This window comes from Pan troglodytes, chromosome 19 (genome assembly GCF_028858775.2).
Source record: "Pan troglodytes isolate AG18354 chromosome 19, NHGRI_mPanTro3-v2.0_pri, whole genome shotgun sequence".
Classification (NCBI taxonomy): domain Eukaryota; kingdom Metazoa; phylum Chordata; class Mammalia; order Primates; family Hominidae; genus Pan; species Pan troglodytes.
Window position 1 is genome coordinate 23,696,963 of NC_072417.2, and position 59,441 is coordinate 23,756,403.

The 59,441-nt window shown below is 52.6% G+C and overlaps 4 protein-coding genes across 69 annotated transcripts; 1 reads left to right on the forward strand and 3 right to left on the reverse strand.

Annotated features, from left to right (window-relative positions):
• Positions 1-2,388: 2,388 nt before the first annotated feature.
• Positions 2,389-10,460, forward strand: ATXN7L3 (ataxin 7 like 3). Of its 26 annotated transcripts, none has more exons than XM_054671425.2 (13): positions 2,389-2,777; positions 4,141-4,251; positions 4,520-4,673; positions 4,872-5,043; positions 5,245-5,342; positions 5,848-5,870; positions 6,187-6,232; positions 6,438-6,466; positions 6,779-6,847; positions 7,125-7,168; positions 7,426-7,497; positions 7,591-7,748; positions 7,854-10,460. In XM_054671425.2, the coding sequence occupies exons 2-13, from the start codon at positions 4,201-4,203 to the stop codon at positions 8,000-8,002; spliced, it is 1,065 nt and encodes a 354-aa protein (XP_054527400.1). In that variant the 5' UTR covers positions 2,389-2,777; positions 4,141-4,200; the 3' UTR covers positions 8,003-10,460. The 26 variants fall into 26 exon arrangements, with proteins under 26 accessions (XP_054527400.1, XP_016787198.1, XP_054527397.1 ...); XM_016931709.4 differs by having other exon boundaries at positions 4,541-4,673; positions 6,166-6,232; XM_054671422.2 differs by having other exon boundaries at positions 4,541-4,673; positions 6,381-6,466.
• A 73-nt stretch (positions 10,461-10,533) lies between these two features.
• On the reverse strand, positions 10,534-15,348 carry TMUB2 (transmembrane and ubiquitin like domain containing 2). Of its 24 annotated transcripts, none has more exons than XM_063798516.1 (6): positions 15,159-15,296; positions 14,525-14,592; positions 14,261-14,363; positions 12,966-13,330; positions 12,677-12,854; positions 10,534-11,764 (listed from the first exon to the last, which is right to left on the reverse strand). In XM_063798516.1, exons 4-6 carry the CDS (start codon positions 13,216-13,218, stop codon positions 11,401-11,403), a joined length of 795 nt encoding a protein of 264 aa, XP_063654586.1. In that variant the 5' UTR covers positions 13,219-13,330; positions 14,261-14,363; positions 14,525-14,592; positions 15,159-15,296; the 3' UTR covers positions 10,534-11,400. The 24 variants fall into 24 exon arrangements, with proteins under 24 accessions (XP_063654586.1, XP_063654585.1, XP_063654584.1 ...); XM_063798515.1 differs by lacking the exon at positions 15,159-15,296 and adding an exon at positions 14,837-15,047; XM_063798514.1 differs by lacking the exon at positions 14,525-14,592 and having other exon boundaries at positions 12,966-13,243; positions 15,159-15,301.
• Positions 15,349-21,274: 5,926 nt separating this feature from the next.
• ASB16 (ankyrin repeat and SOCS box containing 16) lies at positions 21,275-29,989 on the reverse strand. 2 transcript variants are annotated; one of them, XM_009432033.5, is made up of 6 exons: positions 29,893-29,989; positions 29,278-29,521; positions 28,051-28,318; positions 23,129-23,621; positions 22,637-22,750; positions 21,867-22,154 (listed from the first exon to the last, which is right to left on the reverse strand). In XM_009432033.5, the coding sequence occupies exons 1-6, from the start codon at positions 29,911-29,913 to the stop codon at positions 21,969-21,971; spliced, it is 1,326 nt and encodes a 441-aa protein (XP_009430308.1). In that variant the 5' UTR covers positions 29,914-29,989; the 3' UTR covers positions 21,867-21,968. The 2 variants fall into 2 exon arrangements, with proteins under 2 accessions (XP_511545.2, XP_009430308.1); XM_511545.8 differs by lacking the exon at positions 29,893-29,989 and having other exon boundaries at positions 21,275-22,154; positions 29,278-29,669.
• A 7,910-nt stretch (positions 29,990-37,899) lies between these two features.
• Positions 37,900-58,681, reverse strand: HROB (homologous recombination factor with OB-fold). Of its 17 annotated transcripts, none has more exons than XM_054671408.2 (11): positions 58,370-58,616; positions 55,334-55,384; positions 51,529-52,716; positions 49,507-49,590; positions 48,936-49,025; positions 47,619-47,759; positions 45,723-45,831; positions 45,449-45,534; positions 44,976-45,101; positions 42,448-42,556; positions 37,900-38,505 (listed from the first exon to the last, which is right to left on the reverse strand). In XM_054671408.2, the coding sequence occupies exons 1-11, from the start codon at positions 58,370-58,372 to the stop codon at positions 38,444-38,446; spliced, it is 2,049 nt and encodes a 682-aa protein (XP_054527383.1). In that variant the 5' UTR covers positions 58,373-58,616; the 3' UTR covers positions 37,900-38,443. The 17 variants fall into 17 exon arrangements, 13 of the variants coding, with proteins under 13 accessions (XP_054527383.1, XP_054527382.1, XP_054527385.1 ...); XM_054671407.2 differs by having other exon boundaries at positions 45,723-45,834; XM_054671410.1 differs by having other exon boundaries at positions 49,507-49,587; positions 58,370-58,612.
• Positions 58,682-59,441: the final 760 nt, after the last annotated feature.

Below are 59,441 nucleotides of genomic sequence, written 5' to 3' on the forward strand. Positions count from 1 at the left end.
AAATACAAAACAAAAATTAGCCGAGCGTGGTGGCGTGCGCCAGTAATCCCAGCTATTCAGGTGGCTGAGGCATGAGAATCGCTTGAACCCGGGACGCAGAAGTTGCCGTGAGCTGAGATTGCACCTGAGTGACAGAGCAAAATGCTGTCTAAAAAAACAAAACAAAACAAAACAAAAAACCTACTGCTTCTAAATTATTCTCCAGACCATATTCCAGCATGATCCACTAAAAATATAAGTCTGGTGAATGATTCCCCTTGAGGACTCCTCACAGCTTACAGGCTAAAGCCCACAAACTTTTCAACACCTACTTTGCTTTGTCCTGTATTATCCAGCCTGCTCACCTCCTGCTGCTCTGCCACCCACTCCTCTGTTCCAGCTTGATCCATGCTTCTGAAGCTTCCAGTTGGGGATGTCCAATGCCTTCTTGGCCTACCTTCACCTGGTTCATCTCCCTCTATAAGAAGTTTTTCTTTTTCTTCTTTTTTGTTTTGTTTTGAGACGGAGTCTTGCTCAGTTGCCCAGGCTGGAGTGCAGTGGCGCAATCTCAGCTCACTGCAACCTCCGCCTCCCGGGTTCAAGCGATTCTCCTGCCCAAGCCTCTCGAGTAGCTGGATTACTACTACTGCCTAAGCCTCCCGAGTAGCTCCTGGGATTACAGGAGCCCGCCACCACGCCCAGCTAATTTTTGCATTTTTGCAGGCTGGTCTCAAACTCCTGGCCTCCCAAAGTGCTGAGATTACAGGCCTGGGCCACCGCACCCTGCCCAAGAAGCCTTTCTTGACCAACTCTCTTACATCATTTGATGTCTCCTTTTGTCTACCTCTGTTCTCTCTCTGTTGTTTTCCTCACACTATTTTGCAATTATTATCCTACCTGTCTATCTATCCACAAGACAGTGAACTTCTTGAAGAAGCACAACTGTCTTATATTTTATCCCAGCACCTGGAGCACCGTGAGAATAACAGCTAAGATTTACCAAGCACTTACACAGAGCTAAGAGTTTCACATGCACTGACTTGTTAATCACTACAGCAACGCAAGGAGATAGGACTATCATTATGCCGACAACAGAGGAAACTGAGGCACAGGAAACTCATTTGCTAGGCCCAACGATTTAAATTCGAATCAGACGCCTGATCTGAACTACTCTGGAATATCGCCTCAATAAATGTTTGCTGTTTCTCGGGAGAAATCGGTGAGAAAAAAATAAGTATTTGCTGAAAACTAAAAACCAAAGATGGCTCCAAGTATGTGATTTCAGACTATCCTCCTTTTTAATCTTATCTCTTGAGGGGAGAGGGCTGTCACACAACCGTTCCAGGACACCACACACAGAGTAACCGAGATGAAAGCGCCAATCCAGCCATCCACCGCGGCTGGGAAAAGGCCTGTCCCTTCCTAAGGTAAAGAGGGACTGAGAGCGTGAGTACAGGGACACGCTGCACCCAGGGGAACAGCACTGGGTCGGGGGAAGGATCTGGCCAGTGACAAGGAGGCTGTCTGAGGGGTGGGGGTCCAGCGTGGGTTCCGGAAGCAGGAAAGGCGAGCAGGTGTGGGATCTAAATTAGGACGAGGGGCGGGGAGGGCGCTCCGACCTCAGCAGCAGACCCTCATCTCGGCCGCTTGTTGGTCCGCAAGCCTGGAGTGGGCTGAGACCCGCCCAGAAACCGGGAGAACTGAGGCGCGGGCGAGCCCCTTAGGCTCCACAGGCTTTCTGCCCCGAGGTCCTAACTGCGCCCCACTTCAAGTCTGGCCTCTTCACAGAAGTGGCTGCACGCCTCGGGGTAAAGGGGGGAGCGGAGGGTGGGGGGGGGAGAGAGCGGGGAGCCCCGAGGGAAGGGCGGGGGAGCCTGGGCCGGAAGGCGTCCCAGGCTCGGCTGGCAGCCGGCGCTCTCTTTCGACGCCACCCGCTGCCCCCGCCCCCGAGCCGGCCGGGACGGCAAAACGTCTCCGCCCCCAGCGCACCGCGCACCTCACCTTGAACGCCGCCCCACCCACCCCCATCTTATTGGTCCTCCCAGGCCGAGGCCTCCCTGCGATTGGTCGGGGAGGTCCGCGAAGGCCCCGCCCATCTCTCCGCCCCCGTCCCCGTCCGCCGGTACTTTGGACGGCGGCGTGGCGCCCCTCCTCCCCTCCCGGTCCCCGCCCCCTGGAGCAAATGCTGCCGAGCTGCGGCCGCGGGGCAGATGCACGCGCTCGGGCCCTTCTAGCAGGCGCGAGCAGTCGCTGGGCGCGCGAAAGCGAAAGAAGGAAGAGGAAAGGAGGGGGAGGGCGGGGTGTTGGGGAGGGGCGGGAGGAGGAAGAGGAGGAGGTTGGAGCGCGCTCGCGCTTGGCCTCGCGCCCGCGCAGAGGGAGGGGGAGAGGGGCGCGCGCGCGCACGCTCGCGTTCACGCTCGCTCCATCCATCCATCCTCCGGTCGCGGCACACGCGCGCGCGCTCCGGGCTCGCGCCGCACCCCCCGCCCGGGAGAGGCGGGCTGGAGTGGGGGGCGGGGGGAGGGGCGCGCGGACGGCGCGCGGACTGCGCGCGGGCGGGGTGAGGTGAGGAGGAGGAGGCGGCGACGGGACAAGAAGGGAGGGGAAGGGGCCATGGCCGCCCGGTGAGGCGGCGAGGCGGGGGGGCGGCCCGACCCCCCGGCCCCGGGCCCTGGGCCCCGGGGAGAGGCGAGGACGGACCGACGGACATGGGGCTCCGGAGCAGCCGCCGCCGTCGCCGCCGCCGGAGGACGCGGCCCTGAGAGGCCGCCGGGCCCCGGCGCGGCCCCCCGGGCGGGGTGAGTACGGGACGGAGACGGGGACGGGGACGGGGGAGGGGCCTGTGGGGGGCGGGGGGCGGGGCCCAAGGCGGGGCTTGGGCCCCCTCCCCCCAGGTCTGGGTCAGCGCCCCTTCCCCTCCCCCCGGGCCGACGCGGAAACGCCCGGCTTCCCCCAGCTTCCCGGCCGGGCCGGGGCCCCTGGCTCTCCCCCGTCTGGGTCCCCCTTGGGCGGGGCAGGGCCGGCCGGGGAGGGGGCGCGGGGCCTTTGTTAGGGAGCCAGGCCCCAGCCCCCGGGACAATAGAGACACCCTCCCGGACTCCTTTCCCCGGCCGGCCGGGGCTGCTGGCGGGCGGGGAAGGAGAGGGGCTGGGACGCGTCCCACTCTCTGGGGGTCGGTCTGTCCCGGCCCGGCGCCGGCCCCGGCGGCTCGGCTCTCCTCCCCCCAGTCGGTATGATGCAGCAGCAGTGCCGCAGGGACGGGGGAAGAGCCGAGGCCCGGCCTCCTACCCTTCCCAGTGCCCCCGGCTCATTCGTCAGTCCCCACCCCACTCTAGGCCGGCAGCTCCTGAAACTCGTACCCACCGTTCCGAGGGGCCCTGGGTTGTGGGTTCTGTGTCTGAATCCTTGGGTGGGGGTTCCTGGACTTTGGGGCTCTTGGAGAGACTTCCGGGCTGGTCCTGAGGGAGGGCGGGTGGTTATTTAAAGGAAGAACAGGTAAGGGGAGTGCCCGCTCCTGGCGTGCCACCCTACCGGGCTCTTCCCCCCCACCCCCCGCCGTTCCTGCTCATGGTGGCTAGAAATGTCCCTTAGCTCTAGGCTCCTGTAGGCTCTGCTCCCCTCGTGGAGTGGCAGGCTGATTTCAAGGGAAGACAGAGTGGGGTGAAGGTTGTAGGGTCCTAGGGCCATTTCTACTTCTGGTAGCAGTACCCCCCCAAGTGGACATCCTGGCTGAAAGCAGAGGTGACTCTGAGGAGAGTCTTTAGGGAAGGCGGGGGGTGTATTTAGGAGTCTGTGCAGTTCTTTGCCACACCCTGTGGGTTTGCTTTGAGGCCTTGGAGTTCCTTCTCCTCCCCCTGCTGCATTGCACCATGGGTATCAAAGAGGGGTTTGAGTTTTGGGGACCTAGGGTGAGCTGCTGCCTCCTATAGACCCAGACTCTGATTGGCAGTGGAGTCCAGGGCCTGAGCTCAGGCCTGGGAAAGACTAGGCCCCCTTTAGGTTTCAGGCCTTGAAGGACCATCCAGACTTAGGGAGCCTGGGCCTTGGGGAGGGAGAGACCCTGATGCCAGGACTGAGCTTTGGGCAGCGAGGTGGGGAGGGAAGGTGGCCGCATTCAGAGGTGCCTTGGACTCAACAACACCCCCACTCCCGTGTGTGCAGCCGTGTTGCCGCCCGCTGTGCTATGAGCAGTCAGAGCGCCGTCTCCACAAGAGTTTACAAATGAAAATGGAGGAAATGTCTTTGTCTGGCCTGGATAACAGCAAACTAGAGGTGAGGGCTCCCCCACGTGTGCCTCCAGTTCTTTCTCTTGATGTCTCTACGTCGCTGTATCTGGCATCCACACCAAAGAGGAATTTGGGTAGTCAGCCTTGTTCCTTAAAGGGAATAGCCAGCTGAAAAGGCCAAGGATCCAGGAAGAAGAAAGAACACGAAGTCAAGATGGGGAAAATGGCAAAGAAAGCATGATTTTTGGCTGGGGCCAGTTGGCAGCAGATTTGGTTGGTGAGAGTCCAGGGGGCTGTGACTCTTGTGACCGTAGATGTTCTCCCCTGGGGCCCAGGCCATCGCTCAGGAGATATACGCGGACCTGGTCGAGGATTCTTGTTTGGGATTCTGCTTTGAGGTACACCGGGCTGTCAAGTGTGGCTACTTCTTCTTGGACGACACGGACCCTGATAGCATGAAGGATTTTGGTGAGCTTCAGGGTGAACGAGCAGCAGTCCAGCCCTTCCCTGGGACTGCCTGGAGTTTCCTTCTCTGGAAACTGTGCTAGATGTAGCACCTGGAGCTCCTGTGAGCCGGGGGAGGGATTGAAGAGGCCGTGGGACCCCAGGTGGGAGCAAGAGGAGAGGGTCCTGCCCACCCTGATCGCCAGCCTCTCCTGTCCCCAGAGATCGTGGACCAGCCGGGCTTGGACATCTTTGGACAGGTTTTCAACCAGTGGAAGAGCAAGGAGTGTGTTTGCCCCAATTGCAGTCGCAGCATTGCCGCCTCCCGCTTTGCTCCCCATCTGGAGAAGTGCCTGGGAATGGGTCGGAACAGCAGCCGAATCGCCAACCGCCGGTGAGGGAACCAGAGCTGCCCGTTCTCTGCAGCCTGTGCCATGGTGTAGTCCCCCGGGGGCATTGGGAAGGTACAGAGGGTGGGTTTTACTTGGCCCCAGATGCTCCACCTGCTTCTGAAGTTGGGGGCAGAGCGGGGTGACCACCTTGACCCCTTTCTCTTCCGTCCCCTTGGCCCCTTTCTCTTCCCTCCTCTTGGCAGGATTGCCAATAGCAACAATATGAATAAGTCTGAGAGTGACCAAGAAGATAATGATGACATCAATGACAACGACTGGTCCTATGGCTCGGAGAAGAAAGGTGCTTGGGGATCTGGGGAAACCCGGGGGGCATTGGGATGAGGTGGGAAGCAGGAATTGGGTATACAGTGGTCACAAATTGTTGCCTTGAATGATGAAGAGAGAGTGTAGTTATGCGATTTCCTTTTCCTTTTTTTTTTTTTTTTTGAGATGGATTCTTGCTCTGTGGCCCAGGCTGGGGTGCAGTGGTGAGATCTCGGCTCACTGCAACCTCCGTCTCCCGGGTTCAAGCCATTCTCCTGTGTCAGCCTCCTGAGTAGCTGGGATTACAGTCGCGTGCTACCATGCGCAGCTAATTTTTGTATTTTTAGTAGAGATGGGGTTTCACCATATTGGCCAGGATGGTCTCGATCTTCTGACCTCGTGATCTGCCCGCCTGGGCCTCCCAAAGTGCTGGGATTACAGGCATGAGCCACTGTGCCCAGCCTGTTGTATGGTTTTCTTGAGATGCTTTTAGATTGAGAACTTAACGGAAACCCTGCTCTTTATGCTTTTGTTTCCCACAGCCAAGAAGAGAAAGTCAGACAAGGTGAGAGCCGGGGCAGGCATTGGGGAAATAATGGGTAAAGGACAGATACCCTCCCCTTTGGGCAGGGAGTCCTCGAGTGTCATGACTCAAGGCTGAGGTCATTGGGGGCTTGAGGGTGTCTTTGGTGGGTCCGGGGCGAGGGAGTGTGGGTGGGGAAGGGGGGTGGGGGAGGGCACATGGGTAGACAGGCCTCCTACTGGGGAGGAAGAGTAGGAATTTGAGGATGCTGCTTTGTCAAATCTTTTTTCCTTCCCTGGGTTCTCGGCTCCCCCTTTTCGTTACCCTTTCCCCAAAGCTATGGTATCTCCCATTCCAGAACCCCAATTCCCCTCGAAGATCCAAGTCTTTAAAACACAAAAATGGTAAGTGGAGCCGGAGCAATGGGAATGCTTCTAGCTGTGTCTTCTGGGACTCATTGCCGGGGGGTGGAGGTGGGGCCCGGGGATAGGGGAATTGAGGGAGGGCCTGTGATCCTTCTGTCACCCCCACTTCCTCTCTGGTTATTTTCAGGGTTCTCTGTCTGTACCTCTGCATCAAACACCCTTCCCCTTCTTTTTTCTTCTTCAGGGGAACTTAGCAATTCGGATCCTTTTAAGGTGAGTATGGGCCGCCCCTCATGCTCGCTCTCATTGTCCTGGTTGTGAGGTGGTGGGGATTTGGACAAGTAGGGATCAGAATGCTGACAGCCAGAGGCACTGATGAGCTATTTGGATCTTACATATTTATGTTCTTTCTGAGTCCCACCCCTTATCCATTGGCAGATGGGATGAGACAAATCACTTGGAAAACGGCAGGGTCGTTCTAAAGCCTCACTTAGAAAGGGACCAGAGGGACTGATTCTCACTTCCACCCCTGTCCTTCTCTTTTCTCTGCCCCATCTCTAACCTGTACCTCTGGTTCTCCTGCAGTATAACAATTCAACTGGGATCAGCTATGAGACCCTGGGGCCGGAGGAGCTTCGCAGCCTGCTAACCACGGTGAGGGAGGACCAGCAAGAGAGAAGGTCCCTGGGAGTGGGCTGGAGCCATAGGCAGTGGTCAAGGCCTGGGAGGAAGCTGGTGACCTAGCAGTCAGGGCCGTATCGTTCTCTCTGTCTGGAATTAGGTTTCCCGGCCCATAGTGTCCTGGGACCGTCTGCTCTGGACACCTTTGGCCATCTCTGCTTGTGCTATCTAGCATTTATACAGAAAGAAACATCTAACATCTAGAGTAGGTTCCTTCCATTCCTCCTTTCAGCTTATATTCCTCTTCCAGCAATGTGGGGTGATTTCTGAACACACCAAGAAGATGTGCACAAGGTGAGCACAGAACCTAGAAAGGGGGCCAGGTGCTTCCTGCACACTCACCATGGGCATGGGTTGGGAGTACCCCTGGACTTGAGCAATGGGGCTCCTGCCCTTCCCCTTCCCTCCTCTAATGATCAGGCCTTTGGCCACAATCTGGGGACGAATCTGCATTCACCCCTTCCCTGTCTGTGCCCGTGGCTCCTGCCTTGCCGAGGGGAGGGGCTTTACCTGAGTTCCTCAGACCCCTCCCTGCCTTGCCTCACCACCAGGTCCCTGCGCTGCCCACAGCACACAGATGAGCAGAGGCGAACCGTACGGATTTATTTTCTCGGGCCCTCGGCGTAAGTGGCCCTACAGGAAGGGTGGGGGGTTGTGACCAGTTAGGGTGATGATCACTATCTCTAAAGCCCTTCTTTGGCTCATCCCCTTTCCAGTGTCCTTCCAGAGGTCGAGAGCTCCCTGGATAATGACAGCTTTGACATGACTGACAGCCAGGCCCTGATCAGCCGGCTTCAGTGGGACGGCTCCTCTGACCTCTCACCCTCTGATTCAGGCTCCTCCAAGACGAGTGAAAATCAGGGATGGGGTCTAGGTACGTGATGCAGTTGGGCCCTAGGGGCTCTGTGCCCAAAGCCATGGGGGTGCCACCTCTCCTGCCATAACCATACTCTCATCCCTTGTGTCTCTTTCTCTACAGGTACCAACAGCTCTGAGTCACGGAAAACCAAGAAAAAGAAATCCCATCTGAGCCTGGTAGGGACTGCCTCCGGCCTAGGTTCCAACAAGAAGAAGAAGCCAAAGCCACCGGCACCCCCGACGCCCAGCATCTATGACGACATCAACTGACTTGGGTGCAAGGGATAGCCTTTGGCTGAGCAGAGCCCTCTCTCCTGACCCCCACCCAGGTGGCATAGCCTGGCAAATGGACAGCTGCTGGGGGTTGGGGCTTGGGAAGCTTGGTGGGCCAGGCAGGCAGAGGATCCGATTATGCGCCCCTGGGGGGTGTCAAAGTCCTCTGCAATGGAGCACGACTCCTCGGCGTGCAGGACTCAGACCTGGACATATTATGCCTTGGACATAAGTTTGGTGGGGAGGCGGTTTTCCTATTTATTCTGTGAGTTACTGGATGTCCAGCTAGGCCAGGGGCCTGACCTGGGCACTGTGCCAGGGCACTGCCTGCCCCCCACCCCAGGAACTGGACTAAGCCCTGCTGAGGGGCAATGTGGCGACCCGGGAGGCTGTGGGTTGGAAGCTGAGCCTGGAGGGGGCCTGCCTTGGCCGCCCTCAGCAATGTGAATGGGTCCGGTGCTTGGAGCTGAGGGGCAAGGCTGGGCATGTCCTGTCTGTGTGCAGAATCTTATCAAATGCCCCCAGTCCCAGGGGTAGGCAGGCACAGAGTGCTGTCTGCTGAGGTGGGCGTCCAGAACTGCCGCCACCTTCCCTGCCCCTCACAGGGGCAGCCCTTTCCCCTCAGTCCCCATGGGCCTCCTTGGCAGCAGGAGCTGTCCTTTTGTTGGGTGCCAGGAAAGGGCCTCCAGCCTCTACAGCTTCAAGGAATGGGAAAGGGAGGGTAGGAAGAGGGAGAAGTGTCAGAATTCCTCCCCCTGCCTCTCCTCCCTGACCCAGGGCTGGTGAGGAGTGGGGCCCCAAGGTGAGAGGGAACGGTGCTGCTTTATTTGAAATGTTTTCTTACCTCATTCCCTGCCCCAGGAAGGGACCCAGCCTCACCCTCCTGGGGTGGCCCCGTGTTCCTCCTGCCCACCCTGCCCCACTGCCCTACCGGGGCAGCCCAGGTTCCCAACTGCTGCTTCCACCCCCTTCACCTTGACTGGCTTCAGTTCCTCTCAGCGCTCCTGCCTCCAAAGCCTGCCCTGTTTCCCTTCCTTAGCGCTTTTAAGTTATTTATTCTGTACTTGTGGTTTGGGGCTCTGAGGAAAATCCTAATCTTGTGCCTCTCCCCCTTTGCTAGGAGTTGGGTGGGAAGAGAGGGTGGCCTCTGTGCCCCAGGTTGTCAGTGGAGGGGAAGGGGTGTCATTGCCCCTCTGTGGGACTGTCATGCCAGTGTGCCCACCTGCCTGGTCTACATCCTAAAGAGATGTACCGTCCCCCCTCCATGCGGGCACCACCACTCCCAGGAGCCAAGCTGGAGGACCGCGACCTGGGCTGGGAGCAGAGCTGACTGACACGGGTGGAGGTGACCCTGAGCCAAGTTCTCTGGCACTTGCTGGACATGTCCCCTACCCTCTTCCCAAGAGGAGCCATCCCACATTTGGGTAGTTAGTACCCAGGACTGGTTGGACTGATCGGGTTAGGGACCCTAGAGGGTTAAGGGAACAACAGAGATGGGGCTGCAATGCCCTGTCTGGAACTCCGCTCTCCCGCTGGGGTGGTTCTGATTGTGGCTCATGCCTGGTTGCACATTGGTTTTTAACCCACAAATTGTGATTATTTTTTAAAAAGCCAAACAGATTTTGGCAGGAGTTAGAATAAATCCCGGGGCCTGGGCTTCTCTATTCTTGGCCCTCCGTAGTCTCCCTCCGAGAGGAGGCCAGAGGGAGAGGAGGATCTCAGCAGGCCTCTAGCCGCTTCCAGATGCAGTCTGGGGAGTGGGCTGAAGGTGAAGGGAGGAAGGCTGTGGGCCACTCTCCCTTCTGAGAGGCAGCTGCAGCTCAGGCCCTAATACACTCTTTGCCCTGTGGCCTCTCCCTTTTTCCCCCTTCTGGTTGGAGGAGGGAGAAGTGGGAAGTAGCTTGGGAACTGGTTTGTCCACATAAACTTCCCCATTGTTCCTTGGCCCGCCCTCAGGGCAGAGCCCCCTGCCCAGGCTGGGTAAGAGATGGGCTTGGTCCAGCAGGGACCCTGAGGGAACAAACCCTTTTCCTTCTGGGGAGAGAGTGCCCCCCCTACCATGTAGTTGAACAGGGGCTAGGAGCTCCCCACTCCCCTCCCTCTAACAGCAGGCTGTGTGGGTTTCAATTCCCATCCTTCCCACCCCGGCTAGGTGTCGTCCGCCCTGTATCCTGTGTCTGAGTGTGTGTGGGGGGGTTCTGTACTAATTTCCATGGCCGGTGGCTTTTCCTTCCATGCATCACTCCCCCCCGCATGCCCAGGGGCCACCCGCCTGGCATTACCGCATGCTGGGGTCATTGGGGGAGGGGGGTGGGGCTCACGCTGTCCTGTGGTCTTGAGATTTTTATTTTTGCATATGTAATCCATTCTGTACAGGTAGCTAACTTTGTAAACGCTGTGTATTCCCTCTGCCCCCATGGCTGCTGGTGTAAATAAACTGCATCTCCCGTTGGTAGCCCCGGCCTATCTACTCTCATTACCATTTTGCTGGGGGCAGCGCATAGCCATTCTCTGTCACAGAAAGAGGCTGCAGGACCACAAAATGGAACTTTATTCAGTCACAGACACTGGCCCTCCAATAGCCCCAGAAGCAAGAGCCTAGGGCCCAGCGATCCATACCCAGTCCTTGGAGTTGGGCAGGGTAGGACGCTGGCCAAGGGCCAGTGCTGTCTCTTGCTTACAGCCTGAGGACTACGGGAGCAGCAGCTGTGGCCTGGCTGCTCCCAATGCTGGGGGCTTGGCTTGGTGCCCCATCCCCTTCCTGACTGAGCTCTATGAAGGACTCTTAAAAAAATAAAATAAAATGCAAGCAAAGTGCTTTGAAAGAAGGGAGGACACCCTATTCCTGCTAAGGGGTAGAGGAAGAAGGTGCAGGCGGCTAGGTGCCCATAAGAGAAGGCTGGCACAATCTTCATTCCCGCCAGTGTGATTTCAGTCTCAAAAGATGAGTATTTGGCTGAGAAATGGAAGGATACTCCAGGCTCCCTACGGAGTTGTGCTGGGGCCATGCTGAGCTGCCCTTGCAGGCAGCCCTGGGTGCTGGGGGCAGACATGCAGGACACTGGGAAGAGTCAGAACCACAGGTGGGAGGGAATCTCAGAGCCCAGGTTCCCCACTGAGCTTGGCCAGCAGCTTTGAACTCCTTCAGAGGACCCTAAAAGTGAAGGAAGATGACATCCTCATTTCTACCTGAGTTGTGCTTGCACGGGAGGGACATCTGTACTCCTGTGGATGAGAAGGGGAGGCCGCGTACTTGCCTCCTGTGTCCTATGGAGGAGATTTCCATCACATCCTTTCCACCCCTCCCTCCCAGGCCCTTGGGCCCAGCTCTGGCCAGGAAAAGTGGGGAGGCCATAAAGGAGAAAGACCATGCCTTTCATTTTCTTCCTATGTCCTTATCGTCCATACATCCCAAATACTAGGAAGCTGAAGAAGACGGTGACTCCCACCAGGGAGACAGTGGCAGGTGCTGTGAAGAATTGGCGGTAATTGATTCGGAAGTACCAGACCACACCCAACAGCACCACAAAGACAGGCACCATGAGGCTGCCCACATTGACACCAAGGCTGGGTGGCTCAGTGGCTGAGGGGGCCAAGGAGGCTGAGGGGCCTGGAACAGCTGACCCTGGGGGTGAGCGGTGGCAGTGAATCACACAGTTGTCGGTAATGTTCAGAGAACGCAGTGTGCGGGCTGGGTCTTGTAGCAGGCGGCCCTGGTAGATCAGTTTCATCTGGCTTTCTTGTCCAGGGAAGTATTTGCTGTAAGGATGAAAGACATGGAAGAAAAGATAGAGGGTGAGGAATGAGAAGGCAAACAGGCCTGGACCAACAAAGCAGGGGAGTGGGGAAAAACTGGAGGGTGGATTTTTTTTTCCCTCATCTTTATCCTTTTTTTTTTTTTTTTTTTTTTTGAGACGGAGTCTCACTCTGTTGCCAGGCTGGAGTGCAGTGGCGCGATCTCGGCTCACTGCAACCTCTGCCTCCCGGGTTCAAGCAATTCTCCTGCCTCACCCTCCCGAGTAGCTGGGACTACAGGAGTGCGCCACCATGCCCAGCTAATTTTTGTATTTTTTTTTTTAGTAGAGACAGGGTTTCACCATGCTGGCCAGGATGGTCGCGATATCTTGACCTTGTGATCTGCCCACCTTGGCCTCCCAAAGTGCTGGGATTACAGGCGTGAGCCACCGCGACAGGCCCCCCTCATCTTTATCCTTAACTAATGAGGGGTATATTTGTTTCTTTGTTTTTTTAGATGGAGTCTCACTCTGTTGCCCAGGCTGGAGTGCAGTGGCGCAATCTCAGCTCACTGCAACCTCCACCTCCTGGGTTCAAGCGATTCTCCTGCCTCAGCCTCCTGAGTAGCTGGGATTGCAGGCGTGCGCCACCACGCCCGGCTGATTTTTGTATGTTTAGTAGAGATGGGGTTTCACCATGTTGGTCAGGCTGGTCTCGAACTCCTAAGCTCGTGATGCACCCGCCTCGGCCTCCCAAAGTCCCGGGAGCCACTGCACCCGGCCTGAAGGGTGTATTTCTAAGAAAGTATCTACCTGCCCTTGGTAGGGGCTGGATCTTACACTTTGCTGCAGCTCCCATGTCTGCACCAGCCTCCTTAGAGGCAACCAAGGGCTGGGGGATGAGCACAAGCAGCTTCCCACTTCCCAGGCCACTCACCTCTTCAGGGCACCCACGGTATCCTCTGGCCTAGCCACAGCCAGCTCCTCGGTATCATTGAGGAATTTGAGCCGCACAGTGATGAGGCCAGGGCTGGGAGGGAGGCAGGTGCTATCCTCAGATCTCAGGGGGGCCTCTGGACTGCTGCTGCCTGCACCTGCTTGTCTTTTGGGCAGGCCTTGAATGTCAAGGAGATGCTCAAGGCTGGGCTCAACACCACCCCCAGCTCCAGCCTCCCCTGTGGAGTCTCCCCGACCTTCACCAGCCTCTTCAGCCTTCTCATCATTACCCTCTGATGGATGGGGGAGTTCAGTTGGCTCGGGGTTGCCTTGGCCTGCCACCAGGTGGTCCACATGCCCCAGGTGGAGGACGGATGTGTCGCCTGCTGACACAATAGCGCCCAGGAGCTGGTTGCTACCGCTGTCTGCTACGTAGGTAGAGAGCCAAGCTAGGACCAAGGCTAGAATCAGCACCACCACACCTGCCACCACCATCACCTCATTACCCACACCCTCAATGAGGGTGACATCAGAGAGCTCCATGGCCTGGCTGCTGGCAGGGTCCACGCTGCAGGAACAAAGGGGGACAGCATCAGCAGAGCCTGAGGGGTTGCAACCAGGTCTCTAGTTTGTTTAGGTTCTAACTGACCCAGCCCTGAAAAAAAAAAAAAGGAGTTCAGTGTTGTGTAGAAGGGGGCACAAACCTTCCTAATTCCGGCACCCCAACCTAAAGCTAAAGACCTACCCTACCCTTTGCCTCTATTGTGAAACTCTTGCTTTCACGTTCTGTGACCTTCCTCTCTCAAACTCCAACTTCCCAATGAGTGTGGATCAGCAGGAAAAGCCCACAGCCTTGCTGCTGCTGCTGCTGCTACTGTTGTTGCTCTTTTGGTGAATGAGGAAAAATCTTTGCTGAGGCCTGAGTTTCTCTAGGATTTCTATCGCTTGGTCAAGCAAATATGCCTCCTAAGCAGCCTCCAAAGTGGCTTCAGAGAGACCCAAAAGCCTGGAATATTTTACTGTGGGGCCCCCTTGGAAGCACTGTTTAGCCATCCCTGCCAGATTGTCTCATTTGAGCCTATTTCATTCCTGGTCACAGATCCAGGCTGCCAGATGTCAAGAGCCAAAGAAAACTGACCTACCATCAAAAGCAGAGTCAGACAAATCTAAAACGATAACTCTGTAGGGACCGCGGGCAGATACTATGCAGCAGACATTATGTGCCACCTCTGAAACTTCTGGCAAGCCCTGGGGAGCAACGTGGGACAGACACCAGAAGCACCACCTTCCTGGGTCACCATGGGCCCACTCCTGCAATGACCACTCCCCAAGTGGAGTGATTTGAAAAAGATTCCATAACAGCTCTCACAATCCATATCTCAGTCTCTCTTCTTTCACTGTGAAGGTTCTGCTGCTGCAGTTTCTTAGAAAGGCAGGAAGGGTCCCTGCTTGCTCCTTGGAGTACCTACTATTTCCCTTGGAGAATCTGCTGCTTTCACAGCTGTCCCTGGGCAAATCCAGTCTGGTGATTACCATTATCAGACTATTCTCACAGCACCTATAAAACTTCATTATACTTATGTACCTGTCCATCTTTCTATTACACTCCTGGTAGACAAGGATCGTATGTATTTCTCTTGGTACTGAAGTGTCCAATATAATGCCCCAGTAGTTGCTCAAATAATTATCTGTGGAACACATCAACATCCTTATTTAATATACCGGCCCTGGAGTTAGAAAAACAACTAATTATAACCCGTCTTGCGTCTTACTAGCTATAACACCTCAGACAACTTTCTCAGAGCCTCAGCTTTCTCATCAGTAAAATGGGGTTAAAAACAGTACCTACCTCATGAGGTTGTTTTGAAGATGACGTGAAATCATCGAAGCAAAATACTTGGCACAGTGCCTGGCACACTGCAAATTGCAATTGCTTAATAACGGTAGTAATTATTTATCACACCCACAACTAACCCCTGATGGTAAGAAGGTTAATGTCATTAACCATGATTTACAGAAAAAGAAACTGCGGCGAAGAAAGACGAAAACGATTGGCACAGACACAGTGAACTCTCGTGGGGAGGGGCCCGGCAGGACCCCAGGTGTCCGGCCTCAGGGGTCTTTGCTCTGTCCCTCAGCCTGTGATCTACCCTGTCCGTACCGTGACCGCACGGTGAGGAGGGGTCCCGCACCCTTTTTCTGAGGCGAAGTTTCCGCTTTTGGATGGTCCTATTCCCTCGGCGTTGGACTCGGGTCCATGGGCCCACCCGAACCGAAGGGCTGCCTGGCCCCAGCCTCCGTGATAAGACCAGTTGTCCCGGCCAGTGAGGAGTAGGGTCGGCTAAGGGGGTCACAAACCGTCCACACCCCTCAAACTTCGGGGCGGGGCTGGGGAACTGGGGGCGGGGCTTCAGGACGCGAGGAGTCATGGGAAATTAAAGGGGGATTGGACCGGCACTGTGCCTGGATGGGGAAGTCCTCACCTGAAAAGACCAGACTAAATGTTTTGACCTCGCCAGGACGGCCCCTGGACTCGTCTTTCCGTAGGGGTCGGGAAAAGGGCTGGCAATCTGCGATTCTGTTCAGGGTCCGGTCTCTTCCGGCTTCTCCCGGAAGCTGTTATACCAGGGACAGGAAGTCCCGCCTCCGCGCCTTGCACTGATGACGGAAAGCTGCGTAAGACGGGCTGACGTAAAAGGTATTCTTTAAATAAAAGGGACAGGTTTCTCAGCGGAAGGAGGGGTGGAGTCATTGTTGGCGGGATTGCGGCCCTCCCAGAGCGGGGCCAAGCCTGGTGGGCGGGGCCTTAGGCAATCCAGGGTGAGAGGCGGGGCCAGGGGGGAGGAGTTAGCGCGGAGGTACTTGGGAAAGGGGCGTGGCTTCGCGACTGCGGAAGGTTGCCCGGGCTGGCGCCGCTGGGCAGAGCCGGTGCGACGTTTCCCTTTCCAACTTTGTTCTTCCGGCCTTGCTGTCTGCCTCCCCGGCTGATTGGATTCGTTACTGCTTTGCAACGCGCACCTAACTCCAGGTTAGCGGGGATTAGTAAGAACTCAGCTCTGGGCCAGTCGGGAAGACAGATAAGGAGACGAGTTAGTCAGCATCCAGTGCTTGAAGAGTGCGGCCCCAGGTAGTGTGGGACCCGGAGAAAGAAGGCGGGAAAGCATTTCAAAGAAGGCACAGATTCGGCGCAGGCTTAGGACACAAAAAGGGGGAAAAGTCCAGCTTTCAAGAACTTATCCAGATTTTTGCAATTAAATTTTTTTCTTTTTTCTTTTTTGAGACGGGAGTTCCGCTCTTGTTGCCCAGGCTGGAGTGCAATGGCGCGATCTCGGCTCACTGCAACCTCCGCCCCCCCGGGTTCAAGCGATTCTTTTGCCTCAGCCTGCCGAGTAGCTGGGATTACAGGCATGCGCCACCACGCCCCGCTAATTTTGTATTTTAGTAGAGACAGGGTTTCTCCATGTTGGTCAGGCTGGTCTCGAACTCCCGACCTCAGGTGATCCGCCCCCGTCTCGGCCTCCCAAAGTGCTGGCATTACAGGCGTGAGCTACCGCGCTCGGCCGCAATTAAAATTTTTTCTAAAAACTTACTGTGGCCGGGGGGAGTGGCTTACTCTTGTAATCCCACCGCTTTGGGAGGCAGAGGTGGGAGGATCGCTTGAGCCCAGGAGTTCGGGGCTGCAGTGAGCTATGATCTGAGCCACTGCATTGCACCCGACAGGGAGGCCTTGTCTCCAAAAAAAAAAAAAAAAAAAAAAAAGCGCTGGAGTTTGGGGTTTTGGAGAACTACTGATTAAAGGATAAATAATGCAGACAGGGGCAAACATAAGCAAAAAGCTCGGTGGCTTCTACCAACTGAACACTGGCAGAAGTAGCACTTAGATCAAGAAATAGATAATTAGGACTGGCGCGGTGGCTCACGCCTGTAATCCCAGCACGTTAGGAGGCTAAGGCAGGCGGATCACAAGGTCAGGAGTTCAAGACCAGCCTGGGTAACATGGTGAAATCCCGTCTCTACTAAAAATACAAAAATTAGCCGGGCGTGGTGGCGCACGCCTGTAATCCTGGCTACTCAGAAGGCTGAGGCAGGAGAATGGCTTGAACCTGGGAGGCGGAGGTTGCAGTGAGCTGAGATGGAGCCACTGCACGCCAGCTGGGGTGACAGAGCGAGACTCTGTCTCAGGAAAAAAAGAAAGAAAGAATTACCCCAGAATCTCCCCCTTCATGTCTTCTTCTAGCCATTAACCTCCAAAGAGTAATCACTATTCTGACGTCTGTCACCATACATTAGTTTTTCCTGTTTTTGTACTTGCTATAAATGGAATCCAACTGTGTATCCTCTTCGGTGTCTAGCTTCTTTTTTGTAAGTCCTTTCATTGTGGTAAAATAAACATAGCTAGGCACAGTGGCATGCACCTGTAGTCCCAGCTACTCTGAAGGCTGACTCAGCAGTTCACTTGAGCCCAGGAGTTAAAGGCCAGCCTGGGCAACACAGGGAGACCTCTATCTCTAAAGATCAATATATACATATACGTAACATAAAACTTAAAACCATTTTAACTGTTTTTAAGTTTGCAATTTAGTGGCATTAAGTACATTCACAAAGCCGGGCACAGTGGCTCATACTTGTAATCCCAGCACTTTGGGAGGCTGAGGCAGGAGGATCCCTTGAGCCAGGAGTTCAAGACCAGCCTGGGCAATATGGTGAGACCCCCATCTCTAAAAAAAAATTAATTAGCTGGGCATGGTGGCGTGTGCCTGTGGTCCCAGCTACTCAGGAGGCTGAAGTGGGATGATTGACCCTAGGAGGTTAAGGCTGCAGTGAGCCATGAGCCAGCTACTCAGGAGGCTGAGGTGGGATGATTGCTTGACCCTAGGGTCAAGATTGCAGAGAGCTGTGATCGCGCCACTATGCTCCAACCTGGGAGACAGAGTGAGACTCCGTCTCAAAATAAAAAAAATGTAAAGGAAAATAATTGTCTTCAGCTGAGCATGGTGGCTCTAGAGTGTAATTGCAGCACTTTGGGAGGCTAAGGTGGGAGGATCACTTGAGTCCAGGAGTTTGAAACCAGCATGGGCAACATTGCGAGACCCTGTCACTACAAAAAATTTAAAAATTAGCCAGGCCTGGTGGTGTGTGCCTGTAGTCCCAGCTACTTGGGAGGCTGAGGTGGGAGAATCATTGGAGCCTAGGAGGTCAAGGCTACAGTGAGCTGTGATTGCGTCACTGCACTCCAGCCTGGCATACAGAAAGACCCCGTTTCAATCAATCAATAAAAACCACTCTGGGAGATCTTCCCAAGGCAGTACACATGCTGGTCACTTGGAATCCCTCCCTAGTTCTTTCCTGCCATGGGTAATATGGATTTGTCTAACCACTCCAACATGAGTTGTTGCAAGCAACGCTGAGAGGAATATTCCTGTATGTAGCCTGCCTTTTGTGTAACTGGGAACAGTGTTTAAGGAAGTGGCCAAATTGCCCCCAAAGAGGCGATTTGTCCACCAACAGGATTTGCACACCTGGCCTTGTATCCTGATTTTTTTTTTTTTTTTTTTTTTTTTTTGGAGACAAGAGTTTTGCTGTCACCCAGGCTGGAGTGCAGTGGGAGATCTCAGCTCACTGCAACTTCTGCTTCCCAGGTTCAAGCGATTCTCCTGCCTCAACCTACTGAATAGCTGGGAGTATATGTGTGTGCCACCACACCTGGCTAATTTTTGTATTTTTAGTAGGGACAGGGTTTCACCATGTTGGCCAGGCTGGTCTTGAACTCCTGGCCTCAGGTGATCTGCCTGCCTCGGCCTCCGAAAGTGCTGGGATTATAGGCGTGAGCTATCGCGCCTGGCCTACTTTTTGTATTTTTAGTAGAGAAAGGGTTTCACAATGTCAGCCAGGCTGGTCTTGAACTCCTGACCTCAGGCGATCCACCCGCCTCGGCCTCCCCAAGTGCTGGGATTACAGGCGTAAGCCACTGCACCCAGGTATTTTTCTTTTTTAACGGTATCTTTTGTAGTTGTAAATATATCAGAAAAGGCTGAGCTGTCTGTGGTCGGCGTGCTGTAAAGGGGTAGAAAGTTCAGCATTGCCCCTGAGAGTGAGGCTCCCAGCCTCCCTCTCTAGGGAGGAGTTCTTTTTCTTCTGTCAGGCCTTTTGGCTCTGTAAAACTAAAGCACAAATTTTCATCCAGAAAGGGGGTGTTGCATTCTGCATAACAAGGTGAAAAAACTGTCTTTGTGTTGATGAAATGGAATCCCAAAGATACAACTCTCCTGGAGGAGGGAAGGTTGGGCAGCTGCAGCAGGAGGCAGACCCCAGGACTTTGGATCCCTGTCTCCACTGTATAACTCCAACTGGTATTGGGACTGGAGACCCTAGGATCCCTCAGCAAAAAGACTGCTGACTCAGGAGAAGACTGCTGGGAGCTCCTCCCCAGTTCCCTCCTGTGATAGGTACTATAGGTTCTGGGTCTATGAGAGGCTTTGTGTTTCTGTTATTTTTATTCATTTTTTTTATTTTTTTTTTGAAATGGGGTCTCACTCTGTCGCCCAGGCTGGAGTGCAGTGGCACAATCTCAGCTTGCTGTGACCTCAGCTCTCTGCGACCTCTGCTTGCTGGACTCAAGCGATCCTCCCACCACCTCAGCCTCCTGAGTAGCTGGAACCACCATATGCACCAGCACGCCTGGCTAAGTATTTTGTGTTTTCTTTTTTTTTAATTTCTAGAGACAGGATCTTGTTATGTTGCCCAGGCTGGTCTCAAACTCTAGGACTCAAGTGATCTGCCCCCCTTGGCCTCCCAAAGTGCTGGGATTACAGGCATGAGCCACCGTGCCTGGCCTTTTTTTTTCCCCAGCCTCAGCAACATAGTGAGACCCGTTGTGGTGCATGCCTGTAGTACCACCTACTTGGGAGGAGTATTGCTTGAGTGTGGAAGGTTGAGGCTGCTATGAGCAGTGATCGTGCCACCACACTCCAACCTAGGCAACACAGAGAGCCCCTGTCTCAAAAAAAAAATTGTTTTAGGGACAGTGTCACACTCTTGCCCAGACTGGTCTCAAACTCCTGGGGTCCAGTGATCCTCCTGCCTCAGCCTCCCTTGTAGGTGGGACTACACAGCACCTGGCCCTTGTGTTGTTCTTGTAACAGTTGCTCAATGCAGAAAACTTGGAAACCACAGAACAGCACCAGGGGGTGGAGAATGAACATGGAATGATGGGGACCTCTGTCCCATTTAAGTCAAACAACATCCATACTTTGGTTCCATGGACTAATCATTTATTTGCACTCATAAAAACTGGCTTGCTTTGAAAAGCTTCCTCCAAAAGCTGTATTGTGGTACTTTTGACTCTGGGACAAGAGGAAGAAGTTGGGGGATTCGGGCAGTTGGTGGCTGGGCCCTCAGAGACTGTATGTGGTGACCACTGTTTAAGACACCATTCATCACTTGGGGACGGAGGGAGCACATAGATGGACCCCAGGCTCATGGATGTTCCTCCTTCCGCAGTCATTTACTAAAATACCTGTTCAAGGAATATAGTTCCAGTCTCAGCCTAGTTGAGACAACCACAGGCACTTAAATAAGTACCAAGGAAGCCTCTGCAGAGATAGTGCTATTGGAACTGAGTCCTGAGGGCCAGATCAGCCTTGACCAGGCCAAAAAATGTGGAAGAGTATTCCAGGCGGTAGGAATAACGCATGCAAACACCTGAAAGCAAAGAGGAGCTGGTCACATCCAGCAACTGGTGACTTGTTTACTAAGGCTGGAGATGAACCTTGGAAGGAAGAAGGGAAGTCAGGAGGCCAGATAATTTGGCAGAGGCTAGAGGCTCTGTTCTACTGAGTTGTTTTTTCATTTGTTTTGTTTTGTTTTTTGAGACAGAGTTTTGCTCTTGTCACCCAGGCTGGAATGCAATAGTGTGGTCTTGGCTCACTGCAACCTCCGCCTCCCGGGTTCAAGCAATTCTCCTGCCTCAGCCTCCTAAGTAGCTGGGACTACAGGTATGCGCCACCATGCCTGCTTGGCTTTTTCTTTTTTTTTTTAAGACGGAGTCCCGCTCTGTTGCCCAGGCTGGAGTACAGCGGCGCGATCTTGGCTCATTGCAACCTCCACCTCCCAGGTTCAAGTGATTCTCCTGCCTCACCCTCCTGAGTAGCTGAGATTACAGGCATCCGCCACTATGCCCGGCTAATTTTTGTATTTTTAGTAGAGACAGGGTTTCACCATGTTGGCCAGGCTGGTCTAGAACTCCTGACCTCGTGATCCGCCCACCTCGGCCTCCCAAAGTGCTGGGATTACAGGCATGAACCACTGCGCCTGGCCTAATTTTTTGTATTTTTAGTAGAGACAGGGTTTTACCATGTTGGTCAGGTTGGTCTCGAACTCCTGACCTCAGGTGATCCTCCCGCCTCAGTCTCCCAAAGTGCTGGGATTACAGGTGTAAGCCACTGCACCCAGCTTGTTTTAAAGAGTTTTGATTTTAGTGTGAGAGGAGCCACTGGAGGGCATGATCAGAGTTTGACTCCCAAAGACCATTCCAGCACCAATTCAGGGCATGGGTCTCAAGACCTCCCTTGGAGTGACAAAGGCAGGGCAGGCAAGCCAGTGCACGCAGAGACAGAGTTTGTCCCTCTTTAGGAGGCTGAACAGGTATAAGGGTGGCAGGAGAGGGAGGTGGTGGGCCACTAGAATCACTGGTTCTTGGCATGGGACCTGGATGGATAGAGGGGCCATCCACTTAAACACAGGAGGAGAAGGGAGGTGAAGGCCGAGTCTGGGAACAGGCCGAGTCTGCAGCCCTTCCTGCTGGAGAGAGGGTCTGAAGCTCAGGTCTGGCTAGAGGTCAGTAGGTGTCTCAAGAAGCCCATGGAGGAGTGAGGTGGACCAGGACAGCACGTGGAGTACAGAAAAGAGGGGCAGGCAACCAGGCGCAGTGGCTCATGCCTGTAATCCCAACACTTTGGGAGGCCAAGGCGGGTGGATCACCTGAGGTCAGTGCGAGACCAGCCTGGCCAACATGGTGAGACCCTGTCTCTACTAAAAATACAAAATCAGCCAGGTGTGGTGACTCATGCCTGTAGTCCCAGCTACTCGGAAGTTTGGGGCACAAGAATCGCTTGAACCTAGGTGGTAGAAGTTGCAGTGAGCCGAGATAGCGCCACTGCACTCCAGCCTGGGCAACAGAGTGAGACTAGGTCTCAAAAAGAAAAGAAAAGAGGGCCAGGAACTGGTCCTCTGCAGTTGGAGGCGGGGACAGGTGGGAGGGGCAGAACACACCATGGGACAGCCTGACATGGGGTTCACTGGATGCACCCCTCCACACGCAGCAGCAGGTAGTCCCTGAGGAGCGGGGGCAGTGGCAGCCGGGTGGCACCCTGCCGGCAGCGGCTTCCCAACTGAGCGCGCACAGCTAGTCGGGCCAGGTGCTGCAGCCGCCTTGGCTGGTTCACCATGCACAGGGCCGAGCTGTAGAAGGCTTCGTGCTCCTAGGCCAGGAGTGAAAGAAGGTCAGATGACCCTTGCCCTACCATCTGGGGGCAACCCAGCGGTGGGGGTCCTGGGATTTTGCAGCATGCACCCACCTGGGTGTTTCATGTGTCTCAAAGGACTCAGATTCAGAACCATAGAGGCCCTGCAGTGATAATGCGGGCTGGGGCTCCACTTCAGGGAAGGGTCTCCACTATGTCTGTACCACTCCCACCCCAGAGAGCCTAGCACAGTGCCCACCAAGTTAAGAGATGCCAGATAAATGTCTGTGCTGATGCAAGTGAGGGAGGCAGGAGAGGTGTGTGGAGTTAGGGGTCAGCCTGGGGTACCGGGGGAGGGGGTACCCTGAAACCCAGGGGTGCCACTCTACCCATCCTCTCTACCCAGGGGCCCTCCTGCTGCTCCCTCCATGAGGCTGGTCCTGAAGGAATAGGCCTGTGGCTCGTCCCTCCTCCCCATCTCGGCCCTGAGGCAGACATACCTTCCACAGCTCTGGGAGCACCGCCTCCACCCAGGTCTCACAGGATGGGACACAAGGATAGGCATTAAGCAGGACTTCCAGGGCCCGAGGGAAGTTGGCGCAGTGTTTCAGCATCTAGGGGTCAAAAGAGGGTCTTGGGCACATGCCTCCCCCACCCGAGGGCAGACCCAAGTCTTGCCTCACCCACATGGCCAATCCTAGCCTAATCTGGGGGGCTAAGGTCTGAGTCTCTCTTCCCTTTTTTGTGCCTCTGTCTACCCCACCCTCAAGTATGCTCCAACCTTTTGGCCCCAGTTTTCCTCTGGGGCTCTTCCCTCCCTTGGACTCTCTCTCCCAGAATCCTCTCTCCCCCTCCCAAGCTGGGGACAGCCCCCTGGCCGCTGAGGGCAGGCTTTCAGTCTCTTGGACCCTCTGTCTTCCCCAGAAGCGGAGCAGTTCCAGCCGCGGGCTCCCCCACACAGGAGCCTCCTATGTCAGGGCCTCCCAGCGCACCTCAGGGCGCACTGGCTGCGCCCCGTAGTCCAGCAGTGCGGCGAAAAGGACTTCAGGCTCCCAGTTGGGGGCGTCCTGGACGGCCTGCAGCGCACAATCCATGGGCGTGTGGCCAGCCCCATTGGGGACCTCAGCGCGGGCCCCGTAACGCAGCAGCAGCTCGGCCAGGCCCCCGCAGCCGTTGGCACAAGCGTTGTGCAGCGGCGTGTGGCGCTTGCGCCCGGCCGCCCGGGCATCAGCTCCAGCCTCCAGGAGCCGGCGCGCCGCAGCCTGGTGTCGCCTGCAGCTACCTGGGCCTTCGGCCCCAGCGCACGCCGCGTTCAGCGCAGTCTCGCCCTGGCTGGTGCGCAGGCCCACGTCGGCGCCATGCTCCAGGTACAGAGCCACATGTTGCTCCAGGCCGCGCGCCGCCGCCACGTGCAGGGGCGTCTCCTGACTCTCGCCTGCTGCCAGGTTCACCGTCGCTCCTGCTTCCAGCAGCAACTTGGCGCACCTGGGGACAAGAGAGCAAGGTCCCGAGGAAAATCCTGAAGGCTTGGGACCCCTTCAGCTTGCTGTGACACTCCCTTGCCTTTCCACCCCTCTCACCTTGAGGTCCTACCTGGTGTCCTCCATGAGAATCACACAAGCCCCGCTACAGACAACAGAATTGGAAGGTCCTGAGAGCTACCAGAAGCATCTTCAGTTTTCATATGAAAAACTTAAGCCCAGGAGTGATTTGTGCAGCCAAGGACACACAGCAAGTTAGTGGCTGCACCAGAAATAGCACTCACTGCCTCAGACAGTCCCTCCCACAGTCTACTCTGTCTCCACCCCAAGGTCTGGTTCTGAATCATTCAGTTGTCAGTTGTCTCCTTTTTTTTTTTTTGGAGACAGGGTCTCTCTCTCTGTGGCCCAGGCTGAAGTGCAGTGGTGTGATTACAGCTCATGTAGCCTGGACCTCCCAAGCTCAAGCAATCCTCCTGCCTCTGCCTCCCAAGTAGCTGGGACCACAGGTGGGCAGCACCACACCTGGCTAATTAAAAAAAATTTTTTTTTTATAGAGACAGGGTCTTACCATTTGCCCCAGCTGGTCTCAAACCCCTGGGCTCAAGCAAGCCTCCTGCCTTGGCCTCCCAAAGTGCTGGGATTACAGGTGTGAGCCACCACACCCGGCCTTATCTCCTAACATTTTGATAGCACAAAATTTTGAAAACCCACTTCTGTGTACGTTATGAAGCATAGAAAATTAAACAGTATGCACCAAAAAAATAAATAAATACAAGTTATAATATTTTCTTTCTGCCCCCACACTTAAAAGACCACTCTTCTAAACCAGGCCACAATCATTCAAGCAAAGGCAGGCACTTGGGGCCATTCTCCTCCACTTTCCCCTAGGGAAAACAAACAAAACCAAAGGAAAAACAACAACAAAAACAAAAACAGGTTTTAAAGAGTGCATGTTTCCCAGTTCCAGGGAAAATTATAGGCCAGAACACTGTTGTGGCAAACATGCATCCTTACATACTGCAGGGTAAACCAAACATGCAACAAACTAAATTAATAATGATGAAACCAAACTAACAGTAACTTATAATTAAAAAGCCAGAACGGCAGCTGCTGGAAACAGGAGCAGATCCACCATCCTCGATGAAACTCTGATAACCAAATACCCTTTCCCAAAATGGCCAAAATTCTTGCTCACATATTCCAGGTAGGTTCTTTGCTCTGTAGCCAAGATGTGAGTAGCAGCCAGTCTTCCATAAGCTACTGAATTATCTCCTTGGTAAATTCTAATTGTGGGGCTAATTTTTGTTTCCAAATACTAATTTTTTTTTTTTTTTTTTTTTTTAGATGGAGTCTCATTCTGTTGCCCAGGCTGGAGTGCAGTGGTGCGATCTCTGCTCACTGCAAGTTCCGCCTCCCGGGTTCCTGCCATTCTCCTGCCTCAGCCTCCCAAGTAGCTGGGACTACAGGCGCCCATCACCATGCCCGGCTAATTTTTTTGTATTTTTTTAGTAGAGATGGGGTTTCACTGTGTTAGCCAGGATGGTCTCGATCTCCTGACCTCGTGATCCACCCACCTCGGCCTCCCAAAGTGCTGGGATTACAGGTGTGAGCCACCATGCCCAATCTTTTTTTTTTTTTTGAGGCAGAGTCTTGCTCTGTCGCCCAGGCTGGAGTGCAGTGGCTCCATCTTGGCTCACTGCAGTCTCTGCCTCCTGGGTTCAAGCAATTCTTCTGCCTCAGCCTCCTGAGTAGCTGGGACTGCAGGCGTGCGCTGCCATGCCTGGCTAATTTTTGTATTTTTAGTAGAGACAGGGTTTCACCATGTTGGCCAGGATGATCTTGATCTCCTGACCTCGTGATCTGCCTGCCTCAGCCTCCCAAAGTGCTGGGATTACAGGTGTTAGTCACCACGCCCGGCTTCCAAATACTAAATTTAACTAACACTCCAAAGCTCGCTCAGTAGGGTTCCAGTAAGTGGGGATTGTCATCTTACTTAGAAAGATGAAGTCTGTTGGAAGGCACACCACAGGCCTGTAAGAACCCAAGAAAGGGCTGGCAAATGTGGACCACTTCTTGGACTTCATCTAGATCTAGTGGGGAGAGGTCCTCAGCTTGTGGGCAGTGGAGAGTCTTCCAGGAGCCCTTGAATCCTTACCTGTCACCCTGTCTGTTGACCTGATTGTGAAAGTGCAAATACCCTCATGCAGGGACTCCAAGAAACTGCCAACCTTAAAAAAAGTGGGAGGGTTGGTGTATTGGTTCATGCCTATAATCCCAACACTTTGGGAGGCTGGGGCGGGAGGACTGCCTGAGCTCAGGAGTCGGAGACCAGCCTGGGCCACATAGAGAGTCTATGTCTCTACTAAAAATAATACTTTTTAAAAAATAGCCAGTTGGGCCGGGCGCGGTGGCTCACGCCTGTAATCCCAGCACTTTGGGAGGCCGAGGCAGGTGGATCACGAGGTCAGGAGATCAAGACCATCCTGGCTAACACGGTGAAACCCCATCTCTACTGAAAATACAGAAAAAAAAAAATTAGCCGGGCGTGTTGGCGGGAGCCTGTAGTCCCAGTTACTCGGGAGGCTCAGGCAGGAGAATGGCGGGAACCCGGGAGGCGGAGCTTGCAGTGAGCCGAGATCGGGCCACTACACTCCAGCCTGGGAGACAGAGCGAGACTCCGTCTCAAAAAAAAAAAAAAATAGCCAGGTGTGGTAGCACTGGCCTGTGATTCCGGATACCCTGGAAGCTGAGGCAGGAGGATCACTTGAGCCCAGGAGATCGAGGCTGCAAGTAAGTCATGATTGTGCCACTGCACTCCAGCCTGGGCAACAGAGTGAGACCCTGTCTCCAAAAAAAAAAATCTAGCCCTGTGTTTCCTAACATCGGTGTGAGGCACCCCCATACCTCTCTTCCCACTTTTTTTTAAGACAGGGTCCTGCCCTGTTGTCCAGGTTGGAGTACAGTGGCAGCATGATCATAGCTCACTGAAGCCTAGACCTCTTGGGCTCAAGTGCTTTTCCTGAGTAGCTGGGACTACAATGCACACCACCATGACCGGCTAATTTTATTTTTTGTAGAGACAGGGTCTCACTATGTTTCCCAGTCTGGTCTTGAACTTCTGAGCTCAAAAGATCATCCTGCCTCAGCCTCCCGAGTAGCTAGGACTAGAGGCTCATGCCACCATACCCGGCTAATTTTTATTTTTAGTAGAGACAAAAACCTCACTTACGTTGCCCAAACTATTCTCAAACTCCTGGACTCAAGCAATCCTGCCTCCGCCTCCAAAAGTGTTGGGATTACAGGTGTGAGCCACTGCATCTGGCCCATAGATCTTTTTTTTTTTTTTGAGATGGAGTCTCAACTGTTGCAGGGGCTAGTGTGTAGTGGCACAATCTCGGCTCACTGCAACCTCTGCATCCCGGGTTCAAGCGATTCTCCTGCCTCAGCCTCCCGAGTAGCTAGGATTACAGGCGCCAGCCACCATGCCCAGCCTGGCTAATTTTTTGTATTTTTAATAGAGACAGGGTTTCACTATGTTGGCCAGGCTGGTCTTGAACTCCTGAACTCGTGATCCACCCGCCTCGGCCTCCCAAAGTGCTGGGATTACAGGCGTGAGCCATGGCGCCCGGCTGCTTTTTTTTTTTTTTTTTTTTTAAGACAGTCTCGCTGGAGTGCAGTGGCAGAATCTCGGCTCACTGCAACCTCTGCCTCCCGGGTTCAAGCGATTCTTGTGCCTCGACCTACTAGTAGCTGGAATTACAGGTGTGAGCCACCACACCTGGCCAGATCTTTCTTAATACCTCAAAACAACTAGGAATTTGGGCTGGGCATGGTGGCTCACGCCTGTAATCCCAGCACTTTGGGAGGCCAAGGTGGGTGGATCACTTGAGGACAGGAGTTCAAGACCAGCCTGGCCAACATGGCAAAACCCCATCTCCACTAGAAATGCAAAACCTAGCCAGGTGTGGTGGCACACACCTGTAATTCCAGCTACTTGGGAGGCTGAGGCAGGAGAATCATTTGAACCCAGGAGGCGGAGGTTGCAGTGAGCTGAGACCACGCCACTGCACTACAGCCTGGGCAACAGAGCAAGACTTCGTCTCAAAAAACAAAAAAAAACAGCTAGGTTTGGCTACAAAGGATTCACAGGGAATTGGAGACTGCAGTTGGAACAGAGTTTTCCCAAAAAGCAACAGGGCTTCTGCCTCCTGGGCTTAGCAGATGTGACCTTGGACAAGTTACTAAGCCTTTCTGAGCTTCATTTTTCTCATCTGTAGGATGAGGTGTCTCCAGGTTATTGTGAAGATGTGTATATGCGGTGCTTTATGAACCACAAAGCTGCATGTGGTTGTCAGGTTCCTTCTTCTGGCCTTGTGAGCTGGAGACACACACACACATTTCTCCCCAAACTGTCTCAGCCCCCAGGCACCTACTGCAAGGACTCGGGGATCGTGCAGAGGTGCAAAGGAGTCGTGCCCTCCTCAGTCAGCACATTAGCCTTGGCTCCGAAGGTCAGCAGCAGCCGCACACAGTCAAACTGGGCCCGGGCACAGGCCTCATGCAAGGCAGCGCGACCCCCGACACGGGCATCCAGCTCAGCTCCCTGCCGGATCAGGTGTCGAGCACAGTCTGTGTAGCCTCGGGCTGTAGCGATGGCGAGGGGTGCCGTCTGCTTGGTCTTGGGGGTCAGCACCCAGAACCCTAGGGAGAGCAAATAGTTTTGGGAGGTGGTGTATAAGACAGGGCAGGGCAAGGAGTGGGGATGCTGGTTCCAGCTGACAGCTGACACTGGCCTTCCCTCTGCATGGTTTGCTGAGCACAAACACTGCCAGGCTGTACCTGTGGAAAGGGGCTTATTCAAGTCCTGAAGTGGAAGAATAAATTGGAACAGCCTTTTAATACAGCTTATCAATCTGTAACAAAACATAGTATGTGTCATAAAAAAATTAATTGCTGTATAAAACCACAGGGGCCAACTAAGTAGAGTGACTCCCATTAAGGAAATCTCAGTGTCTTTGAATGGCCAGTAGTGTCAAAGGCTTGTTCACCTTGGGGCCTGGGGTGGTGGCTCACACCTGTAATCCTAGCACTTTGGGAGGCCAAGGCGGGATGATCACTTGACCTCAGGAGTTCGAGATGAGCCTGGGCAACATAGTGAGACCTTGTCTCTCTTTTTTTTTTTTTTTTTTTTTAGGCAGGGTCTCGCTCTGTCCCCCAGGCTGGAATGCAGTGGCGCTATCTTGGCTCACTGCAAGCTCCGCCTCCTGGGTTTAAGTGATTCTTCTGCCTCAGCTGCTGAGTAGCTGGGATTACAGGTGCGCACCACCATGCCCGGCTAATTTTTCTATTTTTAGTAGAGATGGGGTTTTACCATGTTGGTCAGGCTGGTCTCAAACTTATGACTTCGTGATCCGCCTGCCTTGGCCTCCCAAAGTGCTGGGATTACAGGCGTGAGCCACTGCCCGGTCAACTTTTAATTCTTAAAAGACATACAGACTGCTAACCCTGCCTCATCTCTGTTAGGAGGGAGCTAGGATAGGTGGTGGAAAGGGCTGCTATAGTCTGTGGTCTGCAGGGAAGGAGGGGCCTAGACTCTCCCCCTTCCCCACCCACTCCCCTTCTTTCTCCCTCCTCTTCTGCCCTCTTCTGGTGCCCCCTACCCTGTTCAGCCGACCAGGCCAGCTGGTTGCTCACAGTCTCCACAATCATGTTGGCGGCCTCTTCATCTTGGAACAGGGCTTGGACCTGCTGCAGGTTGCCGGAGAAGAGGGCATGGTGGACAGCTGGGTCTCGGCAGGAATGGTGAGGCCTAGTGAGTCGGGCCCGGGGACTTGACGGGCACCTGCGGCTCCGGCACTGCTGGGCAGCCGCCCGCCGCCGGTCCTCCCATTCTAGCCACTCCTGCTGCAGGCGGAGAGAGCGCAGCGTGGAGGAGGTGAAGGGGAAGGTCTCTCTTGCCATGGATGGGGCCCAGGGGTTTGGGCAGTGGCACCTGGGCAGAGCCAGGTTCCCTCGACCCGACTACCTCCCTTGCTCTGAGGAGCCACCCTGCCCCCGCCACCGTGAGCCAGAGAAAGCAGCAGCTGAGGCTATAAATAGGTCCTTTGCTGCTCTGGTAAACATGGTTTGCTCAGAGTCATGATCCTGGTGCTGAGAAGCTGCTGGCCCAACCCCCAGCCCAGGGTGAGGGCCAGCCCCTGCCCCTGCCGATACCCTTTGGTTGGTCAGCAGGCCCTCAGCTGAGGCCACCCCCGAACCCCAGCATCTGCATCCACCTTCATCTCTAGAGCGAGCATCTTGGGTTAGCAAGGTCCAGGGTGCGCGAAAAGGTCAGTCATGGAGATGGGCGGGGCTGGGAGGAAGACAGGGTGCCTCCAGCCTCTCTGATGTTGGCTGGAGGGCAGGAGCCACCACTGGCCCACGTGGAGGAGAGAGGGCTGACCTCAGCACAGGAGGTAAGGGGAGGTCAAGGCAGAGTTACTGAGAAGGTGAGCAGCTCTTCCCAGCATCTGCAGTAACAGCAATAACTCTGTACATATGCACAGAGTTTCACGGTGTTTAAATCACATTCATATCCACCTTCACCCAGGGGACCATACTTCCCAGCCCACCCAATAATTAGTAAACTTGGTTTGGACAATAAATGAAATTATCACAGTTGAATGCCCCTGAGATGGGTGGTCTTATCTCTGTTTTACAGATGAGGAATTTAAGGCTTAACAAAGTAATCTACTGGCTCAAGGTCACATTTTGTGAGAGGCAGAGCCAGGACCCCACATAGATGGTGTGCTTTGGGCCAAGAATGGTGGCTCATGCCTGTAATCCTAGCACTTTGGGAGGCCAAGACAGGAGGATTGCTTGAGCCTAGGAGTTTGAGACAATCCTGGGCAACACAGTGAGACCTATATCTTTTTTTTTTTTTTTTTTTTTTTTGAGACAGAGTCTCACCCTGTCTCCCATGCTGGAGTGCAATGGCACGATCTTGGCTCACTGCAACCTCCGCCTCCCGGGCTCAAACGATTCTCTTGCCTCAGCCTCCTGAGTAGCTGGGATTATAGGCACCCGCCACCATGCCCAGCTAAATTTTGTATTTTTAGTAGAGATTTAATTTAGGGTTTCACCATGTTGGCCAGGCTGGTCTCGAACTCCTGACCTCGTGGTCTGCCCGCCTCGGCCTCCCAAAGTGCTAGGATTATAGGCGTAAGCCACCACCCCCTGCCTCTCCATCTCTTAAAAAAAGAAGAAAAAAAAAAAAAAGATGGTGCACTTTTTGGCTTCAGCTGCTGCAGCCACCTGGCAGCCTCCCCCATTCTCCAAGCAGGACAGACTAGTCTGTAGAAACTGCCTTCAATCATCCTTTTTTTTTTTTTTCTCATGGTGTCACCCAGTCTGGAGTGCAGTAGGGTGATCTTGGCTCACTGAAACCTCCGTTTCCTGGGGTTCAAGCGATTCTCCTGCCTTAGCCGCCTGAGTAGCTGGGATTATAGGTGCATGCCACCATGCCCAGCTGATTTTTGTATTTTTATTTTTATTTTATTTTTTTTTTTGAGATGGAGTCTCGCTCTGTCACCCAGGCTGGAGTGCAGTGGCGCGACCTCGGCTCACTGCAAGCTCCGCTTCCCAGGTTCACGCCATTCTCCTGCCTCAGCCTCCCGAGTAGCTGGGACCACAGGCGCCTGCCACCACGCCTGGCTAATCTTTTGTATTTTTAGTGAGACAAGGTTTCGCCGTATTAGCCAAGAATAGGATGGTTTCGATCTCCTGACCTCATGATCCGCCCGCCTCGGCCTCCCAAAGTGCTGGGATCACAGGAGTGAGCCACCGCGCCCGGCCGATTTTTGTATTTTTGGTAGTCGGTTTCGCCATGTTGGCCAGGCTGGTCTGAAACTCCTGACTTCAGGAGATCTGCCCGCCTCGGCCTCCCAAAGTGTTGGTATTACAGGCGTGAGCCACAGCTCCCGGCCCCTTCAATCATCCTTGATTTATTTTTTTAACCCAGCTGCTAAGGAGGCTCACATGGCCGGCCTGAGGAGAGCCTACGGGTTGAGCTGGAAACTCTGGGAATGGACCTAAGATGTTTAAGCCACAGACCTGTTCACTCTTAGGAGAAAGCAGCTGTGCTTCCAGGAGCCTCTAGGGGGAGGAATGAAGCCGTGAAACCACACAAGCTGGTGTGCCTGCCAAGCTGGGGAAGGGGAGGGCTCAAAAGCTCTGCTCACCCTGAGCTCACTCAGTGCACAGCGGCCTGCAGGCAGGGCTGGTCTGTCCCCTCTGCATCTGGGGCTCCTCCTGGCCCTTCTCCCGCTGCCTGTCCTGCCTCCTGGCCCTGCAGCAGCACCTTGCCCAGTGATCTTTTATTTCTTCCTCTCCCTAGGCCCTTCCCACAAGCAAGTTCTAGCTCCTGTTCTTACATTTTCAGGGACTGTCTCAAGTTCAGCCCCTCGATGTAATGCCTTAAACCTGGATCAACTCAGCCTTTCACCTGGTGTTTCTTCCTCTGGCCATATCCCTTCTGCTCCGCTGCCGCAATGATCTGTCTAAAATGGTTAATTCCCTTGCTTAAAAACTTCTGCTGCCTTCCAATACCTGTCCTTTCATTTTTTTAAAATAGGGCTCCAAATCCTGGCCTCAAGCAGTCCTCCCAAGTCAGCCTCCTGAATTGCTGGGATTACAGGTGTGAGCCACTGCACCTGGCCTGCCCTTTTCAACTAAGCCCCCAATTCCTTGGTTTGGCCCCATGCCACTCACGTAGGGTAGGCATCCTCATCACGCATGGCTCCCCACAACCATTCCCTGTCAGGCCATTCCCTTAGCTCAGAATTCCCTCAACACCTTCCTGAGGATCTACCCCTAAGGTCACCTGCTCTGAGAGGTCTCTTCGGCAACCCATTGCCTGACTCTTATAGTTCCAGCCACTGCCCAATCTGCACTCCTGAAGGACTCAGGGGCACGCTGTAAAGCACCTATCTGTGCTGTTGATGTGGGTCTGCCATGCTGGATGTGGGCTCCAGAGCAGGCCCTGGCAGTCAGAGCACTTGGCTCATGGCAGGTGGGCCTCTTATGTGTAGTGCATTGAACGAAGGTCCCTATTCTCTGCCAGAGCAAACACTCATCCATCCACCCGCCTGCCCAAGTGGGTGGCAGCAGCCTGGGCTTTTTCCGGCATTGCCCCTACTCCACTGTTCACCTACTCTCTGCCTGGCTCCAGCCTCTTGGTGGCAGTCCAGGGTGGGGGATCCCAGAGGAGGAATTAGATCATACAAAGCAAAGCCTGGAGGTCCTCAGAGAAAGATGCCTCTATAAATGCAGCCGTGATGAACCCTGTTGGCACCCATTTGGTGTGTTAATTGCCACACCAACGGCCTGGCTGGGCACCCACAGCTGGGTTCCCAGGGTTGAGAATCTGGCAAGGCTGGGTGAGACCAAGAGGGGCCAAGGCAGGTGGGTGTCCCCTTCCTCCCTGAGGCACACAAGAGTCATAGCCTAGCCCCTCCCCTGCCTTCTTGCCACACAGACCTGAAGGAGCTAGGTACCCTAACAGCTTAGTCCCAAGATACCACTGTATTCAGTCCCCTTGTCTGTAGAGTTAGCTTCCTGAGAGCAGAGAAAGGAGGCCTTGACTTCAACCTGGAGGGAACAGGGCCAGGTGATCAGATGCCCAGCCTGCCTTCTGGGAGCTCAGAGCCTGTGGGGTAGTGAAGCACACAAGAAGCCAGGATGTGAGCGTGGGATTGATCAGGACTGAGCAGGGGGACCGGGGCTCATGGGTGTCAAGAATGGAGAATAGGCCCAGGGCAGAGGGGGGCTTTTATTTTTTTAGAGACGAGATCTCCCTATGTTGCCCAGGCTGGTCTCAATCTTCTAGGCTCAAGTGATTCTCTCACCTCAGCCTCCCAAGTGGCTGGGACTACAGGTGCATGCTGCCACTCCCAGCTGTGGGGGTTTAGGTGCAGGAAGATCCCAGTGTAGATGGGGAGTTAGCAGGGAGTGGAAGGTGGGAGAGAAGGAAATGTATGGTAGGTTCAGGTAGAAAAACCCAATGGGAATGTGAAGGGACCAGGGTGCAGGGGAATTAGCCCCTTCTTGCCCTGGCCTTGTGGCACAAAAGCCTCTAGAACAGGGCCCTGCTGTAATCAGCAGGTAAGTGAACATGGAGTTCTCAAGGCACTTACTCACTTCAGCCTTAAGACTGGGATCCAGTGGGGCACTGTGGCTCACACCTGTAATCCCAGCGCTTTGGGAGGCTGAGGTGGGAAGGATCACTTGAGCCCGGGAGTTCAAGACTAGTCTGGAGAACACAGCAAGACTCCATCTCTACAGAAAAATGCTGTTAATTAGCTAGGCGTGGTGACACGCACCAGTAGTCTCTTACTTGGGAGGCTGAGATGGGAGGACTGCTTGAGCCTAGGAGATCGAGGCTGCAGTGAGCCATGATCACACCACTGCACTGCACTCGTTTGGTGACAGAGTGAGACCATGTCTCTAAAACGACGACAACAACAACAACAAAACTGGAATCCATGGGATCAGCCTCTTTGGGAAAAGGAAATTAACGCTTCCCCCCAGAGGAGTGCCAAGCCCATGCCCATGGAAGGCCTCTGTCTCCTAGCTGCTTAGTGCAGGCTGAGGCTAAGGCAGGAGGGGCTGGCAGTCAAACAGGGCTATTTATTATTTTATTTACTTATTCAAGAGACAGCATCTCACCACCTTGCTCAGGCTGGGCTTGAACTCCTGGGCCCAAGGGATCCTCCCACCTCAGCCTCCCAAAGTGCTGGGATTACAGGCATGAGCCTCCACACCTGGCCCAAACTGGGCTCTTTAACCTGCCTCCTCTTGCCCATGAGTTGGGAGAGTTTTCCCAACTCCTCCTTCCAGAAAGGAAAACAAGGTTGGCAACTTGGTATAATTAGACCTTTTACACCCCACCCATGCCTCTTGTCCACCTCTAGTCCGAAAATTGGTACAGAGAAGTCACAGCAATGAAGAGTTGCTTGGCAACAAAATTTTATTTTACTTTTTGAGATGGAGTCTCGCTCTGTCACCCAGGCTGGAGGCAGTGGCGCGATCTCGGCTCACTGCAAGCTCCGCCTCCGGGGTTCACACCATTCTCCTGCCTCAGCCTCCCAAGTAGCTGGGACTACAGGCGCCCACCACCATGCCTGGCTAATTTTTTGTATTTTTAATAGAGACAAGGTTTCACTGTGTTAGCCAGGATGGTCTTGATCTCCTGACCTCATGATCTGCCTGCCTCGGCCTCCCAAAGTGCTGGGACTACAGGTGTGAGCCACCACGCCTGGCCACACTTGGCAACAAAATTAAGTAGTTTGAGATCATATCCCAAAGTATAAAATAAATACCTGTAAGTCCATGCTGATATAAATGGATGAATGAATAAATAAAGGAGAATAGGCAAATCTCCCATGCAGAAGAATTCCAAATAAACTGCCGGGCGCGGTGGCTCACGCCTGTAATCCCAGCACTTTGAGAGGCCGAGGCGGGCGGATCACAAGGTCAGGAGTCTGAGACCATCCTGGCTAACAAGGTGAAACCCCGTCTCTACTAAAAATACAAAAATTAGCTGGACATGGTGGCGGGCGCCTGTAGTCCCAGCTACTCAGGAGGCTGAGGCAGGAGAATTGTGTGAACCTGGGAGGCAGAGCTTTCAGTGAGCCAAGATTGTGCCACTGCACTCCAGCCTGGGCAACAGAGCGAGACTCCATCTCAAAAAGAAAAAAACAAAAACAAAAACCTGTGTAGATATTCTGCCCTTAAGGAGGTAGAACATAATTCCCCAATTCTTAAATGTGGGCTGCACACAGTGACTTCCTTCCAAAGGGTCCAGTACAGAAAGAAGAAAAAAGAGTAACTTTACAATGGAGAAGTCTGGCAAAATTTACCTCAGTCAGGTGATCAAAGTCAGCATGAACCCTTCATAAGATGTGGCAAGAATGGCACCTGACCTCTGGTCTTCCTCTCCAAAACCCAGAACCTCAGTCTAATCATGAGGAAACATCAGACAAATCCTGATAGAGGGGGATCCTACCATATGCCTACCCGGTACTCCCCAAAACTGTAAGGTCATCAAAAACAGGGAAGGTCTGAGAAACTATCACATCCAAGAGTCAGGATGATTGTGAAATGGGATTCTGAGGGGAAAAGGACATTAGGGGGAAACTGAGTAAATCTGAATAAAGTATGGAGTTTAGTTAATAATGATTCATTGTGACAAATGTACCATACTAACATAAGGTGTTAATAATAGGGGAGACCACACCTGTAATCCCAGCCCTTTGGGAGGCTAAAGTAGGAGGATCACGTAAGTTTGAGACCAGCCTGGGCAACAATAGTGAGACCTTGTCTCTGTGAAAAATTAAAAAATTAGGCCGGGCATAGTGGCTCACTCCTGTAATCCCAGCACTTTGGGAGGCCGAGGTGGGCGGATCACGAGGTCAGGAGATCGAGACCATCCTGGCTAACATGGTGAAACCCCGTCTCTACTAAAAATACAAAAAGTTAGCTGGGCGTGATGGTGGGCGCCTGTAGTCCCAGCTACTCGGGAGGCTGAGGCAGGAGAATGGCGTGAACCCGGGAGGTGGAGTTGGCAGTGAGCCAAGATCGCACCACTGTACTTCAGCCTGGGTGACAGAGTGAGACTCCGTCTCAAAAAAAAAAGAAAAGAAAAGAAAAGAAAAATGTAAAAATTAGCCAGCCATAGTGGTGCTGCCTGTAGTCCCAGCTACTTGGGAGGTTGAGGCAGGAGGATTGCTTGAGCCCTGAAGGTCGAGGCTGCAGTGAGCTATGACTGGGCCACTGCACTCCAGCCTGAGTGACAGAGAGAGACCCTGTCTCAGAAAAATTGCTGGGCATGGTGGCTCATGCCTGTAATCCCAGCACTTTGGGAGGCTGAGGTGGGGGGATCACCTGAAGTCAGGAGTTTCAGACCAGCCTGGCCAACATGGTAAAACCTCGTCTCTACTAAAAATAAAAAAATTAGGCTGGGCACGGTAGCTCATGTCTGTAATCCCGGCATTTTGGGAGGCCGAGGCGGGTGGATCACCTGAGGTCAGGAGTTCAAGCCCCGCCTGGCCAACATGGTGAAACCCTGTCTCTACAAAAAATACAAAAATTAGCCGGGCGTGGTGGCAGGCGCCTGTAATTCCAACTACTTGGGAGGCTGAGGCAGGAGAATCACTTGAACCCAGGAAGCAGAGGTTGCAGTGAGCCGAGATCACACCATTGCACTCCAGCCTGGGCGACAAGAGTGAAACTCCATGTCAAAAAAAAAAAAAAAAAATGAGCTGGCGTGGTGGCGTGTGCCTGTAATCCCCAGCTTCCGGAGGCTGAGGCAGGAGAATCTTTTTTTTTTTGAGACGGAGTCTTGCTCTGTCGCCCAGCGCCCAGGCTGGAGTACAGTGGCGTGATCTCGGCTCACTGCAACCTCTGCCTCCTGGGTTCAAGCAATTATCCTGCCTCAGCCTCCTGAGTACCTGGGATTACAGGTGCGTGCCACTACGCCCCGCTAATTTTTGTATTTTTAATAGAGACGGGGTTTCACCATGTTGGCCAGGCTGGTCTCGAACTCCTGACCTCATGATCCGCCCACCTCGGCCTCCCAAAGTGCTGGGATTACAGGTGTGAGCCACCGCGCCCAGCCGGCAGGAAAATCTCTTGAACCTGGGAGGTGGAGGTTGCAGTGAGCGGAGATTGCGCCAGCCTGGGCGACAGCGAGACTCCAGCTCAAAAATAAATAAATAAAATAATATTAACTGGGAAACTGGGTGTGGGGTATGTGGGAACTCTCTGTACTATCTTTGCAATAAATAAATCTATAAATTTAGAAGTCTAAGGCCGGGCATGGTGGCTCACGCCTGTAATCCCAGCACTTTGGGAGGCCAAGGGGGGTGGATCATGAGGTCAGGAGATTGAGACTATCCTGGCTAACACGGTGAAACCCCGTCTCTACTAAAAAAAAAAAAAAAAAAAAAAATTAGCCGGGCGTGGTGGCAGGAGCCTGTAGTCCCAGCTACTTGGGAGGCTGAGGCAGAAGAATGGCATGAACCCGGGAGACGGAGCTTGCAGTGAGCCGAGATAGCGCCACTGTACTCCAGCCTGGGTGACAGAGCGAGACTCCGTCTCAAAAAAAAAAATTTTAGAAGTCTAAAAGTATATAAAAAAGAAAAAAAAAGCGAAAAAGAGTTGCCTGAGCCCTTTTGTGGCCACCCAGCACTGGCAGGGCAGTTAGGCAGGAGCAGCAGGGGGTGGAAAAGAAAGGGAGGCAGAAGAAGCAGGAGCTGCTTTATTTCAGAACAAGGTACAATAGGCCACACCTCTGTCCTGCACCTGGGAACCTTGGGCATGGATGAGCAGAGCAACCACAGGTCTGAAGAGACAAAGCAGAGGAAGCCTGAGCGTGCTTCTCCCCTGTGTGGAGGGGCAGGCCGCCATTGTTGTGGTGTGGCTCCTTTCATCTCCTCAGCTGTCCAGGGACTAGGGTATGAAGGGACAAGAAAACCAGGCCCAATATCCTCTAAAATTAAGCTGAGGCAGGAGAGGGACACCCAAGGCGAGGGTGACAGGCCTTTCTTGTTGGCTGGAGAGCCAGTCTCCGGCCGGATCCTGGTGCCAACGGCAAAGAAAGGCCCAAAGTGAGGGCAGCGCAGAGATGAGGGGGCTCTCAGGGAAAACACCCAGGGTGGGAGCAACCACAGAAGCCCCCCCGCTGTGTCCACTCTCCAATCATGCTGGCCTTCTTCTCCCCCTTGGATGTGACCAGACACATGCCCAGAGCTGCCTGCTCATGGTGGGTTGTCCTGCGTTGGGGCAGTCTCAGCTACTGGTCCCACAGAAGAAGTCTTCAGGAAGCTCACTCAGGAGTCCATCCAGGTCATCTACAGAGAGGGGAATGATGGGTAGCCTTAGTGACAACATCAGCGTTCCATGTGACTCAGGTCCAAAGTTTCTGCCCTTCAGGAGGGCCTGGACCTGGCTGTATAGCTGGGCAGGCGGCTCCTCCAGGCAGTGGTACCCATGCCAATGGGCCTGAGGCTGGCCTGACTTCCATCTTCCCTCTGCTCCCCTTGTACCCGTACATGACAAAAGGCAGGGGCGTAATCCCTGGGCCATTCTGACGAGGAAGAGGATTCCCCTGAGCCTCACTGATTCCTCTCCTTCCATCCAGTCATAGTGCCAAACAAGAAGGCTTCAGAGGTCACCTAGTGCAACTCTCATTGGCTGAAGGAGAAAGAAAGCTGGGAAAAGCCATCAGATGTGTTCAGAGTTACACAGTTCCTTAATTGGCTTCTCATCTGACAGTGGAAAATATCACCCCCTTCCTCAAAGTGCCTGTGTAAGACTACAGTTCTCAGATGTGGTACTTATGTCCGAGAACTTGGACACAGCTGACCTCGATAATCCCTAGCAATATTATTTACTAGCAGCAGCTAATACTGACTGAGTGCTTGCTCTGTGCCTCAATAAACATTCATAGGTAGGGCATCTCCAGTTAGCTCCTGTTATCAACCCCACTTTACCTGAAACAAACTTTCTTTTTTTTTTTTTTTTTTTTGAGACAGAGTCTCACTCTGTCGCCCAGGCTGGAGTGCAGTGGCGTGATCTCAGCTCACTGCAAGCTCCGCCTCCTGGGTTCACACCATTCTCCTGCCTCAGCCTCCTGAGTAGCTGGGACTACAGGCGCCCACCACCACGCCTGGCTAATTTTTTATATTTTTAGTAGAGATGGGGTTTCACCGTGTTAGCCAAGATGGTCTTGATCTCTTGACCTTGTGATCCACCCTCCTTGGCCTCCCAAAGTGCTGGGATTAGAGGCATGAGCCACCATGCCCGGCCCACCAGCCCTAACATTCTATAATCAACTCTCTGTCACTACCAGCAACCTTCTGGTGATGCCTTGGCTTGTCTCACAAAGAAAGAGTGCAGGCTTCCAGGCAATGCAAGATTCCAGGATAAGAGACATATGCTTTTTCACAAGATATAATGGCCTTTGTGGTTTATCCATTGGTATACTGTGAATTAGGTAGTGTGAGAACACCTATCCATAATTGTGGGTGGAAACCTACCCAGGTGCCGGGGCAAGAGACTGAAGGCACAAACTGTTCCAGTATAATAAAGAAAACAGAATAAGAAAAGTTATACTAGAAATAGGATATAGAGATGATTATATATGGATTTTTTTTTATTTTTGAGACGGAGTCTTACTCTGTCGCCCAGGCTGGAGTGCAGTGGCACGATCTCGGCTCACTGGAAGCTCCGCCTCCTGGGTTCATGCCATTCTTCTGCCTCAGCCTCCCAAGTAGCTGGACTACAGGCGCCCGCCACCACGCCTGGCTAATTTTTTGTGTATTTTTAGTAGAGACGGGGTTTCACCATGTTAGTCAGGATGGTCTCGATCTCCTGACCTCGTGATCCGCCCACCTTGGCCTCCCAAAGTGCTGGGATTACAGGCGTGAGCCACCGCGCCCAGCTATATATGAATATTACCAATCATTAGTTTTTAGTACTAATCTCTGTATTATCATTATAACCGAGAAAAAAAACAGCCAGTACAGAGTCAGGAGCTGAAGGCACATTGTGAGAAGTGAGCAGAAGACAAGAGTGAAAGTCCTCTGTCATGCCCTGATAAGGGCTGCCTGAGGACACCTTGGTCTAGCAGTAGCGCCAGTGCCTGGGAAGGCACCCGTTACTTAGCAGACCTCAGTCTTGTGGTAGCGCCAGTGCCTGGGAAGGCAACTGTTACTTAGCAGACTGGGAAAGGGAGTCTCCCTCTCCTTGGGGGAGTTCGAGAACACTGCTCCACCAGCTCTTGTGGGAGGCCTGACATTAGCCAGCCCTGCCCACAATCATCTGGAGGCTTCAACGTCTCCCTGTGATGCTGTGCTTCAGTGGTCACGCTCCTTGTCCACTTTCATGTTCCGCCTGTATACCTGGTTCTTCTTTTAAGTTCTTGGAAGATAGCAGTAGTGAATTAGTGAAAGTATTAAAGTCTTTGATTTCTCTGATAAGTGCATAGACAAAACGCTGACATATGCTGTCCTCCCTCTCTGCTTCAGCTACCACAAAGGGAAAGGCCCCCATCACGTGGACACGTGACTTGCTTGACTTACTCAATCTTTTGAGATGACTCACACTCCTTACCCTGCCCCCTTGCCTTGTATACAATAAATAGCAGTGCATCCAGGCATTTGGGGCCACTACCGGACTCCACGCATTGGTGGTAGTGGCCCCTTGGGCCCAGCTGTCTTTCCTACTTTCTCTTAGTCTTGTGTCTTATTTTTCTATAATCTCTTGTCTCTGCATACGAAGAGAAAACCCACAAGGTCCAGTAGGGCTGGACCCTACATCTGGCACCCAACTCTTGTCTTCTGGTCACTTCTCACAATGTCCCTTCAGCTCTTGACTCTATATTGGCTGGTTCTTTTCTCAGTTATAATAATAATACAGAAATTAGTACTAAAAACTAATGATTGGTAATATCCATATATAATCATCTCTATATCCTATTTCTAGTATAACTTTTCTTATTCTAACTATTTTCTGTATTATACTGGAACAGTTTGTGCCTTCAGTCTCTTGCCTCGGCACCTGGGTAGGTTTCCGCCCACATATAATCCTGTGAACTTTGGGGCCAGACAGGATTGAATTTTTGGAATTGAAAAGCTAAAGACCAGGCTGGGCACGGTAGGTCATGCCTCTAATCCCAGTACTTTGGGAGGCAGAGACAGAAGGATCACTTGAGCCCCAAGAGTTCAAGACCAGCCTGGGCAACATGGCAAAACTGTCTCTACAAAAAATTTAAAAATTGCTGGGCATGGCCGGGCGCGGTGGCTCACACCTGGTAATCCCAGCACTTTGGGAGGCTGAGGCGGGCAGATCGCGAGGTCAGGAGATCGAGACCATCCTGGCTAACACAGTGAAACCCCGTCTCTACTAAAAATACACAAAAAATTAGCCGGGCATGGTGGCAGGCGCCTGTAGTCCCAGCTAATCAGGAGGCTGAGGCAGGAGAATGGCATGAACCCAGGAGGCGGAGCTTGCAGTGAGCTGAGATCGCGCCACTGCACTTCAGCCTGGGTGACAGAGCGAGACTCCGTCTCAAAAAAAAAAAAATTGCTGGGCATAGTGGCACATACCTATAGTCCCAGCTACTCGGGAGGCTGAGGTGGGAGGACTGCTTGAGCCTGGAGGCCGAGGCTGCAGTGAGGCGTGTTCATAACACTGCACTCCAGCCTGGGCAACAGAATGAGACCCTGTCGCAAAAATAAAAATTAAAGTAAAAAAAGCTAAAACTAGATCCTGAATGGTGTTAGTTTCACCTGGGTGATGCTGCCTTCTGAGGAAGCAGCTGGCCCAACCACAAGGGGTCTGCATTTGGGCCTCTCTGGTTTGTAGCCTGGTTTTCCCAAAAACCAGTGGACGTCTTGACTCCTCAGCACTCCTCTAAGCTTACTCAGGATGGGAAATCTGCCTCTGTGGTCTGGTCATCAGCCCACAGAGGACTCAGAGTGTGGCATAAAGATAGCGCCTGTCCATCTGGACAGGGGATGGTGATGTTTCCTCCTTGTGGCTGATGGCACATAACCTGAAAATGGGGGAAACCTGTGGATGACACTTTGTTTTACATGGCCCCATCACACTGTTAACGAGTTTGTGGCCTGCAGCCTTGCCAAACAAGACACTGTATCTGATTTCTGTAAGATTATATAAGAGCCAAAGATTCATGGAAAGAGGAACAAGATATAGCCAGGAAGATTCTGGTTCAGCTATTCAACAGGAAATAGAACCTCTCTTGCTCCCAGATGGGCTGACTGCCTTACCTGCTTCTGGGAGTTCTTCCTCAGGGGACGCCTCTGCCTCCAGGTTCTGTGCTGTTCTGAAGCCTTCCTCGGGCTTTGCAGCCACATCATGCTGGAAGCTCCCTGAATCCTGGGGACAGAGGATCTGGTTACCAATGCCTGTGTCCCTGAAATCCCTTCAGATGGCACCACCTCTACCCAGACAACCTCAAAGGAACAGTGTGGGGCTCAGGAAAGAAACATGATGGGGCCAGGTGTGGTGGCTCACACCTGTAATCCCAGCCCTTTGGGAGGCCGAGGCGGGTGAATCATTTGAGGTCAGGAGTTCGAGACCAGCCTGGCCAACACGGTGAAACCACATCTCTACTAAAAATACAAAAACAGAGCCGGGCATGGTGGCACGCGCCTGTAATCCTAGCTACTCGGGAGGCTGAGGCATGAGAATCGCTTGAACCCAGGAGGCAGAGGTTGCAGTGAGCCAATATCGTGCCACTGCACTCCAGCCTGGGTGACAGAGTGAGACCCTTGCTCCAAAAAAAAAAAAAAAAAAAGAAAGAAACATGATGGAAGAGTATGGCAGGGGCCAGCCACCCAGGCCCATGCTGAAGGGAGGCAGCTGAAACACCAAACACCCAAAGCAGCGGATAATAAACAAAACAAAAAACAAACCTCTTTTGGCTGATTTGCTTTCCTAGTTCTGTTGGTATCTAATGTTTTAGAGATTCTCTATAACTAGAGCAGAGAGTGAAGAGGCCATTCAGAAATACATTGAAGAGTTAGCCTGAGGTTTAAAATTAGCTGTTAACAATCCCCAAAGGAATATATAGCTAATATAGGGGCAGGTAATTAAAACTGGTAATTAAGGCCAGGCACGGTGGCTGATACCTGTAATCCCAGCACTTTGGGAGGCCAAGGCAGGAGGATCACTTGAGGTCGGGAGTTTGAGACTAGCCTGGCCAATATGGTGAAACCCCATCTCTACTAAAAACACAAAAACTAGGCCGGGCACGCCTAGTTCATGCCTATAATCCCAATACTTTGGGAGGCTGAGGCAGGTGGATCACAAGGTCAGGAGTTCGAGACCAGCCTGACCAACATGGTGAAATCCCGTCTCTACTAAAAATACAAAAAGTAGCCGGGTGTGGTGGCACACACCTGTAATCCCAGCTACTCAGGAGGCTGAGGCAGGAGAATCACTTGAACCCGGGAGGTGAAGTTGCAGTGAGCTGAGAACATGCCACTGCACTACAGCCTGGGTGACAGAGTGAGACTCCATTTCAAAAAAAAATTAAAAATAAATACTGGTAATTAAATGGTTAACCATGGTTAGTCCTAGGAAATAGGAGTGGGGAAGGGTAGGACCCATTTTTTGCTTATTCTGTGCTATTTTGATTTATTTCAATAAGTATAGATAATTTGAAATTTAAAAGAAAAATAGGCCGAGCACGGTGGCTCATGCCTATAATCCCAGCACTTTGGGAGGCCAAGGCAGGCCGATCACCTGAGGTCAGGAGTTCGGGACCAGCCTGGCCAAAATGGCAAAACTCTGTCTCTACTAAAAAATACAAAAAGATTTAGTTGGGCATGGTCCCAGCTGTTCGGGAGGCTGAGGTGGGAGAATCGCTTGAATCTGGAAGGCAGAGGTTGCATTGAGCCAAGGTCACGCCACTGCACTCTGGCCTGGGTGACAGAGCAAAACTGTCTCAAAAAAAAAAGAAAAGAAAAGAAAGAAAAAGAAAGGGTTTAGAAGTGGGGTGATTTTGAGAGAATGTGGAGGGGCTAAGGGGAAAGATGAGGAAAATGGAAGTGGAAAGTTGGAGCTTAGATGAAAACCTCTGTCTAAGATGACTAGAGGTCATCAAGTCAAACGTACTATAGATGAAGCTGTTGCAAGGGAGGCAACAGGACTTGCCCAAGGTCACAGTACACGTTTTCAGTACACAAGATCCCAGGAAGGTGGTGGGGGCAGGGCATGTCAAGCCCAGGCTCTACACTCTCAACCTGGAGTGGATCTGCCTGGAAGCCCATGCTTACCTCCCATAAATGCCAAATGCTCGTCTCGGTTCCTAAAGAGGATGTCCCCACCAGTGCTCTGTGCAGCTTCCCCCTAATTTAGCAGAGGCAGATGCCAAGAGGGAAGACACAGAGCAGGTGCTGGCTCACCTGACAGGCCATTTGTAGCTCACTGTTCTCCACACTGCCACCTGTAGCAGATCTGACCCTCGGTCATTTACTGCCACCACCCCCTGGTGGGCCCTCCACTTGTTTAGTTCTCAAGTGACTCCTATCCTCTCAGATGTTCAAGCCTGCCATCAGATGCTCAGGGATCACCAAGAAGCCAGCTGCTCCTCTAGGTACTGTTACTGAGCCATCTGCCAGGCGGCTGGATGAGGGATAGGAGATGGTCCTGTCCCCAAAGATACCTTTTCACCTCAGAGCACCTGCCCCCTTCAGACCTCTGCTCCCCAGGGTGGAAGAGAGGAAGAATTCAGAAGATCCAGGCAGAAGGAGGGCCTTACCAGTCCCCCGTTTCTTCCTGCTCCTCTTACCTTGGGGAAGGGCTGAGATGGCTTGAGGAAGCTCCCATCCCCAGAATCCGGGCTGTAAATATGGACCAGGTTGTTGGGTGTCACGTTGAGGTAGTGATTTCGAAGTGAAGGAGAAAACACTCCAATCTGGAGTCAAGGAAAGGGAAGGTCAGTGTCCTGATGGAGCACTGGGAGCTGCCAGATGGACACCTGGCTCCCACCTGCCTTTCACTTGGTGTCCTCTGCCTAGCCTTGGTGCCAGAAGAGAACCATTTGCCACAATCTCCCCTTAACACAACCCTCCATCCCTATCCACCCTGAAGAATGGGGGCCAGCTCAAGGACCACAGGCCTTCCCTCAGCTCAAGCCAGGGCCTAGCAATGGTTCAGCCACTCCGTGCCTGGTGTTGTAGAGGAAGGCAGCCAAACAGGTAAGGAGACAGACACTGAGGGCTCTATCCGGGGGGCAGTGGTGTGGAGAGCTGCTCCCCATACCTGCTTCAGCAGCAGCACTGAGCCAGGCTTCAGCTCATTCTGGCGCGTCTCCAGCAGCAACCTGTGCACCGTCCCCTGCATCTCTCCTGCAAATACCACATGGCCCATCAGTCTCGGGGTCAAGGGCAGCACAGCGACTGGTATGGGCCCTGGCTGGGAAGTGGGCTGCTCACTGCCTCAGTTTTCCTGTCTGCAAAGGGAGAGGGTGATTCCACCTCATTTCCTGGCCTCAATGGAGCCCACTCACCAGACAACCTAGGACCTAATTCCTTACCCGTGGGGTCCTTGAAAACCACACTGGCGTCCATTGTGCTCCGAGTCAGGGACTTGATCATCACCGCCATGTTGGGGACCTTGTTCCTAGGAAGCTGCTTCAGGGCTGCCTGCTTACAAGGAGAGGCATATGCTGAGCCTTCCACGGCCCACTTGTGACTTCCCAGGTCTCCAAGTGTGCCAGGGCAACCGGGGTTAGGAGGGGTCAGAGTATAGTTATAGTGATGATCTTCTTTGTGGAGGACAAGGAGGTACCCCATCTCTCTCTGGCAGACCTAGAGCTGGGAGGTCCTTCATTTCTCTCCCCTGCCTCCGTTCTTTTTTATTTTTTGAGACGGAGTTTCGCTCCCAGGCTGGGTGCAATGGCACAATCTTGGCTCACTGCAACCTCCACCTTCTGGTTTCAAGCGATTCTCCGGCCTCAGGCTCCCGAGTAGCTGGGATTACAGGCGCCCACCACCACGCCTGGCTAATTTTTGTATTTTTAGTAGAGACAGGGTTTCACCATGTTGGCCAGGCTTGTCTTGAACTCCTGACCTCGTGATCCACCCACCTCGGCCTCCCAAAGTGCTGGGATTACAGGCATGAGCCACCGCACCCGGCCTATTTTTTCATTTTTGAGATGGAGTCTCGCTCTGTCGCCCAGGCTGGAGTACCATGGCACGACCTTGGCTCATTGCAACCTCTGCCTCTGGGTTCAAGCGATGCTCCAGCCTCAGCTTCCTGAGTAGCTGGACTTACAGGCGTGTGCCACCAAGCCTGGCTAATTTTTGTATTTTCAATAGAGGGGGTTTCACCATGTTGGCCAGGCTGGTGCCCTGGCCTCGAACTCCTGACCTCAAGTGATCTGCCCGCCTCAGCCTCCCAAAGTGCTGGGATTACAGGCGTGACCCACCCCGCCTGACCTGTTTGGTTTTTGTTTTTTTCTTGAGTCGGAGTGAAACTCTTATTGCCCAGGCTAGAGTGCAATGGCACATCTTGGCTCACCGCAACCTCTGCCTTCCAGGTTCAAGCAATTCTCCTGCCTCAGCCTCCTGAGTAGCTAGAATTACAGGCATGTGCCAACACGTCCGGCTAATTTTGTATTTTTAGTAGAGACAGGGTTTCTCCAGGTTGGTCAGGCTGGTCTTGAACTTGCGACCTCAGGTGATCCGCCCGCCTTGACCTCTCAAGATTATAGGTGTGAGCCACCACGCCCGGCCTTGGGTTTTTTTTAAAGGAGACAAGCTCTCGCTCTATTGCCCCGGCTGGAGGGCAGTGGCACAATCATAGTTCACTGTAGCCTCAACCTCCTAAGATCAAGTGATCCTCTGGCCTCAGCCTCCCTAGTAGCTGGGACTATAAGACATGTGCCACCACATCCAGCTAATTTTTTTGTGTGTGTATTTTTTTGTAGAGACAGGGTCTCGCTTTGTTGCCCAGGCTGGTCTCGAACTCCTGACCTTTGTGATCCTTCCACCTCAGCCTCCTAAAATGCTGGGAATACAGGTGTGAGCCACTGTGTCCAGCACTTTCTTTTGTTTATATGTGTTTACACAATGTTCCATCATAACAGTCACAGGCAGGGATATGTTGGCACATGTACTGGCATGTCTCTGCACACAACCCTTAACCACTAGGGAGATTTGAGGGTGGCAATGTGCTCACCCCACCCCATCCAGCGCCTGGAAGTGCAGAGGCATACCATAACCCACTCTCTCCTTCCACCTGGGCCCAATCCTATGGATGACAGTGAAAAGGTAGGTAAGTGGAAGATACAACCAAAGGGGCTTCGTGCTGCTGCTTGTATAGGGTACGAGGGAGCAAACAGCCCCTTCCTAAGGTGGAGTAGGGCAGTAGGTCAAAGAGAGGGAGAAAAATGGTCTTTCCTTTGGGTCTCAGCACCCAGAATCCTTACCTTGCGCAGCACCATGACAATGCTGTAGGTACAGAGGAAGCAGCTAGGGTCTCTCTCATCCAGGCCTAGCGCGGATTTCATGGTCAGCCAGGGCCCTCGCCCAAAATCCTCCTCCACAGATGCCTGGGAACTAGCAACAATCTGGTACCACAGAGCAGAGGGGGAGCCTGTATGAATAGGTCTACCTTGCTACAGACTCTTGATTGAAACAGGGTGGAAGGGTGAGAGAGGAAAGGCAAATCCCCTCGGAAAAACTGTAGTACAATGGCCACAGTCTCTCCTCTCATTTATCTCCAAGGCCAGAAAATGGTATGTGACATCTTTTTTTTCTCTTTTTCTTTTTTTTTTTCTGATTGCTTTGGCATTTGAAGCACGTGAAAATCTTGTCGCGTATCACAGGTTTCATTCAGCAGATACTCTTTTTTTTTTTCTTTTTAAAATCAGGTCCTGTCTGCAGGACTAGGTATGAAAAACAAATTTTTAATAAAATCAGCTCCTGGGCCAGACGCGGTGGCTCACACCTGTTATCCCAGCACTTTGGAAGGCCGAGGCGGGTGGATCACCTGAAGACAAGAGTTCGAGACCAGCCTGGCCAACATGGTGAAACCTCGTCTCTACTAAAAATACAAAAATTGACCGGGCGCAGTGGCTCACACCTGTTATCCCAGCACTTTGGAAGGCCGAGGCGGGTGGATCACCTGAAGACAAGAGTTCGAGACCAGCCTGGCCAACATGGTGAAACCTCGTCTCTACTAAAAATACAAAAATTGACCGGGCGCAGTGGCTCACACCTGTTACCCCAGCACTTTGGGAGGCCAAGGCGGGCAGATCATGAGGTCAGAAGATGGAGACCATCCTGGCTAACATGGTGAAACCCCGTCTCTACTAAAAATACAAAAATTAGCCAGGCATGGTGGCACACGCCTGCAGTCCCAGCTACTCAGGAGGCTGAGGCAGGAGAATAGCCTGAACCCAGGAGGCGGAGGTTGCAGTGAGCCGAGATCACGACACTGCACTCCAGCCTGGGCAACAGAGCGAGAATCCATCTCAAAAATAAAATAAAATAAAATAAAATAACATAACATAAAATAACATAACATAAAATAACATAATAAAATAAAATAAAATAAAATCAGCTCCTGACTTTAACTGCATTGAAGCAGAAGGCTATCTACGCTTCTTTTTTGTAAGACTCAAAAAGTCTTAGGGGTAGGGACCCACCACTTATATTTATAGGCTTCCAGAGTGGCTTAGCCATTTTGAAACCAGTCATATTCTATTTGGCATGCTTCTAGCTTTAACAATTAACCTTCTTACATTAATACATGCTTTGAATCCAGAGAGTATCTGCTGCTTTGGATCTGAAATGGACTGGCAGATCTGCGGAGCTACAGCAGAGAAAAAATACTGGGGAGAATTAAAAGCAAAACTGGGTTTGAGGGCAGAGCAGGTCAACCAGAACCCCCAAGGAGAAGGGAAGCAGGGTCTCACCCACCAAAGGGAACCCAGCAAAAGCAAGAGAAGGCAGATCCTTCCCAGCTCAGTTCTCAGAAACCTGAGAGGAAGGGCTCCTGAGACACAATCTCATAATACTTATCACAGTCTCCTCCCCCGGGGGAAGCTGGAGCTAGCTGGGCCTTTATTTCTTAGATGGGAAAGAAGGCTGGACCCATGGCATCAGATAATACGTACCTGGCACCAGGACAGGCCTCACTTAATGCCAGTAAAATTGCTGCCTCCCCCAACTACCTGCCTCAAATGCCTTTTAGTGTGTGACACCAGCAAACAGGCCTAGCAGCATCAGCTCTTGATTCTTAACTCCTGAAACACACAGGGACGCCCCTCACTCTCAAATCACACCCAGAAAGTTAACATTTGCATAAGTTACCTCTGTCTGGAATTTAGCCAGAGCACCATGGGTCGGAGTTTGGGGCGCGGAAACCATGATATCCTCCAGACTTCTCCCACTCTGCTAAGAGGGGAGGGAAGGAGAAGGTGAGAGCAAGCTTAGCAGCTGTTATTTACAAGTACAGCTTATTGTCTGGTTTACATAATGAGTTCAGGAAATGATCAGGGACTATTAACACATATTACATCTCTCCTAACAAAGTCTCAGGAGCCTCTTTGGCAGCTCAAAAAAGATACTTTGGGGATTGGTTTGAAAACGTGAGGAAGCCGGAGCTCGCCCAGGTGCAAAAACCAGGGCTGCCTGAAGGGGGCAGTGACCCAAATAGAGAGGCCCGGCTGGGCGTGGCGGCTCACACCTGTAATCCCAGCATTTTGGGAGGCTGAGGCGGGTGGATCACCTGAGGTCAGGAGTTCGAGACCAGCCTGGCCAACATGGAGAAACCCCCATCTCTACCAAAAATACAAAAATTAGCCAGGCGTGGTGGCCCATGCCTGTAATGCCAGCTACTTGGAAGGCTGAGGCAGGAGAATCACTTGAAGCTGGGAGGTGGAGGTTGCAGTGAGCCGAGATTGTGCCACTGCACTCCTGCCTGGACGAGAGAGCAAGACTCTGTCTTAAAAAAAAAAAAAAAGAAAGAAAGAAAGAAAGAAAAATTGAGAGGCCTGTGATGAGCAAAGGGGCAGCTTTCCCCAAGTCCTAACCCTTTCCTCCAGGGAGATCCAGCCCAGGAGGAACATAGACGGCCTCTTTGGATATCTGCTAACATGCTAGGGAAGAGCAAGTAACAGGCAGAAATTGTTTCAAACACCCTTAAAATGGGAGGAAGAGGGCACACCTATCACAACCAGTCCAGATCCTCAGAGTCCAATTATCTGGGATCTGATCCAAGACTAGTTTAATCCAAGTCTCACCAGGGCTGTCTCCTTTTCAGCCCCAGCTTCCCCACACCTGCCACAATGAACTGTTCTGTGGATCTGAGAGCACCTTGCTCTTCTGCCTCTGTGCCCTTACACATGCTCTTCCCTGCTTTCCCACTGCCAGAACATCCACAGAGCACAGCGCCCACTCCGCCACACACCTGTTAACCTCCTACTCATCCATCCAAAGCCCACTCAGCAAGCCTAAGGCAGAGCCAGTGTCTTCCCAGCACCCAGGGAATGACCCCTGTTCACACTGTGTGCTTTGTGCATGTTTGTTTGTTTACATCTGTTTCTTCCATTTCACTGTAAGTTCTTTAGGACAGGAACTATTTCTTTTAATCTCTGTATTCTCAGTTCCAAGCAAATTGTCCAACACATAAGACCTTAACAAATGCACAAGAATGACTTCCTGCCCTAGTGCACACCTGTAGTCCCAGCTATATGGGAGGCTAAGGCGGGAGAATGGCTTGAGCCTAGTTCATGACCAGCCTGAGCAACATAGCCAATCTCTAATTCTTAAAAAAAGGAAAAGAGGGTCTTCTTAAAAAAAGGAAAAGAGGGTCAGGCGTGGTGGCTCAGGCCTGTAATCCCAGCACTTTGGGAGGCCGAGGCGGGCAGATCACTTGAGGTCAGGAGTTCGAGACCAGCCTGGCCAATATGGTGAAACTCTGTCTCTACCAAAAATACAAAAATTAGCCAGGCATGGTGGCGGGGGCCTGTAGTCCCAGCTACTCAAGAGGCTGAGGCAGGAGAATCGCTTAAACCCAGGAGGCAGAGGTTTCAGTGAGCTGAGATTGCACCACTGCACTCCAGCCTGGATGTTGCAGCAAGACTCCATCTCAAAAAAAAAAAAAGGAGAAGAAAAAAGAAAATTATGATGTCCTCAGAGCCTTAAGCACTCCTTCACAGTGGATTTTCTAGCATTCAGTTCTTCCCTTTTATTTCTCCTGCAGCTTTGAAAAGCCTCTCTGCACTTCCTTCCTTCCTTCTCTGCAAGAGGGAAGATACGCTAGGGCTGGACAGTGCTGGAACCCTGCTTCTCTCCCTTGCCCACCAAATCCTAGAAAGCCAGCTCACTCACCTGGTGAGGCAGGATCCCAGCTGGGCCGGGGAAACGGCGAGTTTTGGCTCGGGTGGAGGGATGGGTGGGCTGCTGGGGTGTCCGGCTGGCAGCAGTGACTAGCTGCACCAGGTGGTTGGTGACTATGGGTGTCTGCAGAGCTCCCTGGGGACCCAGGGAGGAATGGGGACCTTTTGGGGTACCAACAGGAGACCCAATGGAAGACACTGGAGCTTGGGGTTGTAAGGGTATCCGAGGAAATAATCCAGAGCTAGTCCTTGAGGGAGTAGAACAGCTTGAGTTGGGAGTTCGAGGTCTGGGTAAATGAGCTTTGCCACTTAACCAGGAACTTGGAGACTGGAATGGCTGACAAGGGAAACGATTTTGAAGGCTGCTCTGAATGGTCCCTCTAGCAGCTTGGAGAGGCTGAAGTGCTTGAACAGGGGAGCGTTGTGGACAGACTTCCCAGTGGGGTTGCTGAGTGGGAACTGTTAAGGCAGTTGGAACAGGAAGGTGACCCACAGCACCAGGTCTCAAGGGGGGTCGTGGAGTCCTACATTGGATGACAGGATCTAGAGACTCATCCTGGGCGGACATGATACCCGCTTTGTGGGTGGCAGGCACAGGCCCCTTCTGGCAAGATCCACTCAGATCAACTACCCGGGCTTTTTTAGCCAATACTGAACCCTCCTGCTGCTGGGCAGGCAGGATTGGTATGGCCTCACTGCTGACTCCACATTCCAGCTCCATGCCAGGCTCCTCCAACTCCATGCTTGCCAGGACTTTATCAAATTCGTCTTGTTCAGGCCCCTCAAAGCCACCAACTTGCTGCTGTTGGCTCTCAAAGGTGAGTAGGGGGTATAAGGCTGAGGACTGAGGTCTTGCTGGCTCTCTGAGCACTTCTGTCACTGTCACTCTTCTCTGATTGCCAATCCAGCTGCTGGAAGTAGAGACAGGCCTTAGGGGAGCTGCTCCTATGCATGATGGACGGCTGTCGGCACTGGGCGTGCTGGAGGCAGGGAGGCAGAGGTCCAAGTCTGGCAGGCCCAAAGCCTCTGAGGGAGCAGTGGGGTGTAACAGCAGCAGCCTGGAGGACTGTGCCTGCACAGTCTCCTGTGGCCTAGAAGAGACAGGTCTCAGGCGCCCAGCATTCACAGGCAGTGAGCCAGTAAACCGGTTCTCTGCATCCTCCACAGCAGACAAGAAATCCTACAAGGAAGCAGAGATGGTAGGTCTTGGCATCTGGAAATCAAGAACCCCTCTTCTTTTACTGTTCAGGCACATGGCGTGTATGTTTGTGTGTAGATACTTGAAAGAAACCAAAGCACGAGGGTCGGGCATGGTGGCTCATGCCTGTAATCCCAGCACTTTGGGAGGCCAAGGTAGGAGAATCACTTGAGGTCAGGAGTTCGAGACCAGCCTGGCCAATGTGGCGAAACCGTCTCTACTAAAAATAAAAAAATTAGCTGGGCATGGGGGTGCACACCTGTAGTTCCAGCTACTCGGGAGGCTGAGGCAGGAGAATCACTTCAACCTGAGAGGCAGAGGTTGGCAGTGAGCTGAGATGGTGCCACTGTACTCCAGCCTGGGTGACAAAGTGAGACTCTGTCTCAAAAAAAAAAAAAAAAAAAAAAAGAAACGAAAAAGAAAAAGAAACCAAAGCATGAAAGCCAATAGTGGTGTCTCTTACCACCTCTGACCTCACCCATGGGCCTACACAAGGCTCTATCAAAAACACTCCAATCTAAGGCTAAGTCTTCAGGTAACCTCTTTCTTCAGTCTTCATGGGTGGGGAGAGGGGCAGTTAGAGGAGAACAGCAGGAGAAGCAAACGTTCCAGGGAACCAAGAAGTCAGACAAATCACCCTAGGTCACACAACAACCATCTCAAGGAGACCACTTTCTGGTGTCTGGCCTGTTATCTAAACAGGGATCTATCCAGCTGGTCATGCTGCCTGTCCTTAGCTCACTCCTCATCCCCAATACACACTCGTGTGCTCTCTTTCTCTCTCTCTTTCACACACACACACACACACACACACACACACACACACTACACAGAGATAGCTACCCTTCAGTAAGCCAGAGAGGACTTGGAGCCAGCAAAAAAGGCAGAAGTTAAATATAGCTTTTCAGGCAAGTTAAATAAAGTATGGATTCCAGTTGGGAAGCAAGGTGAGATTGACACCTTCAAGAGCAACAGACCTGTTCTGAGGGTGGTTTTGAGTCAGAACTGCTGATTTAACTGACAGGAGGGTCCCCACCACCCCCACCCTCTGCTACTGCACTGGATTGTCTGGGCTACAGAAAGGCTTTTTCCTGCTTTGTGTATTATTAACTGAGTCCCATACTCAGGCAGGACCACCACAGGACTCAACAATAATAATAATAACCAGAACTATAGCAGTAATAAAATCCTGATGACTCTGGAGGTTGATGATCTTTTTTCTCCCAAAGAGCTCACTCTCAGACTGACATCATCTGCTTTAGGAAGGGGGAAGGGACTGATCTGCCATTTTCAAGGAACAGAAACTTCAGCTGTCAGATTCCTTTACTCTAATTCCATTACTCACTTAGCAGTCCCATCATCACCTTGTAAGACCCAAGAGGGTCATTTTAACAGTCACTTTTTCAGCCTGTAATCACATATCTCCAAAGCTGAAAGACAAAGACAAGGACACATCTCCTTGACAAAACTGGCAGTTGTGAATTATTTGTAAAAGCAAAAATCAGGACGGGCCCCCTGGCTCACACCTGTAATCCCAGCACTTTGGGAGGCCGAGGCAGAAGGATCATTTGAGCCCAGGAATTTGAGACCAGCCTGGGCAACTTAGTAAGACCCTGTCTCTACAAAAAAACGAAAAATTAGCTGGGCATGGTGGCACACACCTGTAGGCCCAGCTACTGAGGAGGCTGAGGTGGGAGGATCACTTATGCCTGGGAGGTTGAGGTTGCAGTGAGCCGTGATTGTGCCATTGCACTCCAGCCTGGGTGACAGAAAGAGATCCTGTCTCCAAAAAAAGAAAGAAGTTCACACAGTGGGGGCTGCCGGGGGCAGGGAGGTGGAGAGCATCAGGAAGAATAGCTAATGCATGCTGGGCTTATTACCTAGGTGATGGGATGATCTGTGCAGCAAACCACCATGGCACATGTTTACCTATGTAACAAACCTGCACGTGTACCCCTGAACTTAAAATAAATGTTGAAGAAAAGAAAAAAAAGAAATATCCCTGGCTGGGCCATTCCCAGAAATTCTGATTTAATTGGTGTGTGGTAGAGCCTAGACAAGGGTAATTCTAACGTGCGAGCTTTGGATCTAGTCTCACCCCTCATCTTGTGATTAGACAGAGGGAAGGGAAGAACATCTGAGGCAGAAGAGCGTCCCTCATATTGTAGAAGAGAAAACAGAAGACCAGAGAATAAAGTAACTTGCCCTGATTCACATAGCCAATTGCTGACCCCTGGCCTCCTGCCATCCAGTAACTATGCTATCTCTTACATGGTTCTGGCTCTACATACACAGCCCTTCCCACCGCAAGTATGTTATCACAGAGGTGAATTAAATCAGCTAGATGACACAGCTTCCAGGAAAGAGCCCTTATAATTTAAAGGTATGACAATTAGGCAATTCATTGCTCTGGTTTTTTGTTTCTAAGACAGTTAAGTAGGTTGTTTACACTTCTCATCACTTCTCAGCACCTCACAGGCAAAAACATACACATGTCAACTAAAAGGAGGCTGGTACAGGCTAATCCAAAATGTTCTGAACCTGAGTGTTTACATTTTAAGACCTCGTCTGCCACCTCTGATCATCAACACTTCCCTACCTCATCTTCAAACTCCTCTTCCACAGCAAACAGCTTCTGCAAACTGCACGCCTGAAAAGAAAAAAAACCAACTGGGGTTGAGAAATACCATTTGCAAGCACATTCTGTCCTCACTCTGCTTCTTCCCAGCACTAACAATACCATCAGGTATATTGTTTTTTGTTTGTTTTTGCTACGGCTGGGAAAGGACTAAGGAATGAGAAGAAATGGGATTTCGTTAAAGACTTAAACAATCTAGGGCCGGGCGTGGTGACTCATGCCTGTAATCCCAGCACTTTGGGAGGCCGAGGCAGGTGGATCTCCTGAGGTCAGGAGTTCGAGACCAACCTGGCCAACATGGAGAAACCTTGTCTCTACTAAAAATACAAAAGTTAGCTGGGCATGGTGGCTCATGCCTGTAATCCCAGCTACTCGGGAGGCTGAGGCAGGAGAATCGCTTGAACCCAGGAAGCAGAGAGGTTGCACTCCAGCCTGGGCGACAGAGTGAGAGTCTGTATCAAAAAAAAAAAAAAAAAAAAAAAAGACACAAGTATTCTAAAAAACTTACTTAGCTGTGTGCAGTGGCTCATTCCTGCAGTCCCAGCTACTTGGGAGGCTGAGGTGGGTGGATCCCTAGAGCCCAGGAGTTTGAGGCTAGGCTGGGCAACATAGTGAGACCTGCCTCTTAGAAAAAGATTAAAACACTTTCTGCCAGGCACGGTGGCTCATGCCTATAATCCCAACACTTTGGGAGGCCAAGGCTGGTGAATCAACTGAGGTCAGGAGTTCAAGACCAGCCTGACCAACACGGTGAAACCCCATCTCTACTTAAAATACAAAATTTGGTTGGACATGGTGGCTCACACCTATAATCTCAGAACTTTGGGAGGTTGAGGTGGGGGCGGATCACAAGGTCAGAAGTTCGAGACCAGCCTGGCCAACATATTGAAACCCTGTCTCTACTAAAAATACAAAAAATTAGCTGGGCGTGGTGGTGGGCACCTGTAATCCCAGCTACTCAGGAGGCTGAGGCAGGAGAATCACTTGAACTGGGAGGCAGAGGTTGCAGTGAGCCGAGATCGCACCACTGCACACCAGCCTGGGCGACAGGGGAAGACTCTGTCTTTAAAAAAAAAAAAATTAGCCGGGCCTAGTGGAGCATGCCTGTGATCTCAGCTACTTGGAAGGCTAAGGCAGGAGAATTGCTTGAACCCGGGAGGTAGAGGTTGCAGTGAGCCAAGATTGCGCCACTGAACTCCAGCCTGGGCGACAGAGCAAGACTCTGTCTTAAAAAAAAAAAAGGAAAGAAAGATTAAAAAACTTTCTTGTAACATAATCCACTCAGAACCATCTGCACTAATCCTGGAAGGGAAGAAAGGGGGCAAAGGGAAGGCTGCCTAGGGGAGCAAGGGCAGTTCTCCAGGACTGTGCACATGGGCATAAACATTTTGTTTTTGTCTTTTGTTTTGAGACAGGGTCTTGCCCTATTGCCCAGACTGGAGTGCAGTGGCAAGATCATAGCTCACTGCAGCCTCAATCTCCTAGGCTCAAGTGACCCTCCCACCTCAACCTCCTGAGTAACTGGGACTACAGGTGTGCACCACCGTGCTCAGCTAATTTTCTTTTTTTTTTTTTCTTCCTGAGACGGAGTCTTGCTACTGGAATCCCAAGTAGCTGGGATTACAGGCCAAGCCACAATGCCTGGCTATTTTTTTTGTATTTTTAGTTGAGACAGGGTTTCACCATGTTAGCCAGGCTGGTCTTGAACTCCTGACCTTGTGATCTGCCCGCCTCAGCCTCCCAAAGTGCTGGGATTACAGGCGTGAGCCACTGCGCCCAGGCTAATTTTTAAATTTTTGTAGATATGGGGCCTCACTACATTGCCCAGGCTAGTCTTGAACTCCTGGGCTCAAGTGATCCTCCCACTGTGGCCTCCAAAGTGCTGGGATTATAGGTGTCAGCCACAGGCTGGGCATGGTGGCTCACTCCTGTAATCCCAGCACTTTGCCACGCCAAGGCGGGTGGACCACCTGAGGCCAGGAGTTCAAGAACAACCTGGCCAACAAAGTGAAACTTCGTCTCTACTAAAAATAGAAATAAGTTAGCTGGGGTGGTGGTGCCCGCCTGTAATCCCAGCTTGTTGGGAATCTAAGGCAGGAGAATTGCTTGAACCTGGGAAGTGGAGGTTGCAGTGAGCGGAGATCGCACCACTGCACTTCAGCCTGGGCCACAGAGTGAGACTCTGTCTCAAGAAAACAAACAAACAAACAAAAACAGGTGTCAGCCACGGCCCCTGGCTTGGGCCTAAGGATTTTGCGATATCCCAAAGGTTTCGCCTGACCAATCTTATGTCAAACATAAGAGAAACTACCATAAATCCAAACGTCCGCACAGTGGCATTGTTTCTGCAAATGAAGCCAGTAGTTTCCCTACCTAATCCAAGGCCCAAAAACTAGGGTCCCAGGAGAGTAGGATGCCCCAGTCCACGGTTCCTTCTTTCTAGCCAGCAGGGCTGCTGTAGCCAGTTCCTGATGAGTGTCAAACCCAGATCAGAGGTGGTGCCTAACCCCAGATGCCAGAGCCGCAGGAGCTACAGCTGGCGATACAGTTCCCAAGACTCTAAGGGTCAGAGTGAAACGGGTGGGCGGGAGACGACTGTTGCAGTGAGCAGAGATCACGCCACTGCACTCCAGCCTGGGCGACAGAACGAGACTTCGTCCAAAAAAAAAAAAAAAAAAGTGGAAAGTGTGGGGCGTGGAGGGGAAAGGGATGGACCCAAGCGGTAGTGACGTCTGAGCGCACTGGAAAGGGGGGTTTCCCAGGAGGGTAGGAAGGCAACAGGAGGGAAACTGAGGCCCGGGGGAGGAGAATGCTCTCAGGGTCTCCGGCGCGTCCATGACAAGCCCTGACGACAGCCCAGGTCTCCCGACTCCGCCGAACCCCCACCCAGACCCCGGTCCTGCAACTTGGGCGGGCGAGGGGCTGGAACCCCACGAGCAGTTCCGGAGGCCAGGGGGCCCTGCGGCCCGCCAGCCCCCAAGCTGGGCGCGGCATTACCATAGCGACGGCGGGTGGGCCTCGGCGGGGAGGTTGGCCCGGCACCCCGAGTCCGGGGAGTCGCCGGGGCCTTGGACACGACCCAGGTGGAAGTCTCGGACTCCGAGGGACAGTGCTTCCGGGCTGGGGTCAGAGGGAAGAGTCTCCGCGATATAGGGAAAGTCGCCGGGAGACTGGCGGCAGGCGCCTTAGGCCGCATTCGAAGACGCCGCCACTGGGGCGTCTCCGCCTTCTTAAAGGGGCAGGCATATTTCTTTCCCGCCGACACAAAGGGTCTTCTCACTGTAGTCTTCCGCCCTGGTCTTAAAGGGGAAACGGATGGGCTCTCGGTCGCCCCCAAGCGGCTCCTCTTCCCAGTTGGCTGGTTCAGCACTGGTTCAGGTGAGATCAAGCATCTTGGCCCCACGATGCCTAATCCTGCCCCCGCCCCTTTCTTTTCCGTTCTTTTTTTTTCTTTTCTTTTTTAAACCGAATCTCGCTCTGTCGCCCAGGCTGGAGTGCAGTGGCGCGATCTCGGCTCACTGCAACCTCCGCCTCCCGGGTTCAAGCGATTCTCCTGCCTCAGCCTTCGAAGTAGCTGGGATTACAGGCGTAAGCCATGGCGCCCGGCCTCCCTGCTTGACTTAATACTGCTTCAGAGCAAGACTGTGGCTTTTCACCTTTGTGAACCAGCATGTGGCACATTGAAGACACTCAGAAAATGAGTTTGTTTTTGTTTTGAGACTTACTTTACTCCCTTACCCAGCCCGGAGTGCAGCGGCACAGTCATGGCTCACTGCATCCTCCACCTCTTGGGCCCAAGCAGTCCTCCCACCTCAGCCTCCTGAGTAGCTGGGATCACAGGCACACACCACCAAACCCAGTTAACTTTTTTTTTTTTTTTGACACGGAGTCTCACACTGTTGCCCAGGCTGGAGTGCAGTGGCACGATCTTGGCTCACTGCAACCTCTGCCTCTCAGGTTCAAGTGATTCTCCTGCTTCAGCCTACCAAGTAGCTGGGATTACAGGTGCCCGCCACCACGCCCGGCTAATTTTTTTTTTTTTTTTTTTTTTGAGACAGTCTCGCTCTGC

What these genes read in the sequence shown, in the direction of transcription:
- ATXN7L3 (XM_016931696.4), top strand. Translation starts at nt 4,201, where the DNA reads ATGAAAATGGAGGAAATGTCTTTGTCTGGCCTGGATAACAGCAAACTA. An exon ending in GCAATTCGGATCCTTTTAAG is followed by an intron (nt 6,467 to 6,778) that starts GTGAGTATGGGC and finishes GTTCTCCTGCAG; the next exon opens with TATAACAATTCAACTGGGAT. An exon ending in AAATCAGGGATGGGGTCTAG is followed by an intron (nt 7,749 to 7,853) that starts GTACGTGATGCA and finishes CTTTCTCTACAG; the next exon opens with GTACCAACAGCTCTGAGTCA.
- TMUB2 (XM_001140790.8), bottom strand. Translation starts at nt 14,559, where the DNA reads ATGATTTCACGTCATCTTCAAAACAACCTCATGAG. An exon ending in CTTCAAAACAACCTCATGAG is followed by an intron (nt 13,244 to 14,524) that starts GTAGGTACTGTT and finishes TTGTTCCTGCAG; the next exon opens with CGTGGACCCTGCCAGCAGCC. An exon ending in ACCGTGGGTGCCCTGAAGAG is followed by an intron (nt 11,765 to 12,676) that starts GTGAGTGGCCTG and finishes TCATCCTTACAG; the next exon opens with CAAATACTTCCCTGGACAAG.
- ASB16 (XM_511545.8), bottom strand. Translation starts at nt 29,578, where the DNA reads ATGGCAAGAGAGACCTTCCCCTTCACCTCCTCCACGCTGCGCTCTCTC. An exon ending in GGCCTGGTCGGCTGAACAGG is followed by an intron (nt 28,319 to 29,277) that starts GTAGGGGGCACC and finishes TGCTCTCCCTAG; the next exon opens with GGTTCTGGGTGCTGACCCCC. An exon ending in ACGATCCCCGAGTCCTTGCA is followed by an intron (nt 23,622 to 28,050) that starts GTAGGTGCCTGG and finishes TCTTGTCCCCAG; the next exon opens with GTGCGCCAAGTTGCTGCTGG.
- HROB (XM_054671407.2), bottom strand. An exon ending in AAGAGGAGTTTGAAGATGAG is followed by an intron (nt 52,717 to 55,333) that starts GTAGGGAAGTGT and finishes GCTTCCTTGTAG; the next exon opens with GATTTCTTGTCTGCTGTGGA. An exon ending in GATTCAAAGCATGTATTAAT is followed by an intron (nt 47,760 to 48,935) that starts GTAAGAAGGTTA and finishes CTGTGGTACCAG; the next exon opens with ATTGTTGCTAGTTCCCAGGC.